The sequence below is a fragment of the Pagrus pagrus genome, assembly GCF_965226575.1.
Source record: "Pagrus pagrus genome assembly, chromosome: 24".
NCBI classification, from domain to species: Eukaryota; Metazoa; Chordata; class Actinopteri; order Spariformes; family Sparidae; genus Pagrus; species Pagrus pagrus.
Window position 1 is genome coordinate 17,456,865 of NC_140206.1, and position 72,089 is coordinate 17,528,953.

General features: G+C 43.7%; 2 protein-coding genes and 1 long non-coding RNA gene across 3 annotated transcripts; all 3 read right to left on the minus strand.

The window, feature by feature from the left end:
• Positions 1 to 4,213: 4,213 nt before the first annotated feature.
• Positions 4,214 to 5,446, minus strand: LOC311252982 (uncharacterized protein; the record flags this gene model as incomplete). The annotated part of the gene is made up of 3 exons (XM_084346645.1): positions 5,399 to 5,446; positions 5,191 to 5,249; positions 4,214 to 5,076 (listed from the first exon to the last, which is right to left on the minus strand). Exons 1-3 carry the CDS (start codon positions 5,419 to 5,421, stop codon positions 4,214 to 4,216), a joined length of 945 nt encoding a protein of 314 aa, XP_084202771.1. The 5' UTR covers positions 5,422 to 5,446.
• A 734-nt stretch (positions 5,447 to 6,180) lies between these two features.
• On the minus strand, positions 6,181 to 13,952 carry LOC311253588 (uncharacterized protein). Its single transcript, XM_084347654.1, has 13 exons — positions 13,811 to 13,952; positions 12,539 to 13,080; positions 12,238 to 12,449; positions 12,031 to 12,105; positions 11,717 to 11,901; positions 10,818 to 11,263; positions 10,381 to 10,705; positions 9,460 to 10,228; positions 9,163 to 9,375; positions 8,816 to 9,063; positions 8,453 to 8,724; positions 8,079 to 8,321; positions 6,181 to 7,894 (listed from the first exon to the last, which is right to left on the minus strand). The coding sequence occupies exons 2-13, from the start codon at positions 13,078 to 13,080 to the stop codon at positions 7,249 to 7,251; spliced, it is 4,176 nt and encodes a 1,391-aa protein (XP_084203780.1). The 5' UTR covers positions 13,811 to 13,952; the 3' UTR covers positions 6,181 to 7,248.
• A 32,527-nt stretch (positions 13,953 to 46,479) lies between these two features.
• Positions 46,480 to 48,242, minus strand: LOC311253251. Its single transcript, XR_014621654.1, has 3 exons — positions 48,192 to 48,242; positions 47,275 to 47,446; positions 46,480 to 46,631 (listed from the first exon to the last, which is right to left on the minus strand). It is a non-coding gene; the product is annotated as an uncharacterized lncRNA (long non-coding RNA).
• Positions 48,243 to 72,089: the final 23,847 nt, after the last annotated feature.

The following is a 72,089-nucleotide window of genomic DNA, read 5'->3' on the forward strand; positions in this document are numbered from 1 at the left end:
GTATTGCAGCGCCGCCGGGAACGGTGCACCCCTCTCCTGCCTTGTGGAAAATCAATCAGTGTTGCAGACCAAAAGGCCTTGACAAGTTGAAATCACGGCAGAGAATGGGCAGCAAGAAAGAAGGCTGACAAACCGCAGCAAGAGCTGCGCTTTGCGTAGTCAGAAAAGGAGGCAAAACTGCCTCGTCGTGACCGTTGCCCAAAACCTGCTGAGTGTGCCCTGCATTTTCCCTCCGCCGTCCTCAACTGAAACAGAGAGTCTGGAAGCGGCCGCGTGTTTGTGCCGTTTGGTGGCCTGCGCCCAACGAGCAGGCTTTTCTCTCTCCACAAACCGGTCGAGTCGAGCCTGGGATAATGTGGGGGCGGGCGTGGCCAGGGACTTTGGTGAGGCTCACCATGAGAGCAGTGCCTGGGACCACAGCTGCCTTGGCTGCTGTCGAGGAGCGGAGCTGTACTTACTCGGGTTTCTCTTCATAACGCACAAGTCTTTCGCCTTTTACTAAAGACTTCCGTGGAGAGGAACACCAATGAGTTGAAGATATTTTTGGCAGGCTTTGCCGTTTGGCTGAGCCTCGTGCATGTGTGAAAAGCAATACAGCAGTCCTTCACCGGACTCGGGGCTGAGCCAGGGAGCGCTTGGGAGGAGCCGCTAAGCACAAGCCACTCCACTGCGCAGTGCAAGTGGCACACCGCGACAAGTGTGAAGCGTGCCAGGAGGTGGGCTCAGGCAGCAGACGACTGGGGCTCATCGCTTCTCGGCCTTTTGGCTAAGATCAAGTGTAGTATCTGTTCTTATCAGTTTAATATCTGATATGTCCTCTATATGGGGACAACATATCAAATGGATTTTTAGCCTCGGGAGCTGAAACAGGGGCTTGCTCCGTTCACTCCACGCATCGACCCGGTATTGCAGCGCCGCCGGGAACGGTGCACCCCTCTCCTGCCTTGTGGAAAATCAATCAGTGTTGCAGACCAAAAGGCCTTGACAAGTTGAAATCACGGCAGAGAATGGGCAGCAAGAAAGAAGGCTGACAAACCGCAGCGAGAGCTGCGCTTTGCGTAGTCAGAAAAGGAGGCAAAACTGCCTCGTCGTGACCGTTGCCCAAAACCTGCTGAGTGTGCCCTGCATTTTCCCTCCGCCGTCCTCAACTGAAACAGAGAGTCTGGAAGCGGCCACGTGTTTGTGCCGTTTGGTGGCCTGCGCCCAACGAGCAGGCTTTTCTCTCTCCACAAACCGGTCGAGTCGAGCCTGGGATAATGTGGGGGCGGGCGTGGCCAGGGACTTTGGTGAGGCTCACCATGAGAGCAGTGCCTGGGACCACAGCTGCCTTGGCTGCTGTCGAGGAGCGGAGCCGTACTTACTCGGGTTTCTCTTCATAACGCACAAGTCTTTCGCCTTTTACTAAAGACTTCCGTGGAGAGGAACGCCAATGAGTTGAAGATATTTTTGGCAGGCTTTGCCGTTTGGCTGAGCCTCGTGCATGTGTGAAAAGCAATACAGCCGTCCTTCACCGGACTCGGGGCTGAGCCAGGGAGCGCTTGGGAGGAGCCGCTAAGCACAAGCCACTCCACTGCGCAGTGCAAGTGGCACACCGCGACAAGTGTGAAGCGTGCCAGGAGGTGGGCTCAGGCAGCAGACGACTGGGGCTCATCGCTTCTCGGCCTTTTGGCTAAGATCAAGTGTAGTATCTGTTCTTATCAGTTTAATATCTGATATGTCCTCTATATGGGGACAACATATTAAATGGATTTTTAGCCTCGGGAGCTGAAACAGGGGCTTGCTCCGTTCACTCCACGCATCGACCCGGTATTGCAGCGCCGCCGGGAACGGTGCACCCCTCTCCTGCCTTGTGGAAAATCAATCAGTGTTGCAGACCAAAAGGCCTTGACAAGTTGAAATCACGGCAGAGAATGGGCAGCAAGAAAGAAGGCTGACAAACCGCAGCAAGAGCTGCGCTTTGCGTAGTCAGAAGAGGAGGCAAAACTGCCTCGTCGTGACCGTTGCCCAAAACCTGCTGAGTGTGCCCTGCGTTTTCCCTCCGCCGTCCTCAACTGAAACAGAGAGTCTGGAAGCGGCCGCGTGTTTGTGCCGTTTGGTGGCCTGCGCCCAACGAGCAGGCTTTTCTCTCTCCACAAACCGGTCGAGTCGAGCCTGGGATAATGTGGGGGCGGGCGTGGCCAGGGACTTTGGTGAGGCTCACCATGAGAGCAGTGCCTGGGACCACAGCTGCCTTGGCTGCTGTCGAGGAGCGGAGCTGTACTTACTCGGGTTTCTCTTCATAACGCACAAGTCTTTCGCCTTTTACTAAAGACTTCCGTGGAGAGGAACACCAATGAGTTGAAGATATTTTTGGCAGGCTTTGCCGTTTGGCTGAGCCTCGTGCATGTGTGAAAAGCAATACAGCAGTCCTTCACCGGACTCGGGGCTGAGCCAGGGAGCGCTTGGGAGGAGCCGCTAAGCACAAGCCACTCCACTGCGCAGTGCAAGTGGCACACCGCGACAAGTGTGAAGCGTGCCAGGAGGTGGGCTCAGGCAGCAGACGACTGGGGCTCATCGCTTCTCGGCCTTTTGGCTAAGATCAAGTGTACTATCTGTTCTTATCAGTTTAATATCTGATATGTCCTCTATATGGGGACAACATATTAAATGGATTTTTAGCCTCGGGAGCTGAAACAGGGGCTTGCTCCGTTCACTCCACGCATCGACCCAGTATTGCAGCGCCGCCGGGAACGGTGCACCCCTCTCCTGCCTTGTGGAAAATCAATCAGTGTTGCAGACCAAAAGGCCTTGACAAGTTGAAATCACGGCAGAGAATGGGCAGCAAGAAAGAAGGCTGACAAACCGCAGCGAGAGCTGCGCTTTGCGTAGTCAGAAAAGGAGGCAAAACTGCCTCGTCGTGACCGTTGCCCAAAACCTGCTGAGTGTGCCCTGCATTTTCCCTCCGCCGTCCTCAACTGAAACAGAGAGCCTGGAAGCGGCCGCGTGTTTGTGCCGTTTGGTGGCCTGCGCCCAACGAGCAGGCTTTTCTCTCTCCACAAACCGGTCGAGTCGAGCCTGGGATAATGTGGGGGCGGGCGTGGCCAGGGACTTTGGTGAGGCTCACCATCACCCTCCTTCTGTCCTTCCTTCCTTCCTTCCTTCCTTCCTTCCTTCCTTCCACACACAAAGGACTGACCCCACATGGCAGCTGGTCTGTCTCTCTGTGAGCCCCCCAACAACTCAACAAGTCAGTAAATTGATGATTTTTCTAATGGAGTCTGGTGACAACTGAATTTGACATATTTACAATAAAATGTTGTCTTCTTTCATGAAGTGAGTCGGAACCATTTGACAAAGTTTAAGTTTGAAAATGTTGTACCTTTACCTGTCCCCACCCCCTGTAGGAGGAGGGGCCACGTGTTAAAGGACTGTCAGAGGGCGCACCATGACTCGGAGGGGCCCGGGTCCAGACCCATATATAAACCAGACTGTCCCCACTGTACTGTTGTGTAACTCCGGTTGCACATATACTAAAATTGGAACGATACAGAGAAGATTAGCATGGCCCCTGCGTAAAGGCTGGGTAAAATTCCTCGTGGGGCCCCCGCCGGCGGCCCCACCGCGCCGCAGCCCCTCGGGAGAAACCAGCAAGCTAGGGAGAACGGCCGGTAGGATATGAGGCGTGGCCCTATATGCAAAGTAGCCATGTGTCTCCCGAGACAGCAGCAGCAGAGCGCGTCAACAGATAATTACATCTATCGAAGAAAACTTCTGTAGGAGCCAGGTTTCATTAATTGTAGTGACTAGTTAGTCCTTCTCCTTTGTTCACTACTGGTTGTGAATTGTTTGTTTTGACGTGTACTTGAGCGAATAACCAAGGAAAACGTCCTTTGTGTTTGATATAGTAATCGTTATTTAATTTCTTTACAAGGCCACAAACTTGTCCATAACTCCATCTTCAAATACATCCGAAAGGAAAAAGCCAATGACAAAGTAGGACTTGGAAAATATCAAACGTTTATTATCAAAGTGCAACAACACACAGCAATAAAAAAATTAAAAACACGGCACACAGGTTGAATAAATATACAAAATAGAAAACGTCACACCGCACAAATAAAAGATTATGGGCATCCTTCAAGTGCGCTTTTGGACTTTGCCGGGCTTCTTCGGGGGCACTTTATTTGGGGGTCAGTGTATTTTGGAGGCAGCTTGGAGCGTTTTTTCTTTCACTCTATCTGGCACGGTAACGCGCATCCAGCGCCTTGGCCTCCAACAGCTCCTTTCGTAGCTCCTTCCAGAAGTTCTGGGTTTTTTGTTTTACTCTTTCTTTGCGCGCCTGCAGCGTCTTGGCCTTCAGCTGCTCCTTCCGCTGCTCCACCGTCATCCCCCCCCTCTTCTCTGTGAGCCACTGCTCCACGGTGCGTCCCTGTGGGTCGCTTTTCTCGCAGAAACTCTCCTTGGCCAGGCCCGAAATGCAGTGTCCCATCTCCTTTGTGCGCCTCTCGCCGCACTTTTGGCATAGCCTGTAGCCGAACTTTTGTCTTTTCGCTCGCTTGGCTTTGGCGCTGGTATTACGCACCTCGCGCGCCTTAGCTTTCCTCTGCTCCTCCGTCACCCCACCCCTCTTCTCGGTGAGCCACTGCTCCACAGTGCGCCCTTGGGGGTCGCTTTTGGAGCAGAAACTCTCCTTTGCCGATCGCGAAACGCAGTGCCCCGTTTCCCTAGTGCGCCTCTCGCCGCACTTTGGGCAGAACCTTGCTGTCTTTGACGGCAATTTCCCGTGGCGCATTTCCCAGAATCTCTTGTGAAGGCGCCAGGAGGTCGTCCTCGACACCCCCCTGCACAGGAGCCATTCCTCGAGGGTCTTGCCTCCTTCCAGGAATGACCCCTCCCGTGACTCGCAATATATGAGCCCCTTGTAAGCCATGTGGGTGCAATCCATGGGGTTCCCACAGTGTGGGCAGTTCTTGGTGGCTGCCCCAGAGGTGGATGGTATTGAGGTGGCCGCCTGGAACTCACTCAGGCTGGGAGGAGACCAGGTGCTGCACTGTGGAGACTCTGTCGTCCATGGCATGTCTGCCTCATCAAGGATGACTGCAATTGATAAGAAAGCCACCAATTATTCCTACTATACACAGAATGTCTTTGAAAATACTGAAGCCACACACACAATGACCTGCTGAGATATGAAACATGACATTCACCCACCTTGTTCCTCTCTGGGCTCCTCAGTCACCCCCTCGGTCACTCTCTCTCTGGGTTTGCATCTACAGGACAAAAACAAAGTTAGTGATGTGACAGAGTCCCTTGTTCCTTTTGTTCCAAACTCTGACCCAAGAGCCAGGCTGTGGCTGTGAGCTTTTTTCTAAAAAATAAGAAAAATAAATAAAAAGAGTGCCATTCAAGAGTTGTTTACCTTATATCGTCGGTGCTGGCCATCTTTGCAGAGTAAAGAGAAGATGATGCCAAGCCACCTCTGACATTTGTAGTCCACAGAGGAGGCATGTCCTGCCCCAAGCCCACCCCCTTGTCCCCTCAGTTCCACCTGTCATCAGGGTAGGCTGATCCAAACAGCAATTGTTTAAGATAAAATGTTACCAAATATCAGTATCATTTAGAAAAATAAAATGTCTAGCTACTAGTGTGTGAGTTTTCTTTCTCCCTGTCCTCCCCATTGGTATTACAATTCCCTACAATCATTATACTGTAATTTGAAGTTTTTTAAATATATAGCAGGCGGCAAACTTGTACATCAGAGCCATCACAAGGTCAACAACACAGTAATGCATGAAAAATGAAAGCTGATGGAGAGGCTGGATATCATGTTTCCACACAAACACACATCACACTGCATGGGAAATGAATACTTGTTCCTGTGGACACTCAAATTGAGCTTTACCTTGATTATTATATTTTCTTCTCTTCTCAAACTAGTTACAATAAATGGTCGTAGGGACCAAACTGAACCACTCCTCTCCTCATCTTTAACTTGCATGCGTCACAAACCCACTAAGCCACAAAGTGATAGCTTTCAGGGAACAAAAAATAGAGCAGAAAACGCTATTACACTCAGTAGACTACATGTATGTACCCTCTGGAAATCCCCCCCACATCAGAGACTCTACAGACCTCACATTTTTTTTCACATTCAAAGTGTTTATTGTTATGTGCACAGTAAATAAACATGTACACAATGTAAAAAAGAAACATATATAACCAGGTGTCTTTGTGTACCCTGAAAAGCACTAGTATTATAGTAGTATTATACACTATTATTATAAACATCCATTTATTGCACTTTTAATTTTACAAACAAGGAACAACAGAACAAGAAGGCACATGTAGGTAGTTGATAATAATACCAAAAGCACTAATAATAATAATAATAACGGTAAATAAGATAAATAAGTGGGTATGTATTAACATGTACATACATACATCCAAACGTAGTCGGCATTCTAGTTGTAGAAAATTGTATATTCTCTGCATATACACACATTATCATTAACATGTGAGCTGCAGAATTAAATGCAGTACAAGTTATGTAAAACAGAAAGAGCTAGCTTACAAGTGTGTGCATGAAATGAGGAGCTACAGCACAAGTGTGTCATTGCAGGAATCACAACAGGCATGTTTGGTAATGACTGTTGCCTGCTGGGTCTGTTTTTGCAATGTCCCACAAAGACAAGAAAAAGTGTCAGACAGACATAAGCATGTGAATAGGAATAACCAGTGTTTCGACACCAAGGCCCATTAAGGTGATCAGCATATGAGTAGAACTCAACAGACCCTGCTGTGAGGCAGACGTCAGAGCAGGCATACATGTGCAAATGACCAGTTGTCTCCCACACTACCTGATCGAAGGTGCATTGAGGTGGTTTAGCATATGAGTAGAAGTTAACCAGCCCTGGAAATAGAAAGATTACAAACGAGAATAGTTGTGTAAATGAAGTTGTCTCCTACTCTAAGTTTAAATGCCCTGTGAGGCTGGCAAGCTATTTTCAGGTGAATCCTTTCAAAGTATAAAATAAAAGAAGATCCATCATTTGATGCCCCTGTAAAGCACTTTGAGTAGCCTTGTGTGTGAACTGTGCTTTTTTTTTAAAACTTTATATTTTTATAAACGGATCACATCACCTAATGAGTTGTTTGAACAGTTTAAATTGAACAAGGCAGAAAAACTATAACTACAAACGAAAAAAAAAAACAGGAGGCCAGGAGGTAAACAACTGTCAGTGTCAGTGTCTGACAGGAGCTGTCAGATCATCACTGCTCCCCCTCCTCTCGCCTCTTCTCCTCCAGCCACTGCTCCACACTTTTGCCCCCTGCCGTTGCCCGGCAAAAGTGAAACATTGTTTGGTGCTTTTTGCTGTGGAAGCGACTGTGTCCAAAATGTTTGGTTTTGGGCTGCTTGCAGAGGCTGCAGATGCAGGAGAAGGGGGCTTTTGTCTTATATTCTTCACCCTTGGTCTCCGCATCCTGCCTCTGCTGTTGCAGCCTTCGTCGCTTCCAAGCAGTGGTCTTTGGTAACCTGGGACAGGCGGCAGCAGCAGCGGCTGCAGCAGCAGCAGCAGCAGCAGCAGCAGCGGCTGCATTGTCACCCGAAGCCATGGTGACAGTCGCAGTGGTGGCTGCGGCGGCAGATGCACCGGGACGAGCAGGGCCAGCAAGGTCAATGGTGTCGGGGGCTTGTGAGGGGCCCGGTTGGACAGATGCACCGGGGAGGTGCTGCGGTCTCTCCATTGATGGGAGTGTCGGCCCTGGTGCCACGAGGGGAGCGGTCATCAAAGGGAGCAGCTGTGGCCTCTCCCTGGCTGGCAGCGTGGGCTCCGGTGCCACCGCGAGGACACTGGCATCTGGCACAGCGGCCTGGAGGACGTGACCCTCCAGCTTTGCCTTCCTCCAGTTGAACCTAGAGGCAGGGTCCAAACAGGTTTGCGGTTATTAAAGCGTGTCACGTCATCACATTTTTCATATAAATCAAGTCGCTTTTGGGCAAACGCGTTCCTTATCGAAGCCTTACGACAGCTTGGCATCTACAATGCGACTATAACATTGGATTGGATTAGCACATCTCCCAGACGACAGCTACTCACCACTGCGTGAGTGTCCGGTGGTTCAGCTCGAACAGCTGCAGCTTTGTCCGGAGGGTGGGGTTGCTCAGCACGCTGTCCCTGATGGTGATGTAACTCCGCAGAACCAGGGACCAGCGGTTGATCCGGACACCTCTCGTGGTTCGGTTCTGAGGATGGGCCCTGCAAAGAATAATGCAGATCGCCTCCACCAGTCTGCTGGCATCGGGCCTCTGCGCCGGGCCGCTGCCCTGACTGTGAAGACACCTGCGGAAACAAAATGTCACGCGGGAAGCAGAGTCAGTTAAGTCCCTTGACTCAGTGTGATTTCGCTATAGGTAAGCATCAAGCCATTTGAGCAATACTTCATCTCATCGGCTCGGCTGCGTGTCACTTACCGCTTCATGCTCTCTAATCCAACTGTCACATCAGTGGGAGCGTGAGTGGTGCCAGACTTGGGCTTTTTAAATCTCCCCTGAGAGAGATGGTCCCTGTACCGCTGTGGATACTGCACAGGGCCCCTGTCACTCTCTGGGAGTTTATTCCACAAGCCCAGGATCTCCACCTCCATCGCCTGATGGACGCGCCCGACCAGCCACAGTTTGGCCAGAGACTGGGCCAGGTTGAGGACGTGCTGGTAGCCCGGGGAGCCGTCGGGGCACTCGCACTCCTACAGAAGTCAAATGAAAAAAGTCAGTCATCACGCCACTTTGAGGCTGGCTGCCACAGAGCTGGCGACAAAAGGTCAGACGATCGTTTACCTGCTCGGCCTCCGGAAGGGGGTCGGCCTGCTGGGGAGCGGCGGCCTCTGGTGTGGGGGGGTCTTCCAAGAAATTCATGTCATACATGTATTCCTGAAAGTTTCCCTCATCCTCCCCGTCCTCCTCGCCCTCTGCCTCCGGCTCCTCCTCCTCCTCCTCCGCCTCTTCCAGGACCTCAGGGTCGTCCGGCATTTCCTGCAGGACTCGTCCGGTCTGGGCAAACAGGTAGTTGACCCCGATCAACTCCCCTGCGTTGCGGCACAGAGCACAAAAGGTATGAGATACACTGATAATATAATAACAAATAAATGTTTGCACCTGTGCGTCCGTCTCCTTTTCTCAGTTACCTGTGTACTCTCTGGGCCGGGTGTAGCTGTCAAACAGCCGCATCCCGTACAGGGCTTTGGCCAGCTGGTTGACCGTGTCCTGGTCACGGCTGCTGTAGCTCCGCTGCTGCTGCCTGCCCCCTCCCGCCACGATGGCGCGCCCGCGGTCCTCATTCCACCTCGTCAGCCCTTCCAGCAGGTAGAGCTGGAAGTTCAAGGCGCTGGCGCTGGTGCCTAGAAAGAGGACGTAGAAGTTAAGCACAAACCTGCAGACACTCGGTGTCGTTTACATTTGTATTTCTGGTTTTGGACACTTACCGGGGATGAACCTGTTTAAATGGAGGTGGAACGACTCCAGGGAAGTCGTGCCACGGGCGCAGCGGTACACGGGCAGGCTGACCCCTCCCACCGTCACCTGGCCCATCCTGGTGTACAGCTGCACGCCTTCGGGGTCCTGGATGCACCCCAAGTGCTGGCGCTGCACGCTCCAGATCCCCTCCACCCTGTGCCGGTCCAGCAGGAAGATGCCCATGGTGTCAGTAACTGCCCCAAAGTGCCGCAGGGCCTCCTCTATGAGGCGCTCGATGTCAGCGGCCTTGCGTGTGCGACGGCGGCAGTGCCGAGCCATCTCCCTGAGTGTGACCCTGCTCCAGGCGGCAGGCCCCACGGCCTCCTTCGCCCTCTTCAGCAGGGCCACGTCCTCCGGGTCCCAGGTGAAGATGGCGGCCGAAAGGCGCCGCATGAAGTGGCCGTAGAGGGGGTGGCTGTCGGTGGTCACTGTCGCGGCCAGCCTCCGCATGAAGTGCCACACGTCCAGCCTGACCAGGACTTGTGTCCACTCAGGAAAGAGTGCGGTGGCCGCCGGTGTGCCTCCCGTGGTGGAGCAGCAGTCCCGGTCCACGTACAGGACCGTGGGCGGCTTCTGACTTGCTTGCCGGTAGCGCCTGACCAGCCCGCTGGCCATCTCCTCCAGCCCATGGCCCTCTGCAGCAGTGAGCACTGAGATGAGCACCTGCCCGTACTCATTGCCGACGCTGGTCACCCACTGGGCCGTCCCGGCCCCATGGCCCGCCAGCTTCCTGGTGATCTACAGAACGGCAAAGTACATACACTATAAGGACTGCTAATGGTTAGAACAATGCGCGTCATATCACCGCCCATAACAGCTGTGTACATAGTAATTACATGGTCTTGCATTATGTTGCACAAAATGATGTGGAGATGATCTGAACAGTCTACCTTTTTAGTGGAGTCCATCTTCAGGATTGAGCCGAAGACAGACGTCAGCTTTGCCCTCATCTCCTCCAAGCGAGAGAAGCTGTCGGTGGCGTAGGCCCAGAGGATCCACTGCCGGGTGGGGACGGGGTCTATCTGAGGGAGGGCTGGGGGAGGCGGCGCGCTCACTCCTGGCATGATGAACCGCTTGTAAGTGGCCATGAAGCACACGCAGCGATCGATCCAGGCCGCCGTGTGCTGCTCCACCAGGTAGGAGCGCAGGCGGGCGGCACTGTTGCCCAGCGTCCTTCCCCTCATCTGACCCAGCACCTTCTTGTCACAAGACAACCTACAGAACAGATGGGATAATATTTAATATATATATATATAATATTGTAAAAACCCATGTGTAATTCATTTGTTTGTTTCAGTGTGGGCAACATGTATAGTTTGTGATTTACTTGTAGGTCAGCACAGCAGGAAACTGCCTCCTGTACTCCTCCTCCAGCTGGGAACGAATGCTGCCCCCCCAACTGGCCAGCTTCTTTCCACAGCGACGGCACTCCAGGTACTCAGTGCCCATGTAATACCAGCCGTCGCAGTCCAGCACCTTGCGGACGGTCTTATATAGGCCGCACCCCGTCATCTTGTGGGTACACACCGGGCACTTGATGTGGCACTGCCACATCTTGTACGGTACCCACAAGAAGAATGGCCGCTGGAAAAATGCGTCTGGCAACGCAGGCGGCTGGTAATATACCCGCCTGGGTCCAGGAGGGAAGTACCACAGCTGCAGCTCCGTTTTCAGCACCATTCTACCCATATTATCAATTGTGAAGAGGGCATGGCTCACCCAGGCTTGCTGCACCTGCGGCAGTGTGTACTTCCAGCCCTCTGGAAGCAAAACCTGAAATTACACACATACACCAAGACACAGAGATTAATATAACAATAATAACAACAATAATAATAATAATTAACAGACACAGCGTAAGAGGTCAAATGAAATAAATAGCATTTATAGCTTTAGAAACCAATAATTTAAGAACAGAAATAATGATAACAATAAATAAAATAACTAAAATTGAGACATGTAATAAATAAAATAAATACAACGACTAATTTAATATAATAAACTGAAAAGGTAGGAATAAGAGTGAAAGGATGACATCACATAAGGGCAAGTCTATAAAAATGGGTTTAAGAAGTGATTTAAAAGAAGTTATATATATATATATATATATATATATGTGTGTATGTATGTGTATATAATATTTACACATACGTACATACATTTCACGACATTATAACTCCTCTTTGGCAATAACTGGAACATTTAATATTTTAACAGATTACTAACCTCAGCAGGCCGCGGCCCAGTTGCAGGTCTCTGTTTTGGAGCTGGTACTGGGGCAAGTGCTGCTGGTGCTGATGCTGCTGGTGCTGATGCTGGGGGTGCTGATGCTGCTGCTGGTGCTGATGCTGGGGGTGCTGATGCTGATGCTGATGCTGCTGTTGGGGGTGCTGCTGCTGATGCTGCTGATGCTAAGATACAAAAAAGACAAAAGACATGTGACAGGTGGACAAATGAAAATGTTTTCACCTGGCATTGTGCATTATTCACTTATTACATTACATTCAAAGTTGTTGCGAAGGTTATAGTGATGTAATTACCTGAACAAATGGCCTGCTCCACTTCCACAGCAGCTGCCACCAGCTCCAGGTCATCATCCTCCTCTGAAGAGAGACCTGAACACACACACACAAGCGCGCACACAGAAAACATCACAAATTATTCCAAATAAACTCTGGCTTCTCTGTCTATATCATAACATCTGCACACAAAGCAATGTCGGTCAGCTTGTAAGAAAGGCTACGTACTGGTGATGACTTTAATCCGCTTCCTCGGTGAAGGCAAAGCGGAAGACGCGGCTGCCCTGGGGGGTGGTGCAGTAGAGGAGGGGGTGGCTGTGGAGGAAGGTGGGCCTGAAGATGCTCTCTTTATCTGGTCCCTCCTCAGCACATATTTTTTCAGGTGGTCCATTTTTGAGCCCACCGACTGCACCTGGGCCTTCCTCAACCACATCCTGTAACTGTGGATGGATGAGGCAAGGTTAGAGTAAATGAGGAAACAGCATTAACCTTACACCAGTGTTTAGTTAAGACTCAGTCTCTGACTCACCTCTGCACAATCGGGTCTGCCGACTCATAAAACTCCCGATAGGTGAGCTTGGCGTGCTCCCCAAAACCCACCAGCCTGCCATGCTGCTCACCAGCAGTGGAGGCCGAGAGGGAGCCATCAGCCATCCTCCTCTGCTGGATCGCAGACCGAACATTTGGGAACAGCCTGACGTACCGGGACAGGGCATCTTTGTTAACCATGATGGGTGTGGTGGTGGTGTCACCCGACTCACGCTCATTCTGGTGGCTAGCCATGATCATGGTTGTATACCCCATATCATGGCTAAGCAGCCAGTGGAAAGTCTGCCCCCTGTACTTCCCAAACTGGATGCCATGCTGGCTGAGAATCAGTTTGGCGTCACTGGTGTCTCCCTCAGCTGCCACGACTAAGGCAGTCGCCTCATTCAGCACGGCGGCTGCGCCCTTCGCCCGGTACGACTTGACTCCCTGGTGCTGGCGGATAAAAGCTTCAGCCTCGGGAGAAGCCTTCAATATCAGCTCATCCGAGCCGGCCTGCAGACAAAAGTCTGGCATATAGTCCATCTGTAGACCAAAAACAGCCAGAAGTTAGACCCGAGAAGCCAAGTGATAACACAGAACTGTAAACATGAATACTAATGTACAATGTGGCTATTAAGTGATTCTGAAAACAATGACAGCACATCTGCCTCATCTACATTGGAGTGCAACACTGGTTAAATGTTAATGAAAATGCACCTTGATTTACTGTAAATATAACTAAAAAATACACTCAAAATGGAATAGAAAGCAGACTGTAACACTAGTTACATGTTAATACACATTGTAGATGTGCATTTCAAATTTGAAAAATGCACCGTGACTTGAATGAATGAAATCAATGGGGGAAAAATACAGTACAGTACAGTGCGCCGTGAATTACTGTAACTCCACATTGTAATCAATGGCTCGCTGGTCGCTAGCTACATTACACCATTGCAATTTGAAAAATGCGCCGTGAATTACTGTAACTCCACATTTTAATCAATGGCTCTCGTTGCTAGCTACATTACACCATTGCAATTTGAAAAATGCGCCGTGAGTTACTGTAACTCCACATTGTAATCAATGGCTCTCGTTGCTAGCTACAGTACACCATTGCAATTTGAAAAATGCGCCGTGAATTACTGTAACTCTAATTAAAAAGTTACTCAAGATTGAACATGAAGCGTCTCGTACAAAGTCATTTTCAATAGCTCGTCGCTAACAACAATACGTACAAAAACTCATTCAGAAACAAACTTTAGCATCATACCGTCGTCGTTGTTGTCTTCTAATGTTGTCCACTCTATCGAACCTCTCCGGCAGCGATGATAGCGACTGAGCTCCGTCTCGATATTGGAATTAATAGCGGGCCCAACCGACCAATCACTGCAGGAATCGTAAGGGAGATCCCAGCCAATCAGAGGAGGACTCTTAGGGAGAACCGTCCAATGGCAAAGGGAAGCTAGGGAGAACCAGCCAATCACGGTGTAAGGCGGGCTCAGCTAGGAAGAACCTAAGGAGAACCCAGGGAGACCCGAAGACACTCCCACCGTGAGCGCAAGGATGACACGCAAATTCGTGAAGCGTTTCTCATTTTGTCTGAGACGACTGAGACATGGGTCATCTGGTGTGATTCACCGCCGCGTCGGCAGTGGGCGCTGCTGCACCGCGTCAGAGCACAATGACTGTCTCTGTTCATCCACTTTACAGTTTTTCTCAATTGTTAAAACACTAAAACCCATTGGCTGAACAAAGTTCGCAGTTGCCTGAACTCACTTAGCTAATTGTGCAGTCTGTTGTCAATACCTTAAACCACTTCACATGGTAAAACACAATTTGCAGATCTCACTTAGACTTTTCAGCAGAACTCTAAACACATTCTCATTCTTCTTATCGCGTCTCCTCCTCCTCCTCCTCCTCCTCACCGAGACATTGCATGAGAAATGTGGTCCGGACGCGTCCATTGCTGGAATGCCTACTGGCAGGCTTTTGTGCGGCACATCCTCTCTGGCTGCATTCAGACTGGGCGGAGCCATCATGCCAAGTGGCCGTTGACAGAGTGTTATTTTTCCATTTTGCCGAGCGATGGATCGCAGGAACAAGGACGCCAAACAGGCAAAATGTGTGGACCAGTCACCCGTGTCAAGTTGCACCAGTGTTTTTAAAATTGCAACAACTTTTAATGCCCAATGAGGATGAGCAAATTGCCCAAGGCACCTAACTCTGCTATTATCCCCCCCAGAGGCACCGTCAGCCAGGGGGCTGAGCCTGGGAAAGGCCATCCTGTGTCAGACTGTTCCAACTCATACTTACCTGGCAGGGGAGATACCATGATCAAGAAGGTGGTTCACCCGGGGCGAGGCTCGGCCATTGCACTCCGGCTGTGCTGACCCCTGCGAATTCCCCAAATGTGGGAATCTCGACTGCATAATTTGTGGTAGTGGGGGACTGCGTTCGCGCTCTCCCCTGATGACAATGTGGAAGAAAAAGAAAGTGAGTGCTCGTCTCCCGCGCTTGCCGCCGAGCCGGTCGGAGAGCCAGCCTTCGACCTCTGAATGCTGCTTTGGGCTCCCTGTGTTACCATTTCAATCCCTCCTGTAAATGGCAGTGTTGCAGTACGCCGCTGTCTGCTGCGTCGCAGTGTGTTGCCTGCAGGTCACCCGTTTTCCCGGTAAAAGGGCAGAGTGGGCGTGGCCTGCTGGAGACGGCACAAAACTTATTGCGTCTCCTCCTCCTCCTCCTCACCGAGACATTGCATGAGAAATGTGGTCCGGACGCGTCCATTGCTGGAATGCCTACTGACAGGCTTTTGTGCGGCACATCCTCTCTGGCTGCATTCAGACTGGGCGGAGCCATCGTGCCAAGTGGCCGTTGACAGAGTGTTATTTTTCCATTTTGCCGAGCGATGGATCGCTGGAACAAGGACGCCAAACAGGCAAAATGTGTGGACCAGTCACCCGTGTCAAGTTGCACCAGTGTTTTTGAAATTGCAGCAACTTTTAGTGCCCAATGAGGATGAGCAAATTGCCCAAGGCACCTAACTCTGCTATTATCCCCCCCAGAGGCACCGTCAGCCAGGGGGCTGAGCCTGGGAAAGGCCATCCTGTGTCAGACTGTTCCAACTCATACTTACCTGGCAGGGGAGCTACCATGATCAAGAAGGTGGTTCACCCAGGGCGAGGCTCGGCCATTGCACTCCGGCTGTGCTGACCCCTGCGAATTCCCCAAATGTGGGAATCTCGACTGCATAATTTGTGGTAGTGGGGGACTGCGTTCGCGCTCTCCCCTGATGACAATGTGGAAGAAAAAGAAAGTGAGTGCTCGTCTCCCGCGCTTGCCGCCGAGCCGGTCGGAGAGCCAGCCTTCGACCTCTGAATGCTGCTTTGGGCTCCCTGTGTTACCATTTCAATCCCTCCTGAAAGTGGCAGTGTTGCAGTACACCGCTGTCTGCTGCGTCGCAGTGTGTTGCCTGCAGGTCACCCGTTTTCCCGGTAAAAGGGCAGAGTGGGCGTGGCCTGCTGGAGACGGCACAAACCTTATTGCGTCTCCTCCTCCTCCTCCTCACCGAGACATTGCATGAGAAATGTGGTCCGGACGCGTCCATTGCTGGAATGCCTACTGGCAGGCTTTTGTGCGGCACATCCTCTCTGGCTGCATTCAGACTGGGCGGAGCCATCATGCCAAGTGGCCGTTGACAGAGTGTTATTTTTCCATTTTGCCGAGCGATGGATCGCTGGAACAAGGACGCCAAACAGGCAAAATGTGTGGACCAGTCACCCGTGTCAAGTTGCACCAGTGTTTTTGAAATTGCAGCAACTTTTAGTGCCCAATGAGGATGAGCAAATTGCCCAAGGCACCTAACTCTGCTATTATCCCCCCCAGAGGCACCGTCAGCCAGGGGGCTGAGCCTGGGAAAGGCCATCCTGTGTCAGACTGTCCCAACTCATACTTACCTGGCAGGGGAGATACCATGATCAAGAAGGTGGTTCACCCAGGGCGAGGCTCGGCCATTGCACTCCGGCTGTGCTGACCCCTGCGAATTCCCCAAATGTGGGAATCTCGACTGCATAATTTGTGGTAGTGGGGGACTGCGTTCGCGCTCTCCCCTGATGACAATGTGGAAGAAAAAGAAAGTGAGTGCTCGTCTCCTGCGCTTGCCGCCGAGCTGGTCGGAGAGCCAGCCTTCGACCTCTGAATGCTGCTTTGGGCTGCCTGTGTTACCATTTCAATCCCTCCTGAAAGTGGCAGTGTTGCAGTACGCCGCTGTCTGCTGCATCGCAGTGTGTTGCCTGCAGGTCACCCGTTTACCCGGTAAAAGGGCAGAGTGGGCGTGGCCTGCTGGAGACGGCACAAACCTTATTGCGTCTCCTCCTCCTCCTTCTCCTCACTGAGACATTGCATGAGAAATGTGGTCTGGACGCGTCCATTGCTGGAATGCCTACTGGCACGCTTTTGTGCGGCACATCCTCTCTGGCTGAATTCAGACTGCGCGGAGCCATCATGCCAAGTGGCCGTTGACAGAGTGTTATTTTGCCGAGCGATGGATCGCTGGAACAAGGACGCCAAAAAGGCAAAATGTGTGGACCAGTCACCCTTGTCAAGTTGCACCAGTGTTTTTGAAATTGCAGCAACTTTTAGTGCCCAATGAGGATGAGCAAATTGCCCAAGGCACCTATCTCTGCTATTATCCCCCCCAGAGGCACCGTCAGCCAGGGGGCTGAGCCTGGGAAAGGCCATCCTGTGTCAGACTGTTCCAACTCATACTTACCTGGCAGGGCAGATACCATGATCAAGTATCAACTGACTCTTTTGTTGTCGAGCGGTGTATGGGGCACAATAGAGTAAATAGCATGGGCTGCTATACCTTCCAGGCTCTCTTTTGGCCAGAAGACCAGCATGGCATTCGGAAACAATCAAACCGACCGCAGGAATGCTGTCCGATCGACCTCCTGGAAGATCTCCGGATGGACCGGCTGCAATTCAGCAGACAGATCTTGCAAAAAGAACTTGGCATTTCCACCAACCAGCTTGACTACGTATTTGTATTTCCGGGTAAGAAGATCTTTGAAGTGATATTTACAACAACACGACACTATGAAAGTTCTCTGGAAAAGTTTGAAATCAAGAAAAAGTCAACAACAAGCTTCAAGAACATCATCATTTCACCTTTGGCAGAGAGAGACCTAAAAACGGTACATGTAATGATCTTCTCTGAGAGAGTTAGGAACCAGGATGTTTGGACATGGATGGCTCGGTACTGTGAGGTGATTCATGCCATGGAAGTTGTTGACATAGATGGAATCAAGACAGGCTCCAGACGATTTCAAGTGCGTCTCATAAGGCGACAGGGGGTCCTCCAGCATATCCCAAGCACCATCCAGTTAGGAGCCTTCAGAGGGTCTGTGTTCTACTCTGGTCAGCCCAAAGAATGCTGTAAATGCGGCAGCCTAGAACATCTGGCTGCTGCATGTACTATGGACATCTGCAGGAACTGCAAAGCATTCGACCATACAACAGCCCAATGTCCAACCCCTGTAAAATGCAACCTCTGTGCCTCAGCCCAACATCGCTTTAAAGACTGCCCTCAAGCATACTCCAACCGGCTGAAACTGTCAACAGTAAGATCAATTGTTTCTTTAAGCCAATACCACATTGCTGAAAACTCTGGCGACAATCAGGCGCCCACTCAACACGCAAGCCCTGTGCAGCAGCCATCTGGCACTGCACTCCAACAGCCAAGTGAAGAACCGGTGTTGGACCTGGAGGAGGAGGTACAAGAGGGAACACGAGTCTTGGACTGGAGCGCTGGGCTATTAGAGAATGACGACGAAGCATTCAACTCCTCTGCCTCCACAATGGGCCTCACTGCTTTGCATCAAGCAGACCACCCTCCCGAACCTGGCTCCAGCTCAAGGACAGATTTGACACCGATGACTCTACAGGAGGCAGGGAACCGCCTGGACAACCTGCTGGCTAGCATTCCTCCACTCACAGATACCTCAAAACAAGAACCAGCGGCTGATTCTCTCTTCGAGGAAGTTGAGGGTTCAACATCCCTGCTGCCAATCATCACCATCCATCAGAGACCAGACTCATCTGCCTCGTCATCAGTGGAAGGCCAACACTCGAGGTCAACATCCATAGTCAACCTTGCATCAGTGCCAGATCCCAGCTCCCGGATCTCCATGGAATGGGCTGAAGGGGACCCCCAGTCCTCACTGACCTCTTTGCCTCTTCCCATAGCGACCGCCTCAGTACCAGACACAGTGGACTCTCCTTCAAGAAAACGGCTAAATGAGTCACCCCCATCAGGTGAATCCTCCCCTTCGACCTCTTCTGGGTTGCCTCGTTCCAACTGGCCCCCTTCCTCCCCCACATCAAACCCCTTTCTTGAGCAAGATGTTGTAGTTGCTTTTACATCTACGACACAGATAAAAGACATGCCAAGAAAGGTGGAAAGAGATGTGAAACCAAAGAAAAAGAAGATAATTCAGAAAAAGTAGATGTCACACAGTTGTCACTGAACTAACCGTCTTCACCCCTCTGAACTGCACTTCTATGGCTCCTCTCTCCGTAGCATCCCTCAATACTAGAGGACTAAATGACCCAGTAAAGTGCTCGTCAGCCTTCACTTTTCTCCATTCAAGAGGTAATGACATCTTCCTATTTCAAGAATGTAATGTATCCTACAGAGAGAATTACAAGGTCTTTGAGAAGAGATGGAGCCACGGCCCATCAGTATGGTCAGGCGACAACAAAAACAGATCTTCAGGGATTGCAGTATTATTTAGAGGGCATGATTTTATCATTCAGAAGGTACAACGTGTGATAGATGGGAGAATTCTATGTGTTGATGTTTCACTGTTTAACGCTAAGTTAAGAGTAATCAATGTGTATTGCCCTGTTGAGCTCCGAGAGTGGTTAACAGTGCTGAAAGAATTACAACCCCTTTTGTTGTGCAACAGAGAGGTCATTCTGGGTGGCGACTTCAACTGCTTGGTAAACAAAAAAGAAAAGTTAACCACCTCCACAGTAAGGCTGGACTCCAGTTCTGAAATCCTAAAAAACATTATTAAAGATTTTAGACTGATAGATGTTTACAGCTTAAAAAATCCGAGTTTACCTGGGTATACCTGGTCCAACGGCAGAACCCATTCCAGAATAGACTTTCTGTTGACATCAAGGGGGCTGCAGGTTGTACATGCAGCAGTTACGCCAGTGTTTTTCTCCGACCATCATAAAATCGAATGTTCTCTCGTGTTTAAAGAAAACATCAAAAAAGGTAGAGGTTCATGGAAGTTGAATACTTCTCTACTACAAGATGCAAAGGTGGTCAATGATTTTAAGGTGAAGCTTAACCAGTGGCTCTCTCTTAAGCCCTCCTTCAACTCTGTGGGGGAATGGTGGGAAGAAGTCAAGATTAGGGCAAAAACCTTTTTCATAGAGGTGGGTAAAAGAACTGCTAAAAAGAGACGTTTGAAGCTCCAGAAACATCAGGCAAAGCTGCAGAGATTTTACATAATGGCTTATGCTGGGCTAGATGTTGCAGAGGATATAGCCCAATTGAAAAGAGAGATGTTACGCCTCTCCACAGAGGCCAGTCGGGGGCTACTGATACGTAGCCGAGTCCACCGCATGGAAAACAATGAAAAATGCTCTAGATACTTTTTTAGGAAATTAGCTAGGCCTAAAAACTTTATAGAAGGATTAAAGGATAAAGACGGACAAGAAAAAACTGAAATACATGAGATACTAAGCTGTGTACACACCTTCTACTCTGATCTTTACAAAAGTGAAGATTTAGATAAGACAGCTTTAGAAAACCTATCTAAAGTAGATAAAAATGTTAACGAATTTAAAGGGAAGCTTGACAGTAAAATATCTCTGAAAGAACTCACCAAAGCGGTAGAAAGTATGCAAAATAACAAGGCCCCTGGGGCAGATGGGTTGCCAAAAGAATTTTATACTACTTTCTGGGCAGAGTTAAAGGCCCCTCTTTTGGAGATGTACAATGAGAGCCTCCAATTAGGGTCATTACCACCATCCCTAAAGGAAGGCACCATTTCCCTTCTATTTAAAAAAGGTGAGAAAAAAGATCTTAAAAACTGGCGCCCCCTTACACTCCTTGGTGTTGATCGTAAGATTCTAGCAAAAGCAATCTTTCTTCACCTACAAGAGGTGATAGAGAGGTTGGTTGGGGTCGAGCAGACCTGTGTGGTTCCAGGTCGCTCCATGAGTGATAACCTTGCTTTAATAAGAGATTCATGCTTGTATGCCTTAGATCGCAATGTACCCCTATGTATTGCTGGCCTGGATTTAGAAAAAGCCTTTGATAGAATAAGCCATGACTATCTCAAAGAAGTACTGGTGAGGTTTGGGTTCAGCCCACAATTGAGGGCATGGATTAATTTACTGTACTTTGATTGCTTTAGTAGAGTAAACATTAATGGCCACTTCAGTGAACCTATTAAGATCCAGTCAGGGGTCAGACAGGGATGCCCGCTATCAGTCAGCCTGTTTGTACTAGCCATGGAGCCTCTGGACTGTGGGATAAAACATGACACTGATATTTGGGGCCTTCCTGTCCCTGGTAGTAATGGAAAGGAGGCTAAAATGCAAGGCTTGACAATCCTTTGTACCAGCAATAATTCAGTGGTTAAAGCCCTCCAGTGGAGTGAGCAATTTTCTCAAGCATCTGGGGCCAAACTGAACCGGGCCAAGAGTGAGATCCTCTACCTTAATTGGCCAGAGAGAAAGCCTGATTTAGGGTTGGTTGAAAAAGAAGAAAGGGTAAACATTTTGGGAGTGGAAATTGGGAAACAAGACTACCAGCTATCAAAGGAAAATTGCTTCAGTGGGAGGAGAGGGATCTAACATTCACTGGCAAAATTTTGGTGATTAAGGCTGAGGTTCTGGCCTCTTTGACCTTTCTGGCAGCCACTCTGCCAGCTCCCAAGACATTCCTGACCTCTTTGAGACGCATCATGTTTCAATTCATTTGGAGCTCCCAACAAGAACATGTCAAAAGAGACATGATGTACAAACCTCTGGTTAAAGGAGGGAAAGCTGTTCCTGAGTTGGGGGCCAAATTTGATGCCCTTTTTTTGACACCAATTCTGAATGCTGTTTTTACAGAGAGCAATACCAGTCTCTGGTTTCATTTTGCCAAGTTTTGGGTAGGCCGCATGATGTATAGAGGGAAGGGTAAAAGGGTTTCTCTTTGTACGCCCCATGCTGAAAGTAGACCAGCTCTATACGAGAGAGCATTAACACTCTTTAAAGTAGCAAAGTTAGATTGGTCTGTGGTAGGTAAAATAGATAGGGTTGATGCGGAGGGGTGCCTTTCACCCCCGACCTCTAGTCTTGTGCCGGTAGGTATCCTACCTGAGAGCAAATGCATCAGAGTTTGGAAAAATGTAAACTTATCATTTTTGTTCAATGTACATAAAGACCTGGCCTGGAAGATAGCCCAAAATTGTGTCCCTACAAGAGCCTTCTTGCTGAGAAGGCGATGTACACGTAGTGCTAAATGTCCAATAAAAAATTGTAATGATGGTGAAGATGTGGCCCACTGCTTTTGGTCATGCGTTGTTTCAAGGGCAGTGTGGGAAATTGTAAAACCATGGTTAACAGACCTTTTTAAAGCCCCAACTGAAATGGATGTTTTATATGGAAACATTGAGACAGATGAAAAGGACAAAAATGAAAGGTGGTGGGCAGTCATCAACTGTATCAAAGAAGGTATCTGGAAATGCAGAAACCTAACTGCATTCAGAAAGGTCTCTATTTCACCTGATTATGTGGCAAAGGTTGGCATTACAGGTGTCAGGGACATTAGGCATAGAATTAAGTATAATGATCAAGAAATGGAAAACTGGTGGAAAACTGACAAAATTCCTGTTGCTTTAATAGATCTTTTTTTAAATTAAGGAAACAAAAACAAAAACCTTTTATTGAATGGAACATCTATTTGGTGTTACAACTGCTGAATGGAATGTTTATTGAATGAAATGTAACTTATTTATTTGATTAGAATATTTACTTGGTGTTGGGTTATTGTAATTGTGTGATTCATGTATGTCTGTAAAAATTTTTTGACTGGAATTAATAAAAGCTTCTAAAAAGTGAAAAAGTGGTTCACCCAGGGCGAGGCTCAGCCATTGCACTCCGGCTGTGCTGACCCCTGCGAATTCCCCAAATGTGGGAATCTCGACTGCATAATTTGTGGTAGTGGGGGACTGCGTTCGCGCTCTCCCCTGATGACAATGTGGAAGAAAAACAAGTGAGTGCTCGTCTCCCACGCTTACCGCCGAGCCGGTCGGAAAGCCAACCTTCAACCTCTGAATGCTGCTTTGGGCTCCCTGTGTTACCATTTAAATTCCTCCTGAAAGTGGCAGTGTTGCAGTACGCTGATGTCTGCTGCGTCGCAGTGTGTTGCGTGCAGGTCACCCTTTTTTCCCGGTAAAAGGGCAGAGTGGGCGTGGCCTGCTAGAGACGGCACAAACCTTATTGCGTCTCCTCCTCCTCCTCACCGAGACATTGCATGAGAAATGTGGTCTGGACGCGTCCATTGCTGGAATGCCTACTGGCAGGCTTTTGTGCGGCACATCCTCTCTGGCTGCATTCAGACTGGGTGGAGCCATCATGCCAAGTGGCTGTTGACAGAGTGTTATTTTTCCATTTTGCCGAGCGATGGATCGCTGGAACAAGGACGCCAAACAGGCAAAATGTGTGGACCAGTCACCCGTGTCAAGTTGCACCAGTGTTTTTGAAATTGCAGCAACTTTTAGTGCCCAATGAGGATGAGCAAATTGCCCAAGGCACCTAACTCTGCTATTATCCCCCCCAGAGGCACCGTCAGCCAGGGGGCTGAGCCTGGGAAAGGCCATCCTGTGTCAGACTGTTCCAACTCATACTTACCTGGCAGGGGAGATACCATGATCAAGCATAAACTGGCTCTATTGTAGTCGAGCAGTGTATGGGGCACAATAGAGTAACTAGCATGGGCTGCTATACCTTCCAGGCTCCAAGATCAGCATGGCATTCGGAAACAATCAAGCCGACTGCAGGAATGCTGTCCGCGTCGACCTCCTGGAAGATCTCCAGATGGACCGGCTGCAATTCAGCAGACAAATCTTGCAAAAAGAACTTGGCATTTCCACAAACCAGCTTGACTACGTATTTGCATTTCCGGGTAAGACGATCTTTGAAGTGATATTTACAACGACACAATACTACGAAAGTTGTCTGGAAAAGTTTGAAATCAAGAAAAAGTCAACAACAAGCTTCAAGAACATCATCATTTCACCTTTGGCAGAGAGAGACCTAAAAACGGTACATGTAATGATCTTCTCTGAGAGAGTCAGGAAGGACAGGAGTCAGACAGGCTCCAGACAATTTCAAGTGCGTCTCATAAGGCGACAGAGGGTCCTCCAGCATATCCCAAGCACCATCCAGTTGGGAGCCTTCAGAGGGTCTGTGTCTGGAAGTGGTGAAAAGTTATAGGGAAAAACTTAACCAATGGTTTACCCTGCAGTAATCAATCTCCTGGTCTGGATCGTTTGCCAGAAGAGTTTTACAACACATTTTGGGACCAACTCAAAGACCCTTTGTTGCAAGTGTTCAAAGAGAGTCTCTCTAGAGGCGTCCTACCCTCATCGCTCAGAGAAGGTTCTCTTCTTTTTAAAAATGGAGACAGGAGGGATTTAAACAACTGGACACCTTTGACCTTGCTCGGAGTTGATGTTAAAATACTATCAAAGGCCCTTTTTTTCCAAATGCAACCAGTAGTTCACCAGCTGATCAGCATAGACCAAACATGTGGGGTCGTAGGCCGGACCATGTCCGACAGTCTAGCCCTAGTCACAGATTCTTACCTGTTTGCCCAAGATCGTCAACTCCCACTCTTTATGGTTGGATTTGGAGAAGGCCTTTGATAACAAGACTTTCCTGTCCCACCTCAATTTTTGGGATAAGTTTAGAAGATGGGTAGAGTTGCTGTATGATGACATTACTAGCACAGTTTTGGTAAATGGAATGTGCACAGCCCCGTTGCAAGTAAAATCAGGTGTACGACAAGGCTGCCCACTCTCCCCTACCTTGTTCATCTTAGCAATCGAGCCCCTTGCATGTGCTTTAAGGCAGGCAAAAAACATTACAGGCCTCCCAATGCCAGGGCCAGCAGGTAAGGAGGCAAAGCTCAGTTTATACATGGATGACCTTACCCTTCTCCTCACAGACAATAAGTCAGTAAGAGATACATTGTTGTTTTGAGACAACTTTACTGCTGCATCAGGAACAAAAGTCAATAAAGAGAAATGTGAAATACTTTAATACTATACAGAACAAAGACACAATCAAAGTCCCAGGAGTAAAAATAGGGAAGGACATGGAGAACACCAATTGGGAGTCAAAACTGGCAAAAATTTGAGGAAAGCTCCTCCAATGACAAGACAGGGACCTTTCAATGACTGGGAAGGTCCTGGTTATAAAAGCAGAAATCCTTGCCTCCCTGACTTACTTGGCAACAACATTTCCTGTTCCATATAAATTTATGATGACACTTAAAAAAATCTGTTTTCAGTTTTAATGGAGAGGGCAACATGAGAAACTGAAACGTGAGATAATGTACAGGCCATTAGAGAAGGGGGGAAAGGTGTAGATATTGAAACTAAACTCAAGTCTATGTTTGTGACCCCCATCATCAAAGCTTGTCTGAAACCTGAGGTAGGCCCAAATTGGGCACATTTTACCATGTTTTGGGTAAAATGTGGGGGCGTGGTGTGGCTAGAGCATGGGACAAAAGGCCACCACAAACCATCCCATATGCGCAAACTTGGCCGAAAATTTACAACACAGTTTTTTCATGCCTAACAAATGGTGTATCATAAATCCCACTTGACAAGATCAATGGAACAAAATTAGAGCAAGTTCTGTCCCCACTCCACTCGAGATTGACTCCTGTGGGAAAACTAACTGAAGAGGACTGCAAAATTGTATGGTCTAACAAATAACCACAAATATCTGGCCTGGAAGGTTGCCCACCAGTGTTTGCCCACAAGAGCTTTTCTTGAGAGGAGAAATTGTACCCAAAATGCTGAGTGCCCTAGGCCTTGATGTGGGGACAATAAAACCGTAGAACATCTTTTTTGGTCATGCCCCACTGCTAGAGGCGCCTGGTCACTTGTGTCGCCATGGCTACAAGCATTGTATAAAGTTCCTCTATGTTATGAGGATATAGCTTATGGTTGTCTGAAATGAAATCTAACAGCTACAGTGGAAAAATGTTGGGTTGTCATCAACTGTGTTAAAGAAAGCTTATGGAAAGCCAGAAATGTGTCTGTAATGAAAAGGTATTGTATCCCTAGAGAAATTGTTGTTAGAATCATTTTAAACAGTTTTAATGACTACATGTTGACAGCAGTGGCGGCTGCTGGTCTTTCAGGGAGGGGAAGCAAATTTTTAGGCTACTGTGAAGTGTGACCGCCTGTGAGTGTGAGTAATCGTGACGGGGGGAGAAGTTCCGCAGCTGCCGCTGCTCGTTGGAGAAAGAAACCGCAGAGTGACAGAACAGAGTCGCCAAACACAACGCTAGTCATTTTTAACAAAGACACACTCGCTGGGGATCGGTAAAGTCTCCGGATCAGTGCAGAACAACAGAATGAAAAACTTGGAAAATGCTCCGGTGGATGTTTATTCTTCAAGATCGCTGATTCGCTCATTTAGCTGTCAATCAAAAAAGGATTCCGCCTCAGACAGCTCATCCAATCATCATGCAGAAGCCGAGCATCCAGGCCAGCCCACTGCCCCATAGACCCCCAGAGACGCTGAGCGTCCGATGGGCGGGACAAAGCCCAGCATTTATCCAATGAGCGTCTAGTTTCGCTGCAGTGGAACAACCCGCTCTACGCTTCCCCATTGAAGTCAGTAGAAGCTGAGCGTCTGACTGTGTAAAGCGCTGTGGCGCTGCGGGGATGAATGAGAAGGAAGTTGCGCCGGTTACCTGTGATAAGAAGCTGAGGGTTTCTAGCGCGTATTTAGTCAATGAAATGTACACACAGCAGTACATATTTCACCACTTTTTTTTTTTTTTTTTTGGGTGACATTTTAGGGGAAGCTGAGCTTCCCTTGCTGTCTTAGAGCAATCGCCTCTGGTTGACAGACAAGTCAACAACAGACAAAAAAATAAAACTTTTGATGTGGAGAGTTCCCAAAACTCCACTGTTTGATTCTTTATAATGTTTTTCGGGTGAGAAGTGAATTTATGTAATAAAACTTCCAGGAAGTTTTTAATCCAGATCTGATTTTTGTATACGGTCACATTTCTGTACAGTCTAGCCTTGTTTTTGTTTTCTTTCTTTATCGTTGTTTGTATGGGCGATGTGTTGGCAGCCCAAGTATTGTTGATGTGTACCCCCTGTAATGAACTAAATAAAACGTCTAAAATTTTTTAGATGTTTGTGTTCCTCAACTCATACTTACCTGGCAGGGGAGATACTGTGATTAAGAAGGTGGTTCACCCAGGGAAAGGCTCAGCCATTGCACTCTGGTTGTGCTGACCCCTGCGAATTGCCTTGAGAAGTTTGAAAACAAGAAAAAGTCAGCGCCAAGCTTTAAGAAGATTATCATATCACCCTTACCAAAGACAGACCTGAAAACTGTCCCTGTCATGAACTTCTTTGAGAGAGCCAGAAACCAAGATGTTTGGACATGGACACGGTACTGTGAGGTGATCCATGCCATGGAAATCATGGACATCGATGGAATCAAGACCCGCACCAGACGATTCCAAGTTCGTCTCATAAGGCATCGCCAGCATCATCCAAGCACCATCCAGTTAGGGTTAGCCTTCAGAGGGTCTCTATTCTTCACTGAGAAGAGTCAACCCAAAGAATGCCAAAAATCCGGCAGCCAAGAACACCTGGCTGCTGCATGTACCATGGACATCTGCAGGAACTGCAAAGCCATAGATCACACAACAGCACAATGTCCAACCACAGTGAAATGTAACCTCTACTCCTCAGTTAGCCATCACTTTAAAGACTGCCCACAAGTGTATTCCAACCAAGTGAAACTATCCACAGTCAGATCAACTGCATCTTTAAGCCAAGAACACATGGGTAAAAACCCAGATAACAACCATGCTCCCATTCCGCACGCAAACCCAGTGCAGCAGCCACCAAGCACTGCCCTCCAACAACTAAGTGAAGAGCCGGTGTTGGAGGAGGTACGAGATGGGGCACGAGTCTTTGACTGGAGCGCTGAGCTATCTGAGGATGACGATGAAGCATCCAACTCCTCTGCCTCCACAATGGGCCCCCTTGCCTTGCATCAAGCAGACCACCTCCCAAGCTCAAAGACGGTGATGACACCAATGATACTACAGGAGGCAGGGAACTGCCAAACTCATAACGGCAAAAAAGTAATTAAGCGCATTTGCCCAGTCCTGGTCTCCACTGTCTTGTTCTCTTCCTCCACCTTTTCCATGACCAGATATTTTCTTCAGTCCTCTCCAGAAATCGCTGGTGTTGTTTTGCTCCAGCTGCTGCTCTAGTTTCCACTTGTAGCTGTTTTCCCCCTTCCTTATTTCCTGCCTGAGCTCCTTCTGGACTCTCCTCAGTTCCTCGTTGTCCCCTGATCTAAAAACCCTCTTCTTTTAATCCAGTAGGGTTTTAATCCCAGAGATACTCAGCTGTGTACACTCCTTCCACAAGGCAGCCTTAGAAAACCTGCTATCTAAAGTAAATAAAAATGTTAACGATTTAATGAAGATATTTTTAGCAGGCTTTGCCATTTGGCTGATTTGGGGACAGAGGGAGTCATCTCAGCTGCAGTGGCGGTATCAGTATCAGTACAAAGCTGTCGGTGAGCTTCCTCCCTGGGATGGCAGAGGCTTGTTCCATTATTTCATTTAGTTCATTTGTGTTAGCGGTTAAAACCCCATCTTCTTTTTGTAAGTTTGTTAAAACCACACCTTTGCTAGCTATTTTCTTTAAAAAAAAACATGCATGTTTTTCTCCTTCTATTTCTCTTTCCTTATTTCTTAAAATGACACCCCGACTCTTAATTTCTTCTACTAAAAATATTTGATTTTAATGACATTTTAGAGGTCAAAAAGCAAATGCTAAAATTTGCTTTTTGACCTCTAAAACGTCATTAAAATCAAATCTTTTTAGTCTTTCTTTTGTATCGTTTTTCTTGGTCCCTGTCTGTCTGAAAAACATCTTAGTCTTTGTCCTTACCCACTCCAACCAGTGTGCAAGTCAATCGAAAACGTCTTAAAGGGTCTGCCATTGGCTATACTGCTCCCTGTATTGTTGAACCATCTCCCTATCCTCCAACAGGGAACAGTTTAGCTTCCACAGACCACTTCCTACAGTCACACCAGAAGAGAGTGTTAGGGTGCATGAAAGCATAGCGTGATCAGAAAAGAAAACTGGACAATCGAGGAGGGTATGTCTGTCAGATTCAGACCCGCAGTTCTGAGTGTGAGTATTGAACATAATTTGCATTATTTTTTTAATGTCATTGTCAAGTCCTCCTCTCGTTCACCATCCAAAGGACACAGGGACAACTCAAGTTTCTGACTCAATCACTTTTATTTTTCTTTTGGCTTTGTCAGTTGATTGGTCCGTTGAGAAAATTAGGTTAGGTTGTAAACCTTTAAAGACAGAGAAACAAAAGTTAACATTTTAATCAAGCATTTTAATTAAACATTTTAATTAAATGTTTTTAATGAATTTTAAATGAATTCAAACATTTAACTAAACATTTCAAATGAATTCAAACATTCAATTAAACATTTCAAATGAATCCAAACATTTAATTAAACATTTTAAATAATTAACCACTTAAGCCTTTTAAATGGAATAAAGAAAATCTAATTTCCCCAATTTTTAGTAAAGTTTTAACATTTAACATTCATTTTGTCTTAACCTTTTTTCCTTATGCTTATAATTTTCCAAACTCAAAATGAAATATTATTCTAGCACAAACTCATTTAACACAAAACCAGGGAGGATAATGCTGCAATGTGTTCTTTACCCAATTTACACAGCAGTTAAACATAAACTTGAACATATTAGCAGCATTTCAAACACCATGCAAGTAAATAATAAAACATTTCACCCACCATTGGCGTCTTTGGTCTGAACCTTTGAGGGACTTGGAGCTTCTTCTCTCTGAAGTGTGTTCATCTGACTGACTGAGATCCTCCACGTCCTCACAGGTGCCCCAAATCAGTGATAATGACTGATCAGATGACCAGCAGCCAGTTTGCTGCTGCTGGTGCACTGTGGGAAGTGTAGTTGAGACCCATTTCTGAGATTCAGCTCAACACCTCCCACTTGAGCTCCTGGTTTTTTCAAACCCAGAGAGGTCACACAAGCCCTTTACACCTCTGCTTGTTCTTCAGTGGGAAGTAGAATGACAAGGCGTCTGACATCTCTATGAAGAATTGTGGCTGGGATTTTGGTTGGAATATATCAAATATTCATTTAGGTTAAGCTAATAGGTAGCTAATGCTAGCTTGTTGGAAATGAAATGTTTGACCCGTACATTTTGTTTAATGAAACCGAAGTGCAATGATGAATACTTATAGCATGTTCATTAAACTAAACATAAAAAAATTATTAAAGCAATTAAGTGGATGATATGAGAAAAACACCTACTAGCATAACATTATGTTTTCAGAAAAGCATGGAGCTGTTTACATTTTCTGAAATTGAGACATTGCAGAAACACATTACTTTATGCTAAAAGTAAATGATGTATTAGGCCTTTATATCATGTATGTTAACATGTATTATTATATATCATATTACATATCATGTATGTTTATATCAGTATTTACATTTAGCCTATGTTACTCTATACTGTATTTAGAGATTTTGTGGACAGAAATTAAGGTAATCCAGGTAAGATCAAAAGGCAAAACAGGGTGGGTGTGCACATCCAAAAAGAAACTAATACAGGTGCTGGATCAATAAAGAGCCAAAAGCAAAAACAGGTAATGTCCGCACACTGTTTAAAAGCTCCAAGTAACTTTAATGGCAAGTAAAAGTGCAACGTTTCAATCTCACTGATCTTCTTCAGGCATTTCTTAAAATCACAAAGCAGGTCAGACAATATAAAGGCAAGCAAACAAATTAGCTGCACAGGTGATTGTGATCTGCATGGTCAGCATATTCTCTCTCTCATGCAGGAGTGTCAAGACAGTGTTGGTCAGCCCTGCTTTTTGATTGGTCCTGCTCCAGAAAATGCTGATCATGGAGATCACATGTGCAGCTAATTTGTTTGCTTGCCTTTATATTGTCTAACCTGCTTTTAAACAGTGTGCAGACCATGGTGTGGACATTACCTTTTATTGCATCCAGGTAAGAGCAGACATGTATTTGTGTCCATTGTTAGGTTTAGGCCTAGTTTATGTCTGTAAAACTGTAAAAAATATTAAATTTGACTAATTAGACACTCTCTTTTTAAGGTGCACATAACAATCTAGGAAGTTCGGACCTTGCCCCAACTCAACAAATGTATGACATGTTGTCAGAAGTTCCATTGTCCGTTCTGCAGCCCAACATCGTTCAACCCAACGAAGTTGAGCAAGTGTAAAAAACATCTGGACCTGCATTTTAACTGGGCTGTTTGCCATGAAGGTAAAGTTTGCAAACATTCTCCTGCTGCCTCGAGTGTCCTGCATTTGGGTCCTCACTTTGCAAACCTTGACAATTTGGAATAAAATACTGATTATATAATAATACTTGATTCTTTGCTCTTATGTTTAAGGATATACCATTCACAGATGTGGACTGGGTTGCATTATCATTGCCTATACTGCAGTTTAACACTGGTACGCAAACCAGATTTCATTAAACATCTTGATTTGTGCAAGGAGCAGCACAGTGCCAACCGTCAAGCTCTGGCAACCAACCCCGTGGCACCAACAACCTCCACCATCCCCCTGGCACCGACATCCTCCACCACAACCACATCATCCTTTGCTGCACCAGCCACCCCAAGTGGACAGATGAAAAGGGTCCGTGTGAAGCCAGTGTTCCAAAAAAAAATGCCCCATATGTCAGGTCATGATGAACAAGAGAAATTTTAAAAGACACATTGAAAGAAAGCACATCGGCAAACAAAGACATAGACAAGACATACACGCTACTTCCCACCTCGACATTGAATTCATCGATCCAGAAAAAGGGATCTTTACTGTCCATAAATCATTTCTTGGAACCAATAATCCTCTTCATATTCAAAAAAAAGTATGGTGGGAAAATCAACAAGTGTTCTGTGAGTCTATTGACTGTCAGGTAAACATGGAGTTGGCATGGAGGAGTGGCTAAAAAGCTTATCAGTGTGTTCACCTAAAATCGATTGCATACTGTTCATCATATGTCGCCTGTCCTACACTACAGGAAGAAATACTAACAGAGATGGTAAAAAGCAAGTGGGTTGGCGAAGACAAAAATAAGTTATGCCTTGATCGACAAAATCTTGCCACAACCAACCGTAAGCCCCTTTCCATACTCACCAAAACAGGAAGACCTGAGTCCAAGAAATTTATCCCCATTTACGAGCCCACCATTTTATACAACAGTCAGCTGGGAAGGGTCATAGTTTCGTACGACACCATAAAGAATTCATGGCACTGTCCTTCTGCCAAAACAAAGAGATCATGCCCACACAAATATATTGACAAATGGCACTTATTTGAAACCGACCCCAGTCTGTTCAGAAAAGTAAGGAGCACAGATGTAGAGGAATGCTTGGACACCGCACCATCAACAGCAGACGAAAGTCGCAAGGAAGGTGATGTGGCGGATGTGTCATATCCCCCAGAAGATCATGAAAAGATGAAGCGCATGGTCCAGTACATTTTAAAGTTTAAAAAAATACCTGCAATTCTACCAGAACTCCATCCAGTGGACAAAGACCACACAAGGCATCTCATTCCTGAGGAGATGCTGTGCCAGCACTGCCTGGGCAATGTGCCTTTGAGTGACCCAGTCCTCATAACAAATAAAGCAAAGATCCTCCACATCACATATTGTGCAAGGTAGGTCAATGGTGTTGTGACAGCCCTAATAATGGCTGTGTCTCAATTCAGGGGCTGTAGCCTTCAAGGATGCGGCCTTTACGGCCCACGAAGGCCGGGTCCTTCGGAGAGACCTTCGAAAGCTGCGTCCGCGGTGTTAAATGGGACGGTCTAGCCTTCGGAGCATTTCCTGGTTGCGTCACCAGATGTACCCGCCCCTTACCCTTACGTCACGATTGTGAATGAAGAGATGCATTAAAGTCTATTTTGGTTCGAATCTATCAAGCGTGTACATTTATTTGTGTGTGTACAAAAATTAACAACAAAATATGTCAAATCTAAATTGAATTGTCAACATTACAAAATAAACATTAACCCATTAACCCAACTATATTTACCATAGCATTACCAGCGTCACGTATTTTAACTGAAAGTTAAAATTTGGAGGTTTTATAGTCCCTTGAAGTTTAACATATCTGGCGTTGGATGTTCAAATGACAAAAAACCGAGTATAAACTCATTACTTAAATTTGAATGTCATGTCTGCGCCACTTGATGTCGCCATTTTCTCTTGCTTCATCTTCTGTTTCGGGACTGAGCAGCGGTGCGCAAAGGATCTTGGGATATGGGAGGCCGCGAAGGATAGTAGCGGCTCGTCCTCCAAAAAGAGGGAAGGGCAGGCTGCATTTGTGGGCTGCATTTGAAGGAGCCTTCGAATTGGGACAGCCTTTGCGCGGCGTTGTGACGTAATTGGCCTTCAAATGCGCCCTTCGAAGGCTGCGACCCCTGAATTGGGACACAGCCAATGCATCTGTTTCTTCACAGCTATCTCCTTCCTTGTGCCTGGAGAGGCGGGCCATCCAATCTTCCTGGCCACACCTGAGGGTGTGGTCTCACCTTATAAAAAGGCCTCAGTTGTCAGCCTGCTCTCTCTTTTCCCCTGACTGAGCAGCTGACAGCCACATGGCCAACATGGTGTAGTTTGGTTTGCCTTTGTTCCATTTATTCTGTTTTCGCACACACACACACACACACACACACACACCGCTACAACATGCTTTATTTCCTCATCAAGTATGTTTAGCTAAATAAACCTTTGTACCTTAAATTGTTTGTGTAGAATCTCTTTTGTTGCAAACTGGGAGGCAGGTCAGTTGATTTCTTATAACAAATGTGACAGATGTGATCTGCTTTTATCAATTATTCCATGTATTATACACTGCGCTCTTAATCATGTTGAATCTTTGAATTTCCAGATGTCTCGATCTACAGTAAAACGTGCCATCAATGCGGGACCCATTACAGGTACCAAGAGTGGAAAGATGGACTTCACAACTTCAATGATCGAATAATATTTGATATCTAGTTATGCCTTACCATAAGGAACATGTTGCAGGTCATTTTTAAATCTACCTTAATTGAAGTATAATCAGTGAAAAAAATAACAAAATTTTTTTACAGTAGCTTGTTTTCATTATTATGTTTCTCTCTTAGGTTCATAGTGCAGTGCGCAGAGTTGTGGAATATTTGGAGTTAAATACTGGGCTCCAGTTCCCCTCAGCTGACACAGTCCCTCAGGGGTATCTTCACTTTGAAGCTCTCTGTAAACATGAGTATCAGTATTCCTCTGTCACCTGTGGTGATCACCCACCAGTTGTGATCATGGACCTCCATAAGAAGGGTGCCTTACATTTGTCAAGTAATAATGCTTTCATAGATTAGACTAATTTAGATGTTATTTATAGACCCAATTACTCAGAATAAACGTATCGTGTAATGTTTTTCACATTTTTTTTAGTAAGTGATCTAGCACAACCTCCGGAAGATTTCAGTGGAAAAGCTGACATGGACTGCTTTTGTGAGGCACTTTCTATGGAAAGGATCAGCCGAGGCTTTGTCCCAAGTAATGCAAGACAAGCTTAACAAGCAATGACTGCAGAATTGTGTTAAAAACAAAGATTTTCATTTAACAATCTACTACTTAATATAAACTGATGTACTTACATTTTGTGTATTTTGATATTTCCTAAGGTCACCAAAAAAATCCATTTGCAGTTGCACCATCTTTCCACTTTTGGGCCCCTTGGATTGGCAAAACAACATGCAGGTCAAACAATGCCCTTAACACAGAATTCCAAAAGATCCGTCAACCAAAGCTGGCTGAGGCGAGTGAAATAACAGTGTCAGAGGACCGACTCAGAGAAGAACTGTACAAGCAGGAGGTAGAAACCCCATTTATTGTGATTTTCTTTGAAGTGTGATTTGCAGGCCATTATTTTCCCCAAACCACACATTTCCTCGTATGTTCAATGTTTCTTATTTGACAGGTTCAAGTGATTCGACATTATGTAGAGAGTGTGGATTGGATTCCTCCGGATCACGTACTGACCTTCTCCTCAGACTTTCAAATGAAATGAAGTCAAGGGAGTCGTATGACAAGGTGTTTCAAAAAATTTGGGCTGTGTCAGGTTGGCAAAATTTCACATAGTTTATGTATTTAGAATAATAATAACAGGGGAAAAAACTTCTGAAGGTGATTAGTATTAGTATTGGATTATCTGAAATGGAATTCCATAATGACACTGAGAGGTTGTCCTGTAACAATCCCTTTCATCTGTCTTTTTTTTCCATCTCAGGTGGTTGGGCTGTGATTATGTACCCATGCGGCTTTGTATATAGTATGAAGTGTAACATTTTAAAAAGAAAGCCCACAGGACTTCACTGATCTCCTACTTTTCTGGAAACGCATGCCAAATATAGTCATTTATGACTTTGCACGTGGGCTAGTGGCGCACATGATCCTTAGAGATCTAGAGAGGATTCCCTTTAAACCCTTCGAAGGACGTTTAAGGGACCCAACTGAAGAAAATATAGCCCTGGCCAAAGCTGGGAAGCAGAAGGTCTCACTGCCTTGGCTTACTTCAAGAAACTGGTCCCAGACTGTGATGGTCATCCAATAACAGGTTCAGCTGAGCATTATGCTCTATATAATCAATTTCACGAGGACAACACAAAGGATGCCTGAGATGCCCTGAGGAAGCTTGGCCTGGTTCCACAACTTGCTGGAAAAGTAAACAGTCAAGAAGCAGAACAGTGTTTTGCAAAAATGAAAAAAACAATTACTTCCTAAACATGGCATTACCATCTACCCATCTGTTCCTCATGAGGAATATCATCCACCACTACAATGTTCATAACAACACTGCCTGGACAAAATTACAAAGGTTTTGGGAACTGGGGTATCAATGAACAGCTACGGCCAAGCAGTTTTGGGTAACTTTTCAAATACAGATTTTTGGTGCAATTATTACTGCTGGGCAGTATATTATTTTTTACTTGTATTTCATTGTTGATACATGTGTGCATATGTTTAGGGAATTCAGAATCTTCAAGGATGTCCGCCACTGCTGAACCTGTTCCAATGAACACTGATGCACCAGCTGGTGAGTAATTATGGGAGCTAGTTGAGCTTTTGTTCTGTCAAGTTCTTAGCTTATTTTTCTGTATGGCAGGAGTTTCATATCATATCAGAAACAACTTTCATTTGATGGTTCAACTTTTTTCAACATGCATTGACATGTATGACTGCTAATCTTTACTTTATTTTTGTTTTACTTAACTTTCAGTGGAAGCAGTACCCCCGACTGCCGCCCAGTGTGCCCCCAACCTCGACAACAGCCCTTGGCTCATTAGCGGCAATAAAGCCCTGGGAAAATGACTGGGACCCTATCCAGGAACAACTGGTAAGCTAATTAATATAAATGTGAAGTTTCTGTCATGCCACACACACTATTACTGACTAGTTGTTTTTTTTTTGTTTGTTTTTTGCAGCTCAATTACGTGCTGGACAGGAATCGGCCTACGACAGAAATCATTGTGAAAGACTGGTTACATTGACTTGCTCAGATTTAGTTGATTTGGTTATTCTTCCTTGATTTTTTTTGTGCTTCTACCACAATTAAGCAGGCTACATAGATAAATGGTTTCTTATTTGTCTGTTTTTATTGTCCGTGGCCGTATTCATAAAGTACTAAGTGTAACCCTTAGTGACAAAATTCTAGAACAATTGTTCCTTAAAATTAAGACAAGATATACCTCTGAGGGTGTCCTGTGGTGTCTGGCACCAGGGCGTTTTATAGTGGAGCCTCTGGGTCCTGTATGGTGGGGGGTGGGGCCTCCATGGATCAGACCTGCTGCAGCACGTCTTACAGATGCTCGATCAGTTTGGGATCTGGGGAATTTAGAGGCCCGGTCAACACCTTGGGCCCTTTATTGTGTTCCTCGAGCTGTTCCTGAGCAGTGTTTGCGGTGTGTCAGGGCACATTGTCCTGCTGGGGGGCCACTACCATCAGGTAGTGTTGTTGTGATGAGGGGGTGTACTTGGTCCACAACAGTGTTTGGATGGGTGGTGCATGTCAAGAGGCATTTACATGAATGCCAGCACCCAATGTTTCCCAGCAGAACATCATATTGTGATGAGATGATCAATGTTATTCACGTCAGTGGTTTTAATGTTGTGGCTGATCGGTGTACAGATAATGGTAAAACCAATCACCCTCTCTCTGATTTGATTTAAATCTCTTATCCAGCAATGAGGACAGAACTTTGCAGCTTGCTTTCACAAGGCGGTGTATGTCAGTCACTTTCATTTTTGGCTGCTCTGCCAAGCACCAAATAAATATGAAACAGCCATAGTGATGGGACGTTAGCATGTGGCTAGCTAATGTCTCTAACAGTTATCCATCTATCTAAAAACATTGTATCCAAAAACAAAGGGTTAACTGTTAACAATACATACAAAGCATACTGGGAGAAGTATTTTAACTAAGTTATGGATGAAAGGCACTGAGATAACTATCCTTTAGATGGATAGATAACGCATTATTGTCGATCCGACTTATGTTCTCGCAAGACCTGGCCTACTCTGCCTCTGATTGGGTGGCTTTGTTGGTTGCGTTCTCTATGCTTGACTCAAACTTTTAACACTTTTTTGGTAGTTATTAAGCTGTAGTTTTAATGGTAGATCTCACCTGCAGCTGCCCGCCACCAGTCCACTCTATGGAGAGAGTCCAGAGACACTGTAGCTGCGACAGCCAGTCATGCTTTTGTGTTTACCAGGGCAATCCACTGGACAAGAGGGAGGAAGATTGGTGGAACCCGCGCTCACAGCCGACTGCCTGTTCTCGGCTGTCCTCCCGTCGCTGTGGGCTCATTTTTACACTCGTTGCTTGCAAGAGCAGCCAAAAATGAAAGCGACTGATGTAGACTGTCTTGTGAAAGTGAGCAGTAAAGCTCTGACCTCAATACTGGATAAGACATTTAAATCACAAATCAGAGGGAAGGGTGACAGGTTCAGTATATGCAGAGCTTTTTAGGAGGCCAGCTAGGCTAGCTGACAGACTAACCTTGCTAGTCAAATCACCTGATTATGTAAAGGATCAAAAATGCTACAAATATACTACATATATAAAAACTATATGCAAAAACGAACAGTAGACTATTAACAATATATACAAAGCAAACTGTTATTAGTGAAGTATTATAACTAATTCATGGATGACAAAGCACTGAGATAACTATAGACATATACTGTAGAGTTGGCACCAGAAGCAAAAGGACATGCAGTCCGTAAAGTGGATATACATCACACTGCACTGTGCAAATGAAGAGTAGCTAAAATTGATGAAATATCTGAAGTGAAAAATCATGTCGCCACTGTAAGTCCAACGCTTAATTTGCTCTTACAGTTTTTGCCTAATGCTTAAACACTAAAAGTGGTTGCTATGCCCAAAGCATCACAACCTCTAACTTTGGTGACCATGCCCTAAACAAAAGCACCAACCCTGCAAACACAATATATGCTTTGCACTGTGTTTGAAACACACTTATTGCAAAACAGTACACACTGTTTTTTACATAAGACACATTGTTCAAAAAGGAAATTTCATGCAATCATTGGGAAAACACATCTATTTAAAATACAAAACACAACTAAAATTGGAAAAGCACACAGATTCACACACATGAAAACATTTAAAATCTCATTGTAGACCAATCAGTCTAAGCCATAGCACTACAAATACACCTGATGTGAGCTTAGCTCCTTCGTGCCAACTTTGGAAACATGGAGGCAGAAAGAGGAAGAGGGAGAGTAAGAGTAGTAGCAGGAAGAGGAAGAGGACTAAGAAGGGGAGCAGGCAACAGAAGGAGACAAATATCTGATGACATGAGGGCCACTTTGGTGGACCATGTAATAAATCATGGCCTTACAATAAGGGAGGATGGGCAGAGAGTCCAGTCAAACCTAAGTTGCTACTCAGTTGCCTCAGTTATAAGAACTTTCAGACTGGAAAACAGGTATGTTTTGAAGTTTCCACACTAAACTGTACCAAAGAAATTACAGTATTGCACATTGTTCAAACGCACAGTACAATACATTGCTGTATTACTGTAGGTCTATGGGTCTAAAGTACAAAATGTATGATGTTTCATTTTCTACATAACTGCCAGATGACCTGCACAGAGTGGAAGGCAGATTATGTTCAGTGATGAACAGGAGGTGGCCATAGTTAACATTGTTTTGGCAAATAACGAAATCCGGCTTTGTGAATTGAGAGAGCAGATCATCGCAGATCAAATAACCTTTGCTGACATCAACACTGTCAGCATATTTACACTCTCCGGCAACCTTAAAAAGCACTGCATTTCACTGAAGCAGCTGCAGAGTTCCATTCAAGAGAAAAAATGCGAGAGTCAAAGACCTCTGTCATAACTATGTGCAAGTACGCCCCCTGCATCACCGCTCCATCCTCGGTCCCTACAACACACCCCTCATTATTGGCTTTCTGGACACACACACTGCTCACGCATCCATAGCCTAAATGTCTTCCAATCATTCCCTTACAACGCTATGTTTTGTAGAACATTCTAGTTGTACCATCTCTTTGTGTTTTTTTTTTTTAACTTCTGAAACTTTTTAACTTTTTTTTTTTTTCGAAATTCTGAAGCGTTTCCATTTTGTTTTCATGTGTCTAGATCAACTCTAGTGGATCAATCTTTTACAAAAAGAAAATCTGTATAAGTCTTTTAAAGTCAAAAACCATCCAAAGTACTGAATACAACTGAGTTTTGCGTAAAGCACATATGTGTGTTGTTGCTGCTAGGAAAGAGTAATTCAAAAGTGCATGTGTTTAATGTTTTGATGCTAAAAACAGTTTTGAAATGGGATTGTTAGGTTTTGTTTCAAGAGTTTCATTTTGCCGTATAAGTTAGGAGTTTATCTTCATGTGCTGTATATTACTCGGCCTGTGTGTTAACCCTCTAGGCGCCAAAGTCGCATTATTGCGACAGGCAACATTGCTGAATAAAACAGCCCATATCTTTAAATCTACTGCCTTGTGCTGTTACTGCTTGCTACCACTAGATGGCCACTAGATTCAGCTTCAATCCTGGCGTTATTTGTGGGTGTGTTTCTATGCAAAATACCTGAGAAAAAAAAGTTTGAAACCCGACATAGGCTGTCAGAGCGGCAGCGGCTAAGGGGCAGAGTGGGAGAGGAGAGAGCCGCGGAGCGGTGGCAGAAGTGTGCTGGACAGACAGAGAGACAGATAGCGGTTTTTGTAATAAAAAACAAAATGCCCAAAAGACTTTACAGTGCAGATAAGGTGCTTGCACAGATCTTTGCTGATCGCGATTCAGAAGGGGACGATTTGCCCTCTGATGACGATCGCTCGTCAGAGACGAGTGACTGACGATGCTGCAGCTGCACACACTGTCACACAGCGTTTTCTTTTCTTTTTACAAATTAGATTAGGAAATTTACTCATCAGATTCCCGTTCATTTACTCTGAGGATGAGAGGATGAAAAAATCTATGAAAAAATGAAATGAATATGTTCAGAATTGCGTTTTACTGAATTTTACCTGGTGATATACAAATTAGATTAGTAAATTTACTCTAATCAAACTCCTGTTCCTTTATTTTGAGGATGAGATGACAATATAAATATTTTTTTTCTGTGTAAATATGTTCAAAAATCAGTTTTACTGAAAGTTACATTCAGTCACCTGGTGACGTCACAATATGCAAATTAGATGAGTAAATTTACTCCCATCACAAACTTTAGGTCATTATGAATATTTTTCTCATTTACACTATGGATTTATCTCTCACCACTTCCAAGCTACAGCCTTTTGAAATCTTAAAATCCAAACAGAATATTTTCCTAAATAAACTCTGGCGCCTAGAGGGTTAAGTTATGACACAGTGAGCCAAAGTCTGCAACGTGTGTGGAAGCATTCAGCAAAAACTGTAACAAAAGAGTTTTGGATATGATTTAGGATATTTAGCAGGTAGTTCATCATCTTATTTTAACAGTGGGTTAATCTGGTCCAGCTGGCTATGGATGGTATGGTAATGTTTGTTGAAGCCATAGCTGCAGTTACCTCTGTGGCCATACCTCCAGATGGGACTTTACAACTTTTAAAATATGACACAAGGGAAAGAATGGTCAGAAATTCAGATATTAACACCGTTTTTTTTTTTGTTTAATTCTGTACACATTCTATGAATTGTTTAATTTTGCTCTTATTACAGTTTTTCTCAATTGCTAAAACACTAAAACCCATTGGCTGAACAAAGTTCGCAGTTGCCTGAACTCATTTAGCTAATTGTGCAGTCTGTTGTCAATCCCTTAAACCATTTCACATGGTAAAACACAATTTGCAGATCTCACTTAGACTTTTCAGCAGAACTCTAAACACATTCTCATTCTCAAAACACATTCTGCACTCTAATGCACATGTCACCCTGTTATGCCCCGGCCTAGGGTTTACCAGAACATAACATATGGCTTCCCTCTCTTTCTCCCACTCCCAAGAATAACACACAAAACTAAGGATGCAGTCCAAAATAAGGGAATTTATTTATCCCAAACGAAAAAATACAACTTCAGGGTGAGCCTCACCTAAAACAACAAACAAAACGATCTGGGTTTTTAAAACTTACTTTCCTAACCAAAAACAAAAGCCAACAAAAAGACAGGTTGTCTTACCTAACTCCCTAACCATAAACAGGAGAAAAAGGTGCACAAAGAAAAAGGCTACTCACCCCTACTACAAAACTGGACTGAATAATATTAACAAAACTATTTACAATATATACAAAAGAGATATTAAATCCCTTTGCAAACACGAACATCGAATGTTTCTTAATTCAATGGGAGTCACAATGATTCGGCCAAGGTGCTTTAGAGAGAGAGAGAGCGAGGCGACGAGGTCTGCTCCAGGCTCCACTTTTAAATGTCCCAGTGTTGAGATCTGACCAATCAGCAGCCTTCCAGCTTCCCCAATCCGCAGCCTCCACCTGTAAGGGTGTTCTGGACACAAACAGAAAACAGCACCTCCTCTTGGCAGGAGGGAGACAACATCACAGACAAACAGAACAGAACAGAACATACAAATTATGACCCCTGGGGTCATAACACACCCATACTGGTTAACACAAGTGGCAGCAATCAAATACAAATAGAGAACACATGTCATTGATTAAACACAACCACTCAAAATTGGTTTCACTTGTTTTAAATCATGTGACACAACCAATATAAGCCAGTTCAGAGAGCAAACAGGTTGTTGAAGGTGGGACGGAGAAAGTAAGAATGGATGGAAGAAACAATGTGAGAGGACGAGGACGAGTGCGTATGCGAGGTGGGCGACGAGTAGGAAGAGGAGGAGGGCAAGAAAGAGGAAGAGGAGGACAAAGAGGAAGAGGAAGACAAAGAGTGGAAATATCAGATGAAATTCGAGCAACAGTCATTGACCATGTTCTTGTCCATGGACTGACAATGAGGGAAGCAGGACTTAGAGTGCAACCCAATTTACTGTACTACACTATATGCAACTGTTTCAATAGACATGTGTAAAGTTCATTACTGTATGTATTGTACTGCATGTTTTTTTGTAACTGCACATCTACTTTTTGTAGAATTGCAAGGCTGCCACATGCAGGTGGAAGGACAGCTATATTCACTCGGGAGCAAGAGGCCGTTATAGTTGGCATGGTCCTTCAAAATAATCTAATACGACTCAGAGAAATCCAGGAACGAGTGATACAAGACAACACACACTTCCAGGGAATCGACAGTGTGAGCATTTCCACAATTGACCGTGTACTCCAGCATAACATGATGCGAATGAAACAAGTATACGGAGTACCTTTTGAGCGCAACTCACCAAGGGTGAAAGAACTGCGAGCTCAGTATGTGCAAGTAAGTGTACATTCAGACACATCTATGTAATCCAGATTGTCTACAGTACTGCCACATACTATGTGAATGATATTACTCTTCAGTACATACAATGTATGTGAATCAGTGCATAGTGCATACAGTAGGCCTAGTTGTACTCTACAGTATAGCACTGTCTCTGTACAACTTACAAAATTTGTATTTCTACACAGACAATATTTGACTTGGAATCCTTGGACAGACCCCATGAGTTCATCTTTGTTGATGAAGCAGGCTTCAATCTGACAAAGAGGAGAAGGAGAGGCCGAAACATAATTGGACAGCGGGCCATTGTTGATGTCCCTGGTCAACGAGGTGGTAATGTCACAATTTGTGCTGCTATCAGCAACCATGGTGTTCTACATTACCATGTTACACTCGGGCCATATAACACCCAGCACCTTCTACGATTTCTTGCCAATCTAAGAGATATTTTATTTGAGCAGCAGATTCAAGAGCAGCAGGGTCAAGAGCTAAATGAGAATCCCATTCCCACCTATGTGATAGTGTGGGACAATGTCAGTTTCCACCGAGCTGCTCAGGTAAGGGAATGGTTTAACATCAATGGGCAGTTTATGAACTTGTACCTCCCTCCATACTCGCCTTTCCTGAATCCGACTGAGGAGTTTTTCTCCTCGTGGAGATGGAAAGTATATGATGGACAACGCTACACCAGAGTAAATCTGCTGCAAGCCATGGCTTTAGCCTGTGGTGATATAGGTGAGGAACCATGTCAGGGCTGGATACGGCACACAAGAGGCTTCTTCCCCCGTTGCCTCAGGAGGGAAAATATCGCTTGTGATGTCGACGAAGTGCTCTGGCCTGACCCAGCCCAAAGACAAGAAGAAGCATATTGATCACATGTTTACTCCTTTGATTTTTGTATTGTATACTGTAGTACAGTGCATCGTAGGCTGTATACTGTACAATAAACAAATTGTCTGGCCCTGAACATTGTTTTTTCCATTTGTTTACAGTACTGACTGCTCAATAGATTTGGACTGGTTGCAGGTTCATATCAACAAAGAACAAGAATTACAGTATCACAGAAAAAAAGGACAAGTTTTTGAGATGCAGGGTACAGTACTGTAAAAATAGGGGTACAAGGAGGAGGAACAACAAAAACAATTGCAAAGAGCAAAGCAGAGTATAATTTCTGATCAATTTTGAGCAACTATGATAGAACATGTTTTCATTCATCAAAAGACAATAACGGAAAAATATGAAATTTATTTTGAGATTACAGTTTTTCTCGATTGTTTACACACATTTTCTGAAAGCATGCCTCATACTCTCAGAACTTTACACACAAATCAAAAAACACACACACAATGGGCAAAACCCCTCACTTCTCCTGCAAAATGAAACTTTACATTCAAAACAATGTTATTTCTTCTCAAAATGATATTTTGTTTTCAAATGACACACACAAACCATCATATGAATAGACATTTATAAGAACCAGTTGAACTCTGATGTGCTCAATGTAAAACACTATGATGAATGGAAAACATTCCATTCATCATTCACCTTTTTTGTTCAGTGTTACACTTACTACAGACAGTGCATACATAAGTGTGCTGTAAAATATTTTAGAATATTGTTTTTATACTCAGAACACACAAATACACAGTAACAAATACATTTTATTTTTCCCACAAAAACAACGTACACAGTGTACATCCCAACCAACACAATGTTGCACATACAGTGGTAGAATTTGCAGTTACAGTAAAAAAAACAAAAAAACTATGCTGCATCCTCTCTTCTGTTTCGGTCGGGCCACAGCACCTCATCCACATTGCATCATCATATTGCCCTTTTATGCTAAAGCTCTGATTGCTAATTGTAAAACTGTGTGACAGGTGTTTGCCCATGTGATGACTCAGTGTGCATAGTAGGGCAATTAACTTTAGAATTTTGAATAACAGTGTGTTCCTTGTGAAAACAAGAGATTTTCTCCATGGAAATTGTGCCAAATGCAGAGAATTGTGCGTAGTGGTCTGAAAAAAGTGTGTTTTAGAACTGCAATTTGAGTGTAAAGCAGGAATTGTGCTTGTAGTTTAACACAATTGGTTCAGGGGGTTGGTGCACAAGTTTCATGTTGAGGTCATTGTGTCTCAAGTACCAGTAATTGTGTGTAAACAATTGAGAAAAACTGTAAAAATGTACTTCTCCCTGAGAACTATATGTTTTGAACAACGTGTTTTCTATTTTTTGGCGTATTGTTTACTGACTGCTTGATAGTGTATATCATTATGATCGCTTGTTTATGATTTGAGAGCAGTGTTTGGTTTTGAGCACAGGTAAATCTGTTTTGAGGCGAAAGTTTCATTTTGCATGAGGAGTCAGAGGTTTTGTAAATAGTGCTTGAAGCTGAGGTTTTGTGTTTGATGTTTTCAGAAAATGGAGCAAGGTTTCAGAAATTGTGTTTTAGCAATTGAGAAAAACTGTAAGAATGATTAATAGGTGCCATGTAGAAACAGCCTACAGTCAGTCTCAGCTTCGCTTTTTCTTTCCATAAATTCTTCTTTCTGGTCAAAACCTGGTGCCTACATTACCTACAATGCAATTTGACCACCACAGTGTGATCAGATTTGGGTGTGTGTTTGTAGTAGCAACTAATGTAACCTGGAGCCTCTATCCTCAAGAAATGATGAAAAGCAAACTTAAAAGCTACCAAAAGTTTGAGTAAACATTTCTAAAAATAATAAAAAATATTTTCTATATACACACTATAAAATAGCTCTTAAAATGAACACAAAGTGACAGCAGGATATTATAGCAAACTATCTCTTGCCGCTGGCTAAATTGCAAAATTGTCTGCTGAGACATTGGTGATACAGTGAAACTATGTCTATTTTCATATGTAGCCAAAGTAGATTGGACCAAACCAGCTGAGAGTTTTCCTTTTGGCCATGTGGTCCCATCTGCTCTGGAATCAAGCATTTATCATGTAGCCAAGTACTACATTTTTTTGTATAGTGTGTGTGTGTGCGTGCATGCATGCAGGCGTGTGGTTGTTAAAGTGCGTTGTATGATAGAGATGTAAATGTTGGTTAATGGAAATTTAACTGCTTCAGATAATCCGTGGGAACATCAATGTGTAAGGTATATGAAATGTGAAAGAACAAGAACAGGAAAATGTATATAAAACAAGCCCTCTCTGAAAAATAATCATTGGTAAATGTTTTATGACAACTACAGTAAGTAGTAGAAATAAAGGTTAGGGCTGTCAAGCAAATAAGAAAATTAATTAATTAATTACAAGCTTTGTGATGAATTAATCAAAATTAATCGCATATACCAATATTTGCTGAAAGCATTTAAAATTGACTTTGGTAGATAAGTGAATAAATGAATAAATGGATGTTGTAAACTTTAAAAGGAGGTGATACTTAAAGCACTTAACTACTCTGATTTGCTCCTCTCAATAGTTCCATCTGGGTGTTTTTTTGAAGTATCTGTCCCATGCACTGTAAAATCTAACATGTTGTTTTAACTTAAAAATATGAGTGAAAGGTAACATTTGTTTGCATGTTCAATAACGACCAAGACAGGTGGAAAAGGTTTAAAGGAATTTATTTATGTAGTGCAGGTGGACAGGAATCAGAGGAAAGCTTAGGTTCAGGAGGAGGCACGGGTGATTGAGAGGCACGGGTGATTGAGACACAGAGGATACACAGAGGGATCTTGGCTGGTGACAGAGGTGCAGGAGGCTGGGCTAGGGGGTGGCAATGGAGCTGGAGCTTTGGAGTTGCACAGGCTCTGGGGATGACGAGGAAATGCATAAAAATCAGTCACGAGGGTAGGCAAAGTTACACAAGCAAAAAGTCACAAAAGGTAGCACTAGCGATTTTGCCATAAATACCTGTTCTGGCAATTTCTGTTCAATAAACACAAAATCAACTGTTGTCTTTCTGTAAGTTTAATTCAGGCATCTGCAAACGGACCCACAGCACTCTCAGGCATGAGATGCGCAAATGAGTGCAGAGTAAAGGAGATGACAGTTTAAATACAGTACATTTATCCTGACCTGGTTACTCTTTGTCTCTCCTGTAGGAACGGAGACAAGATCATAAGATCAACACATAATGGTTAGGCCCTCCTTATCACGCAAGGGCTTCTGTAATCTATTGGATTGTTTACAGTGCATGGCTTCCACTGTCTGCCTGTTTTGCTGATGTGTGGTGTGTCACAGTACATTTACATTTTAGAGCATTTAGCAGACGCTTTTGTCCAAAGCGACTAACAGTAATTCATACATACATACATACACTGATGGCGGTGGCTGCCATGCAAGGTGCCGACCAGCACATCAGGAGCAGTTTGTACACAGTCAGTACACAATACAATGTGATCCTAAAGACAGTGCTTCTTCAGACAATGTGATCAAAAGAGCTTAGCTTACTCATAACAATTCCCATTACATACGACAGCATAGCGCGGAAACTATCTGGCAGCAAGTGGAGAGACGATCAGAGTATTTGAGCTGGCACTGATGATTAGATGAGCTGCAGGTGTGTGAGAGGCAGGAGCTCCAGCCATCCAGGGAAACCACGCCCAGCCTCTGCAGAGCACCTCTGAGAACACAATACAGTTTTTCTCAATTGCTGAAATGCAATTTCTGAAACCTTGCTCCATTTTCTGAAAACATTAAACACAAAACCTCAGCTTCAAGCACTATTTACAAAACCTCTGACTCCTCGTGCAAAATGAAACTTTCGCCTCAAAACAGATTTACCTGTGCTCAAAACCAAACACTGCTCTCAAATCATAAACAAAGCAATCATGATATGATATACACTATCAAGCAGTCAGTAAATGTAATGTCCCTGAAGAGGGAAATGTGAATGAAGAGACAGACACGGTGTTGAACCTTTTGCCAGCTTCATTACAAGTGAAAAAAGAAAACATTATTATTACAATTTACATTCACATGTATCCTCATGTTTTCATTAATACACACTACTTAATACAAAACACTGTATTCATAATGCACACAAATACTCATACTCCGCATTAATAAATGATATCGGTGAGCATACTGTAGCTACATGACCGAACATAACCATTATGAACATATCATTACTCAGCCTCTCTATCTCTCGTTCTCTTCACACGTGCACACGGTGTTCTCTCAGACCTAAACAGTCTACTCCATGAGTCACAGGTGGCTAGCTAACAAGCTAACCATACAAAGCACTACACAAGAAATAAACAACAAAATAACATTTTCCATGTGACTCTACTTCACGTCAGGGCATGTATGCTATGTAAACAAAAATACAGTCCAACCACATTATGCATTAACCGTGTTTTTCATACCTGAAGAGGGAAATGTGAATGAAGAGACAGACACGGTGTTGAACCTTTTGCCAGCTTCATTACAAGTGAAGCATCGAGCGGCAAGGGCTCCCTCTTCAGGCCTGTAGGCAAAACTAATCGATCACCGAAAACACATCCAAAGTGCACTGTAATGACCTTTTATCACTGTACACACGTTTTTATCACCTCAAATGAATTGTAATGGTTTTTAACTCTTGAACACATCTTTTTAACACTTCAAATAATTGTAATGAACTGTTTTACCCTTTTTAATCTAATTTCACTAACATATTTATTAGTATTCATCTATTTATTCTGTATTTTAATCACACAATCACTCACACATGAATTCACGCTATCACATAAACAATACACCAAAAAATAGAAAACACGTTGTTCAAAACATGTAGTTCTCAGGGAGAAGTACATTTTTAATCTCAAAACAAATTTCATATTTTTCCGTCATTGTCTTTTGATGAATGAAAACATGTTCTATCATAGTTGCTCAAAATTCATCAGAAATTATACTCTGCTTTGCTCTTTGCAATTTTTTTTGTTCTTTGCATCTCACAAATGTGTCCTTTGTTTCTGTGATACTGTTATTCTTGTGTTTTGTTGATATGAACCTGCAACCAGTCAAAATCTATTGAGCAGTCAGTACTGTAAACAAACGGAAAGCACAGTGTTCAGGGCCAGACAATTTGTTTCTTCCATCCATTCTTAGACTTTCTCCTTCAACAACCTGTTTGCTCTCTGAACTGGCTTATATTGGTTGTGTCACATGATTTGAAACAAGTGAAATCAATTTTGAGTGGTTGTGTTTAATCAATGACGTGTTCTCTATTTGTATTTGATTGTTGCCACTTGTGTTTACCAGTATGGATGACATGTGCATTAGAGTGCAGAATGTGTTTTGAGAATGAGAATGTGTTTCGAGTTCTGCTGAAAAGTCTAAGTGAGATCTGCAAATTGTGTTTTACCATGTGAAATGGTTTAAGGTATTGACAACAGGCTGCACAATTAGCTAAATGAGTTCAGGCAACTGCAAACTTTGTTCAGCCATTGATCATCACATTCTACTACAGAGACTGGAACACTTAATTGGCATTAAAGGACCCGCATTACACTGGTTTAAGTCCTATTTATCGGATCGATTTCAGTTTGTACATGTTAATGATGAGTCATCCCTGTATACCAAGGTTAGTCATGGTGTTCCTCAAGGCTCCGTGCTTGGACCCATACTATTCACCTTATATATGCTCCCTCTAGGAAATATAATTCGGAAACACTCCATAAACTTTCATTGTTACGCAGATGATACCCAGTTATACCTATCAATAAAGCCAGATGAAACTAATCAGCTTACTAAACTCCATGCATGTCTCAAGGACATTAAGACCTGGATGACCTGCAATTTTCTGCTGTTAAATTCAGATAAAACCGAAGTTATAGTACTTGGTCCTAAACACCTTAGAGATGCATTATCTAATGATATAGCTAGTTTGGATGGCATTAACTTGGCCTCCAGCACCACCGTCAGGAATCTGGGAGTTATCTTTGATCAAGATATGTCCTTCAACTCCCACATAAAACAAATTTCAAGGTCTGCATTTTTTCATCTATGTAACATTGCAAAAATCAGGCCCATCCTGTCTCAAAAAGACGCAGAAAAGCTAGTCCATGCATTTGTTACTTCCAGGCTGGACTATTGTAATTCTCTACTATCAGGCTGCCTTAACAAGTCTCTAAAGAGTCTCCAGCTGGTCCAGAATGCTGCAGCACGTGTACTGACAGGAACTAAGAAAAGAGATCATATTACTCCTGTATTGGCCTCTCTGCACTGGCTCCCTGTAAAATCAAGAATAGAGTTTAAAATCCTTGTCCTCACTTACAAAGCTGTTAATGGTCAGGCGCCATCATACCTCCAGGAGCTCATACTATCACCCAACTAGAGCACTACGCTCCCAGAACGCAGGATTACTTGTAGTTCCTAAAGTCTCCAAAAGCAGAATGGGAGCCAGAGCCTTCAGTTATCAATCTCCTCTTCTGTGGAACCATCTTCCTGTTTTGGTCCGGGAGGCGGACACCCTCTCTACCTTTAAGAGTAGACTTAAGACCTTCCTTTTCGATAGAGCTTATAGTTAGGGCTGGCCCAGGCCTGTCTTGGACCAGCTCTTAGTTATGCTGCTATAGACCCAGTCAGGGGGACAAATGACACACTGAGCTTCTCTCTCCTCCTCTCCTCTCCATCTGTATACATTATGCCTGTATACATGCCCCATCTCTGCATGTCACTGACTTCACTTCTTCCCCGGAGTCCTTGTGCTTTCTAGTCCTACAGGCTCCCATGGATCCTGGCCGCGCCCGGGTCGTGGATCGTGGATGCGCCTACTGCCATGGCCCTGCCTGATCGTGGATGTGCCTACTGCCATGGCCCTGCCTGACACCCACCACTACTGTTGCTAATATTAGTCATATCTCTGTTACATACGTTCCACTACTATTATTGTAATGCATTACTACATACTATCCTTACCGTTAACCACTACTACTGTTATCACTAGTAATCACATTTCCATTATGTGCATTTCATTATTATTGCTGTAATACCTCTTTATGTACTTTCATTCCTGTCAACCATCCATTATAATTGTATACATTGTGATCTCGTTGATCTGCTCTGTACATGCGACATCTATTGCACGTCTGTCCGTCCTGGGAGAGGGATCCCTCCTCTGTTGCTCTTCCTGAGGTTTCTTCCGCATTTTTTTTTTCCCTGTTAAAAGGGCTTTTTTTTGGGGCAAGTTTTTCCTCACTCGAATCGAGGGTCGAAGGACAGAGGGTGTCGTCTCTGTACAGATTGTAAAGCCCTCTGAGGCAAACTGTGATTTGTGAATTTGGGCTATACAAATAAAATTTGATTTGAATGGGTTTTAGTGTTTTAGCAATTGAGAAAAACTGTAAAACAAAAAAAAAGCACGAAGCGCAGAGAAATACCACACACAAAGTCCAAATCATCACAGAGGACCTGATAATGGCCGCGTTTCCCAGATTCGTTAAGAAGCTCTTAAGTGCTAAGATCTTCTTAGGAGCGCTCTTAAGAACGCTGTGAAAGAAGGATGTGTTTCCCAGAGTTGCTCTTAGCTTAAGAAGATCTTTCACTAAGAAGGAAATGTAAGATCGAGCTGACCCACTCTTAACAGCCTTCTTAGTGACCGAGTGATCAAGCACGTCAGGGAAATTTCAATCCTCCAATTTGCGAAATAATAAAACAATGCTCAGTGTTGAAATGCGCTCATAGCTGCGGACCACTGAAGAAGAAAAAAAAAATAAGAAAATGGTAGATGAAAAAAAACCTTTTTATTGAATTACACGTTTAAGTTTTCCGCAACATCTGCATATATGAGTTTATAGTACTACACATAAAAAAAAAAACAACCCTGTGGCATTTCACAGATATCAAGGGAACAGATGTATTAAACTCAGCTGAACCTCATCCAGAGAGGCTTCACCTGCTGCTCTGCGTTGCCAAAGTCCGCGCGTGTGAGAAACCATTGCTGCAATACAGCACATTCTCCCTGCGAACCAACAGCGTCGCCGTGCGCGAAGCCAGACGGTTTACATACAGTAGGTACTACTTCGTTGTGGCCGAGTTCACGCGTGATTCACGCGAGAATCACGCACCTTTTTAGTGGCGGATCAATTGTGTTTTCATGAGAAGCGGCAATGTGCCCAAACAACCACCAGGTGGCATCTGTGAGCAGGAGGACGACAACATGCAGCAGCAGGGAGCAGTCACCATGAACGGAAATGGACAGAGTTGCCTGATTTATGTTTCTGTTCGTTGTTGCTTAAATACAAGAATGTAGCTAATAATACCTCACCCACTCCACACCTCATTCCAACTCCTTCCTTCAGCCTGTCGCTACAGGGTCCCTCTAGCAAGGACAAACTTAGTGAGTTGTTGATGATGTTGATGGCGGATGAGATGAATGATTTTTTTCACTATGAAGCCTTTTAAATTACGCACAGCCTACAGAAGTTTCTACGTCCATACAAGCATTTAAGAAATGATTCTTATCAGTTCCATAATTCAGAGAGGATTTTTACTCAACGAAAAAATGTATAAAGATCAGTTTTTAGGTTGAAGACACGACAGCAGCACGTATGTCCAGACGCTGATGTGTCAGCTGGGGCAGCGGGTCGGTGATAAATAAGACACATGAAAACATTGTGACTGGTGTATAGCTCCCCTGGTAGAGCAGCTCCCTCAGTAAGCAGAATCACCCGCTGATGCGAGTTCGTATCTCAGTATAGGCTCTAACTTAAGTTGATGTGTTTTCTTTTCTCATCATCATTATGATCACATATGGCTCCAAGTTTGCGCAAATAAATGAGCAAATGAGCATTAATTCTCCGCCGGCCGCGGCACCAGCTTTCCTGCTTGTGTACATAAAATACATTAAATTCTGACACCACAACTGTAGCGTACCGAATATCAATAGATGATAACCAGAAAAAAAAACGTTCTATTGATCTGATTCACCGGCTTCATGGACGTCGGAACTATTTTCTGAGAGGGGGGGATTTTTGTTGGGAGGGGCGGGGAAAGCACGCACTTTTATCAATGATTAAGGATTTGATTTGAAGTTATTTTATAATGGCGTGCAGTTATAACAGAACTAGAATGGATGAACACGGCATCTTTATTGTTAAGAAAATGAAACTTTGATCACTAAATCAAGCCATTTAAGGAACATAACAGCATTATTTGTACCCTTGAATGAAAAAAAGAAAAGTCTGCGCTCCTGACTCAGGGCTTTCATGCATATCCAAAAGTGGACCTTCTCTCAGTTGACCCACTGATGAAGGTTTTAAGCAGGGTAGAGACATCGCTTTCACCCATAAGGTCACTGTGAACGTTCATAACGGTCAAATGTGTTAGTCTCTCCTGCGTCATGGTGTGCAGCCAGGTATTCAGCCTGCGCAGGGCTGAGAAAGAGCGCTCGGATGCCGCGACAGATATTGGCAGGGCCAGGCACAGCTTAATGAGCTTCTCCACCTCTCTCGTGGAAAGGGGGTCAGTTCCGAGGAACCCACATCCACTTGTTTCCCCTGAGCCGCCTCAAGAACTGCCTGCTCTCGCCCTGCAGCTATGCGGAGTCCTTCCTGATCAAAACGCCGCTCCGCCTCGGAGCGCACCAGGTCCATATGCACATCCTGGATGGTGCTTACTTCTCGTATCTTCCCGTGGGTAGGGAGGCTGATGGGGTGCGTGAGTTCCGACGTCTATGACCGGCTTTCTTTATTGCAGTTGTGGTGTCAGAATTTAACACAAATATTTGTGCTTTCTATTCCTTATATTTTCTACAACAGGCTTATAGAAAGAAGAACGACGCCACGTCATGTCAGACAGTTTTCTTTAGCTTTATTAAAATACATAATCAGCAGCTTCACAGTAGTCGGATATACAGAAGGTTATTTAAAGCGGAGTGAGTCCCTGAAGCAGTCTCCCTGCAGGAGGAGATCCCTTGGCCAAGTGATCAATGAATTTGTTGCAGACCTCTTTGCTGTCCTCAGCGCGTGGGGGTGGGGGTGGGGGCGCTGGCGTAGCAAGCTTTTCAAAAGTGTGGGGGATGGATGTGGTCTTTCCAGTTAAGCGAACTTGTTCCAGATGCCTTAACATTTGCATTCCCCCATACTGAGGAATGTGCGTAGGGGACGAGAAGTAAGCACCATCCAGGATGTGTCCATCCTGCATTCAGAGGTGGAGAAGCTCATTAAGCTGTGTCTGGCCCTGCCAATGGCCGCATTTCCCAGATTCGTTAAGAAGCTCTTAAGTGCTAAGATCTTCTTAGGAGCGCTCTTAAGAACGCTGTGAAAGAAGGATGTGTTTCCCAGAGTCGCTCTTAGCTTAAGAAGATCTTTCACTAAGAAGGAAATGTAAGATCGAGCTGACCCACTCTTAACAGCCTTCTTAGCGACCAAATGCTCAGTGATCAAGCCGCGTCAGGGAAATTTACATCCTCCACTTTTCGAAATAATAAAACAATGCTCAATGTTGAAATGCGCTCATAGCTGCGGACCACTGGCGCAAGAAACATAGGTTAATAGAAGAAGAAGAAAAAACCTTGTTATTGAATTACACGTTTAAGTTTTCCACACACATCTGCATATGAGTTTATAGTACTACACATAAAAATACAACAACCCTGTGGCATTTCACAGATATCAAGGAAACAGATGTAATTAAACTCAGCTGAACCTCATCCAGAGAGGCTTCACCTGCTACTCTATATAAATGCGTTGCCAAAGTCCGCGCGTGTGAGAAACAATGGCTACAATACAGCACATTCTCGCTGCGAACCAACAGCGTCGCCGTGCGCGAAGCCAGACGGTTTACATAAATGCATACGTGCGTCAGCACTTCTCCCCACTGGACGTGCTGTCAGACCGGGCTGTCCAGGCAAAGTAGGCTACCGGCTGCCCCGTGCGGAGATCCAACGGCTGATCACTCGGTGTCTCCACACATCCCGAGAGCAACCCGCTGCAATTTTGGCCTCAGCCCGGAGGTGCAGCTCCTGGCTGCGCTGCGTTTTTACGCAGTGGGGAGCTTCCTGGAGTTTCATTTTCTTAACAATAAAGATGCCGTGTTCATCCATCTAGTTCTCTTATAACTGCACGCCATTATAAAATAACTTCAAATCAAATCCTTAATCATTGATAAAAGTGCGTGCTTCCCCCCCCCCTCAGAAAATAGTTCCGACGTCCATGAAGCCGGTGAATCAGATCAATAGAACGTTTTTTTTCTGGTTATCATCTATTGATATTCGGTACGCTACAGTTGTGGTGTCAGAATTTAATGTATTTTATGTACACAAGCAGGAAAGCTGGTGCCGCGGCCCGGTGGAGAATTAATGCTCATTTGCTCATTTATTTGCTCAAACTTGGAGCTATATGTGATCATGATGATGATGATGAGAAAAGAAAACACATTAACTAAAGTTACAGCCTAAACTGAGATTCGAACTCACACTAGCGGCAGATTCTGCTTTCTGAGGGAGCTGCTCTACCAGGGGAGCTGCTCTACCAGGGGAGCTATACGTCAGTCATAACACACACCAGCGTCTGGACATACGTGTTGCTGTCGTGTCTTCAACCTAAAAGCTGATCTTTATACATTTTTTCGTTGAGTAAAAATCCTCTCTGAATTATGGAACTGATAAGAATCATTTCTTAAATGCTTGTATGGACGTAGAAACTTCTGTAGGCTGTGCGTAATTGTTTCTGCCTCCGCTTATTAGCCGTGGCTGCAGCGAGCGAGCAAGCGAAATTACAACCTCAGATGTCTTTAGGGTATCAGATATCTTTATTGGCTATTCTTATATTTAAGCAACATCCAGTCAGGCCGTGATATAGGCTCACGGGGGCGGACTGGGACAATAATTCAGGTCGGCAATTTTACCAGTAAACAAATGTTCCTTAAAAAACGACTAATGTAGTTTAGCTCTACTGTAAAACAAAGAAAGCACAAGTGATTATCCAAGGTCACCCAGATAACTGAGGTGTCCCACCGCTGTGAAACAATCAGTCTGAATCAATCTGATACGGTTTAGCAGTCCCCCTCTCCATTCACTCTACCTGTAGCCTAAAACAGCGCCACTCTCCATTGCAGCTACATTGTGGTCAAATGTGGAATTGTCCCAAAATCGTTTCAGCTGCAATTCAGTACTATGCTTCCACCTAGTGGCTACAGTTGTCACTGACATTTCACGCGTTGCGTGAATCTCGCTCCCCGCGAGTGAAATGGCCACTTTGAAGTAGTACCTACTGTAAATGCATACGTGCGTCAGCACTTCTCCCCACTGGACGTGCTGTCAGACCGGGCTGTCCAGGCAAAGTACCAGCTGCCCCGTGCGGAGATCCAACGGCCGTTGGATCTCTTTGCCTGGACAGCCCGGTCTGACAGCGCGCACACACACACACACACACTTATGCGCTGATAAAGAGGTGGGTGATCGATTTGCCTGGCATCGATTGATTCAGCACAGCAGCACCGCGGTGGACAGCTCCCACTAAGAGCTTCTTAAGAAGCTTCTTTGGCTTGATCTTAAGGTTTTCCTAAGAAGGCAGTTAAGAACGCATCTGGGAAACACCCGTATCTTAGCGCTCCTTCTTAGCCGAACCCTTCTTAAGAGCCTTCTTAAGTCCTTAAGAACGATCGAATCTGGGAAACGCGGCCAATGTCTGTACACTGTACTGTGTGAACCTCTGTTCCTTTGGATAGATTCTATTGAGGGCAAAAGACAACTAATGACCTCGGCAAGTTCCTCTGCAAACTGTCTGCAGTTAAAGTCTGCTCATTTAGAAATGTACAACAGAAACAGAAAAATGAGAATCTGCACATAATGTGTAAAAACAGATAGCAAAATAAGAACTTCAATATCAGTTTTAATACTCTGGCACGAGATGAGTCATCAGAGCACAATTGTGCTGACCACACTGGCTATGAACCTCATGCAACCCCACTTGAAAAAAAACATGGACTATCCCTTTAAGGTTTACAATGGCACAACAGCTTATATCGTCACCTAATACATACATACATACACACATACATACACACACAAACATATTTTGTACAACTGAAAGTAAAAGCACCAAGGTAGTTACTTTGCCTCCATGTTTGTACAAGACAGCCCAAAATTTGTATTGTTCATCTATTATCAGCATCTTATTAAGATAATATTAATGACAATGTTTTTTTCTTTGCTTGATGCAAGTTAGCTTAAATTTGTATATTGTTGAACTTTTTTCCTATGAAATTTGTTATTTCCTGTTACTTAGTTTTAGCATTTCTTTAATGAGTACACCTAATAGCAGCAGAAAACGGCTGGCATTTTTAATGTTTGAGTGAGTCTTCAGCAGGGCGACGAGTTACAATTTTCCTGACTGCGGATGTGTGTGTGGAGCCCAGCCCCTCCAGTTGCCCATGATGCACTTCGACATCAGTCAAAAAAAAAATGATGACGCAAGTGTTTTAATCCACGCACCCTCCTGTCGTCCAAAGTCAAGTTGATATAAATTACTAATTTAGTTGGACATGGGTTTTCAACTTGTTTGTTTATTTTGTAGTTGAGATGTGTTTTACTGATAATTTCGTGTTATCACAACTTCAGTAATCATTTGTTATTTTAGCATATTATTCTATGATAGGATAACAAACAGGCAAAATCCTATTTTACAGTGTGTGTTTTGGTATTTTTACGATATTTCATAATCTACATAAGTGGTGAGCATTTATACATGTGCGCTGTTGTGTCTGCATTGCTGGTGGTGGTGTCCTGCTGTATATTTTCCCCTTTAAACACAGGGAGGGCTGCGGCTCCATACAAACCCAGCTTGAACGATTTGGTCACAGCAAGGCGGTGTTTGCCAACCGGGCTGCTCGTTGAGGGGCAGCCAACCCTTCGGACATCCAGCCTGCTCTCTCTCGCCCAGAGACTCTCCTGTAGGGAAACTACAGATCACAACCCCCATTATTAGCACTGCCACTGAGCACCGTATTCCTTGCAGTCCGCATTGCTGCTCATGTGCTGATACATTTCTGGGGAGGTGGATATCAGGCTATGGTGTAGGTACGGCTTGTTTCAACAATTTTCAACAACATCCTATTCTTGGTTTGAGAAGGAATGTTAACACATACTCTGGCTGAGTGGGACTTTTCTACATTCAGCAGCCCTATGCTGAGCAGCGTTTAGTCATCTGCCTCCATCATGTTTACAATTCTGCTGGTCAAGGGGTGTCAGAGAACAAGATTTATCCGCATAATTTTTTTTAAATGCGTTATTTTTTCCTGTAATTAATTAATCAAACTGAACACGTTATTTTGAATGATCACGGCCCAATTACACTAGAGATTTCTATTACTAACTCATATAAACACAGACATTCTTGGTGGTGCAATAGGTCAATATTATCAGACCCCGACTTCTGTTGTATGGCAAAAACGAAACTTTTGCAATTTTTGGAAATAAATGATAATGGGGAAACTGATCCATCAAACTACGAAAGCTTATCTGCAGGGAATAATGATATTCTACTGTGCTGCTAGAAAGAACAGAGAAGACTTGAGTTAAAGCTGCAAGGATGCTGAATTGGATCATGAATACACTTAATCCAAGGAAAGGGTCACAACGTCTTAATTGCTCTGATCTTCACTTAACATATTGCAATCCCAAAAGGCAGAAAAGGCCCTTGTCCTACAAAAGCACAAGATATATGAATATAGAAATAAATCGGGGAACTCTTTGGCTAATTAAATTAATAACAACAAACCTAACAATACAATCTCAAAATTGAAAGATAGAGATGGCAAATTGGTTTATACTTCCTCTGAAATCTCAGGTGCCTTTAAAAATTTATTTTGTTCACTATATAAATTTAGAAAATTCAGGAACGGAAGATGGGATGAATATTTTTTCTTTTTTTCAAAGGCTTAAGTTATCTGAGGTTAGTGATGTTGATAAGAAGTTACTCGATACTGAAATTACATCTGAAGAAGTGGAAATAACTATTACTTCCTTAAAAATTGGTATGGCTTGTGGTCCAGATGGCTTTCCATTTGAAGGATATAAGACTTTTAAATCAATTTTGGCACCTGTACTAACAAAAATGTTCCAGCACTCCTTTCAGGTTAAGAAACTACCTACATCAACACACTTGGCCACTATCAAGATAATACCTAAAGAAAAGAAAGACCCAGAGATTTCCTCATCATATAGACCAATATCAATCCAAAAAATGGATTCAAAAATATTATCCAATATCTTGCCAACACGTCTTAACTTAGTGCTGCCCAGGTTAGTGGACACTGATCATGGATTTGTTTGAAACCACCAGTTTCACTCAAATATTCAACGATTGATGGGCATTATGCAGTATGTAGGGTATAATAAGAACATTGCGGTAATTGTTTCGATCTTTAGATGCAGAAAAAGTATTTGACCAAGTAGAATGGAACTTATTCAGAACACTTAATGATTTGTCTTTTGGTGCTTTTTATTGATTGGGTCAACTGCTCTATGCATCTCCACAAGCTGCAGTATTTGTTAATGGTTTGCCATTAGTGATGTGTCGGTTGCGAACGAAACGGCTCTTAGAGCCGGTTCTTTGAAGTGAACGATTGGAGCCGGCTCCTGCCTGGGAGCTGGAGCTGCTTCGTTTTTTTTTTTTTGCACACACAATTAACCTGTTTGTAAGAGATGCTCTGAAGGTGACGAAGCCCACTGTGGACAAAGTGAAGGCGATAGTGGAATTCTTCCACAGGAGCACAACAGCCAGAGAGAAGCTCAAATCTACCCAACGACAGATGGGCATGCCTGAACTGAGGCCCAAACAGGAGTGTATTACAAGGTGGAACTCAACCTTTCATATGCTAAAACGGGTTCTGGTGTCCAAGGATGCAGTCATCTCTACCCTGGCTGTTATCAATTCCCCCGTTGATCCTCTGAGCCAAGAGGAATGGGAGGTACTGCAGGAGGCATGCACTGTTCTGGAGCCATTTGAGCAGGTCACAGTGGAGATCAGTGCAGACAGGTACAGTGTACAAATGTTATCACATTATTATTATTATTATTATTATTATTATTCAATGATCATTGTCATTTTTATTAGTTGTTGTTGTTGTTGCAGTATTGGTATGAAAAGCAGATTAGACATAAATGGAAATAATATATACTGCTAAATAAAACAAAGCATAATTTTAACAGTTATTGTTTACTCTTTTTCAGCTATGTTACAGCCTCCAAAGTGCCGATCCTGTGCAAGGGTCTTTAGAGAGTGACAGCTGAGCACCAGACCAGAGTAACCACAGGGAAAGTGACAGAGTTAGTGGCTGCTCTCTCTGTGCGTCCATGGGCAGAAAGTTCCACGGAATAGAATACAATAGTATTCTCTCAGAAATCAGCATGCTTGACACAAGATTCAAAAAGCTGGCCTTTAATGACAACAGAGTGGCTGATGAAGCTCTTCAGGGAATAACTGGAGCAGCAGCAAGATATGGCCTGCCAACTCCACTACCACGGGGCCAAGAGGGAGAAGAGGCAACAGAGGATGAACAAGAGGAGCCACAAGCATCTGCTGTTTGGAGGTTCTTTGAAGAACGAGGACCTGGAGACACTACAAGAAGGAATCTCTCAGCAGATGCAATACTGGAAGTGAGATCTTATCTTGCGGAGCCTCTTTTCCAGAGAAGTGCAGATCCACTGAGCTGGTGGGAGACCAAAGCTTCAATCTACCCATGTCTTACACATGTGATGGCACGGAGACTGTGCATTGTAGCAACATCAGTCCCCTCAGAGAGAGTCTTCTCCAAAACAGGGCAGATAATAACAGAGAGAAGAAACGGAATCAACCCCTCAAAGCTGAGGAACTTGGTTTTTCTGAATGCCAATCTTCACTAAAGACTAGCTAAAACTGTTACCTGGATGCTGCTTTGTTCTTTTTGTTTTACACATTTTCATTTATATCTTGTTGTGTGATTCTCTAAGCTTCTCTATGTTGTTTCACTGTAAATAGTTAAAAGTTTATAAATATTATACATACAATCAGGAATTGGATCTTTTTGTCAAATTGAGATGGGTATTTGTTTTTATACTTTAAAATGAATTTTTTGTAGCACTCTGCTGTGTATAATAAGCCATATAAAATAATAAACATTTGATATAATGTATGTTTTGTACATTAGTAATTCATTTAGTTTTTTTAAATTAATGTTTTTATTCATTTGACAGGTAAAAGTACATACAATGAAAAATAAGGATTTTTTCTTTTTTTCAAAAACAACAACCACTTATTCCCTCCCTTCCCCAGCCCTCCCCAATCCTACAAAATTTTGTTACAGATCAGTAATAACCCACATCCATCCTTCTTACCGTAAACAGACATGCAAATATAAAAGTACACAGACAATTAAGAGAGAGTAATAAAAATAAATAAATTTAAAAAAGTAATTCATTTTGGTAATAAATTAATTTAAGCAACAAAAAATCTGAGGAGCCACTTTCCCATCGCTATATGCCATCCCAGGTATTTCCAATAGAGAGAGGCACAAAACAGGGCTGTCCCATGTTTCCTTTACTTTATGCTTTGATTATAAGCTTCTAGCAGAAACTATACGAGCAAGTGACCATGTAAGGGGCCATTCAAATACCAGAACACATAAAATTTCATTATATGCAGATGACATGCTTTTATTTATGAATGGTCCATCCAAATCTATATCAGCTCTAATAGTGCCACGCTTTTAAGGGAAAGGTAAGGAGGAGAGGACCCAAACGCAGACTCACAGGCACACAAAGACACACACACACACACACACACACACACACACACACACACACAGGCAAGCACACACATACACACACACACACACACACACACACACACAGGTACACACAGGGGGCAGTATAGGGGGGGAAACAAAAAGCGAGCTTTAATAATAGAAGCTGAATTACAAACAAACAAGGAATGCAGACAAACTTAAATGAGACACGAAGACAAACACAAAGTAACAACTAAAGGCTAACACGAAGTACAGAACAAAAGCAAGTATAAATCAAAGAGAAACCAAAAACCCAAAACTAGAAACATACCATACTGGAACATGAGGAGACACAGGGGATACGAGGAGACACTGAGGACGAAACTGGGAGACAACACAGGGAAGACAAACCAAGATGAACGAAGACACAAGCTAACACACGCTAACAAGCTGACACAGAGGCTACACAAAGAAGGTCGGGAAGGTACCGGAGCAGGAGCGGGACAACAGAGGACGTAGCGGAGTCACACGGAACAAGAAAGAAACAGAACGATCAGACAAAGACAGAAGGGAGCACAGAGGCTAAATACACAGACACTAATCACAAGACGAGGTACAGGTGAGTGAGGACGGACGCGAACAGGGGAGGTAATCACGGAAAAACACACAGGAGGAAGTGACAAGCTAGACGCGACACACAAGGGAACAATTTACAAAATAAAACAGGAAACTGAACACACACTACTGAACCATGACAAATAGAGATCATTGATGAATTTGGTGAGTTTTCTGGATATAAGATAAATTATGATAAGTCCCTGGCCTTACCACTTGGAAAGCACAGTATGGCTTTCTGAATATTTGCCTTTTAAGGTGGCAAATAATGGATTTAAATATCTTGGCATATTCTTTCCACCCAAGCTCTCTGACCCAACTAAATTTTATTTCCTACCCATTGCGACAAAACCTTAATTGGACCTTCAAAGATGGATGAGTTTACCAGTGTTTTTATTGGGCCAAATTGCATCATTAAAATTAATGTCCTTCCTCTCTTATTGTATCCAATACAGATGCTACCTACTTGAATTCTCTTAAAGCTGTTTAATTCATTCATTCAACACAGTGCAAATTCGTAGCTTTGCCTGGAAAAATAAGCACCCCAGAATGAAATTACAAAACAATCTTTTTTTTTTTTTTTTCAGATTTGGAATATATAGGTCTAGATAATGCATCAATGTTGCTAAGAATAATCAATATTCATTCTTAGCACCTATTCCCAATAACCCAGACATCGAATGTACTTGTATAGATGTGGGGTTTAGAGATTGGAAGGCTGCTGGCACAAAAATTATATATATCTGGGTAATGCATTTAAATCTTTTCCGCAATCACAGGAAGAGTTCCACATTCCTCAAACCCATTTTTATTGTTACCTACAAATCAGGAGTTATTCAAACTTAACTCCTTATTCAGGGGTCAGAAAGTTTAATATTCTTGATAGTCTTATTATGAAAGCAGCAACACTCAATAAGAAAGTGAAGACCTATATATATGACCAGCTGCTTATGAATGGTGGATACAATGGATATTAAAAATAGCTGGGAAAAGACTTTGGTGTTCACCTAGATTGACTAGACTTGGCGCAGAAGTTTTGCATATTGCTAAAAAAATGACTAGATCAGTCAAATTTCATGAAACACAATATAAGATAATCCATATATATTATCTTATATTAGAAAATATTGATCACAATTTGCTCATTAAGCATTTTCTGTAGTTTTGAATTTCTCCCCTCTGGGTTTGTCTTTTATGTTTTGTGGTCTGATTGTTTTGTTTTGTATATATGTGTTCATGTTGGGACAGCTGTATAAAAAAAGAGGGTGTATGTAATTTGACCATATGTGCATGCTGCTCTAATATGTTCTGTTCTGTTTTATTACTTCAAATAAAACAAAAAGTAAAACAATTTAAAAAGTACAGACAAAATAACTCTTAACATTGCCGCATATCAATACTACAGTATTTAAAGCAACATTATGTAATTTTTCTACCTTTAAATAAAGACAATAAAATTGTCATGACATAATGACTTTTGTTTCTAGTTAGCACCTACATTACGTCTGACAAACTGTTACAGACCTGGGATTTGTATTTACCACAGTGGTGTTGTACTCAGAAACTCTGGGGGCGACAAATCGCACAAAATGCCAATTTCTACATAATGTTGCTCTGATAATTTAGCCCCAGGGCCCGTTTTGTACCCATCCCAACTCGAAGGCTGAATTATTTTGTCACTAGTGGCGCTTTTCCACCAAAATTAGCGGGTCTACTGAGGTGTCTGTGCAGCTACACATTCTGAGCTATGATTGAACTGTGACAGGTTGCTTCTTCTTGTGTGGGTTAAGGAATGTGGCGGATGTTGAGATCTGTTAGGAGGCCCTGGAGTCATTAATCAGCTCTGTGTGTATGTTAAAATGCTAGATAGAGGACAAGGTACTAAACCAAGTTCAGCTCGCATGCCAGATGTTTGGAGCTGGCTCAACGTATACATTTCCATATAAGGACAGAGAGACAGTCCAGTCAAATTTAGGTTGCAAGCCCCAAGGAGTGACATCAGCAGATTTAGGTGACTTGCAGAAGATGAGCTATTCCAGAGGGATTGGAGGCAGATCAACTCCTCTTTCGCCTATTGGATAGATGGACCCTCAATCCACCAATGTGACCAATTAGAAGTAGGTAGGTATGTGCGAAATGACTCTAAAAAGGCCCATGCAGACAGAGAAAGTTAGGTGGTTATTGGTAGATTTCCTAGATCGAAGGCTCGAGAGGATTTCTGGTAGAGCAGAGGGCAAAGCCTTGGGCAGAACTCCCAGATATGGGGAACACCGGGTGTGGCCACACTGGTTCTGATGCAGGCTTGAAATCTGTTTCAATAAAGATTGCTCTATCATTCCACCTAGCCTTGCCTCCGCAGATTCTTTTATCACCAAACTACACGCCGACACCTTTGATGAAGACAGCCCAGAAACAACACTACATAGGTTTTTTAAACGTAGGTACACTTGCTAAAAATCGTGTATTGACCCCATCCCCACTTGCAAGGCAGCCCGTCTGTGATTTTTCTCTGAAGCTTTACGTTGTACATCACATTTCACATCACAAATATGGCGGAAACAGTTGTAAGAGAAAAGAAAACAACAAGAGACCCATTGTGAAAGAAGCATCTGTAAGACGGTGGATAAATTCTTTTGAGCGTCACAACCCCCGCAAAATGATTCGTTTCACTATCAAAATCTGGGTGCTAAACTGGAAGTTAGCCTGCTCGGTCGGCGATCCAGGTATTTTCATAGCCGGGAAGTCAAGCTTTTTTGGCTTCAAAACACCACTGAACAGCTTTCATAGGAATGAAAGGGGCTCCGCTTTCAACACTATGTCCAGGAATAAAACGTGAATAGGCTGCATCCCAAATTCCTTCCTTATTTACACACCACCACCGGATGTTGATAACGCGTCATCACTTCGTGTGCCAGCATTTAACGTGTTCACCCGGGTCTTAAGTTTAGATCAAAGCCAAGCCTAAGTTATACAACCTGTGTCTACTGTAGTCAGTTGAACTGGGTGTAAATGCAGTGTACGCATTCCCATTCCACACAAAAGACCAATCTTTGCGGGTTTGAGTAGAATGTTTGACCAGTGGAAAAGGGGTATAGGATGCAACTTGAGTATCAAAGCTGCAGAGCAGATAGAGTCAAGTCAATATGATTTGTATAGCGCCAGTTCACAAGTTACCTCATGATCCAACATTACTCCATGAGCAAGCACTTGACAGTGGTGAGAAAAAAACTTGATCAAAAATTAAAAAATCGAGTTAACAATGTGAAGTTGGCATGTTTTTCAAATAAAGGATATGAAATACTCCATTATGTTTTAGCATCGAGCTAATGGATAAGCGCTAGTTATGTACAGTTGATTTAGGAATGAAATAATTGATTCAGAAATCAGAAAAAAAGAATCAAATTCTTAAGAGAAGCGATTGTTTTCCCCACCCTTTGTGTTCATTAGAAATGTTTTATTTTGTAGCTATATCCTCATGTGTCTTGTTACTTCATACTTCCTTCTCACCTGTGTTCCTACTCTTCTGTTTCTCTCCTGAGTCACGTTGCTTCTCCCCATACTGATTGATCTTCCACACCTGTCTCACATCAGTCTCCTCAGCAGTTTTTCTCCACCTGCACCTCATCTTCTTGTTAGTTTAGTTTGTATTTGAGCCAGTGTTGTTCCCTCACTCTTTGTAGGTCCATCTGTTCAGTTCTCGTCCTCGTGACAATCCTGTTGTTATCTTGCCTTCTTCCTGTGTTTCTGTGTCTTTCCCGTGGTACTTGTGAGCTTCCATGTTCTGCATTTGTTTCCCTTGGGTTTGTGGTTTGTTCTCTGTTTAACTGAAACGTTGTCTGGTTTCTCCTCATTGAGAGCTTTTTGTTATCTGTCTTTTTTTGGTTGTTTGTTTGTTTGTTTCACATTTTTGGATTTTGGATGTTTGGACTGGTTTTCATGTCTGCATTTGGGTCCTGTTTTTGTGTATCTAACAATATAGTCACAAATTGAAGGCAAAGGTTAAACTTACCCCTTAACACTTAGGTTGACCAACAGGTTATTATTCTACTGTATTTACTGGCTTAGTTTGATCTTTAGTTCATTTGGAACCCCTAGGTGATGGTGGCATTTTGGGACTATTGTCAAATCTTCCACAATAGATTCCCTCTTTCAGTGCTTTGGCCTGTTGCTTCCTTCTTCTGAAGGGAGACTGTTTCCTCTCTCACACTCTTCTCAGTCCATTCTCTTAGTAATGACCCAATGTCCTGAAAAAGAAAAAGGCTGAATTCTCAGTGTAGATCTGTAGCCCGAGGCACTCTCACTCCGCTGCTCTCACATCACTTAATGATTGATATCTTGACCCCAAAAAGGTAGAAGACTTCCTTCAGTCCAGTCACCCACTGCTCTCAGTGAGTCAGTGACCAGCAATTGCCTCCAAGCTACTTAAAATCTGACGTTTCTCTGTTTTGTTTTTTTTTGTTTTTTGTTTTTAAAATACAGTTAAGCTTTCATAGGTAAAACTTTCAATAATACATTACATTCACCTGCCCAGTATACCTACAAATTACATCAATGTTGGACAATTCTCCATCCTGTTTGAGATGGAAAAAAGGGTATGGAGTGGTGGATGTGTAGTAGCATGTACAAGACAAAAGCTTCAGTTAAAAGGATAACTGTGTCAATTTATAACCTTAGTCTCCATCTATTGGAATTAATAAGGGACACACCAGTGAGCCTGCTCGATGTTCTCTGTGTCTCTGGGGGGCGCCGTAAACTCTGGCATCCTTCCGAGAACCAGGGATGTCACTGGTACTCGGTAGAACTACTAGCTATTTCAGTTTGGATTTCTAGTCTCCATCTCTGGGTATCCAGCTGGCATGATAGATTAAAATAATACATTCAGGGAGGCGCCTCGGCTGGATAGCAGATGAGACCAGGAAGCAGCAGCAGGTGGCAGAGCCAAAAAGCTGCAATCAAGCAGCCTTCAGTCTGTACAGGAAGTCAGAGAAACACATCCTGTTAGATCTGAGTCCAATTTAATTTAAATGTTATTAGACACATTTATCAGTCTGTACACAGTCTTTAGTTGTTGTTAACTATGACACCACAGCCTATTAAAACCCTACACAGGCCATCTCATTTCATGGATCAACCTCCATTTTACATCAGTTCTCACGTAAATCAGCTTCATATCAGGACATTGCATGCAATACATCTTGGTACATGTAGGCATACTGGGGATTTTATTGCCTCAATTAACTACATTTACAATCAACATCAACACTGATTGGGATATCCACATAAAACATGGCGAATTTCTCTTGTAACATTCATGTTTTCAATAATGATAACCACAATCTTTTCCATCACCTTAATGTAGCCGGGTGGTAAATTAATAATACGTGTAATTTTCCACTTAACGGTGAAGGTGTTCTCCAATGTACTATAATGTGTTTTTGTTTTCTTTTGTTCTTTCTTTTTAATGTCACATTTCAAATGTAAATGTAAACCAAATGTAAATGAGTTAAATAAGTCATCACAAGGTGGCAGCATTGAGCTGTTTTGGGTTCAGTGGGGCGCATTTTGTTTTAGCCCGCCAGGTGCATTGTGGGTTATTGTTTGTCTTTTCTGCTGAATGTGAGCCACGGGTGCCTGAAATGTCTCGCCGAACAGAGGAGACTGTTGTTCTGTTTAATTGGTAGGTAAAATACGCACACATTGTAAGAGAAGCCGTAACCGAATGTGACAATATAGTCTCATTTAGAGATATTGGTGATTCATTTCAGAGGTTAGCATGCCAGCCGTCGACCGGGGCTAACGGCTAGCTTCAGGAAGCTCCAGCTCCTTTGTTCCACGCTGCATGGCGTGTAAGTGACTGTGGTAATATTTTGAATGCACATTTTCGAGTTATGTGACCGTGTCATGATTTTAATGACGTGTGTATTTTGTTGTTTCTGTAGACCTTCATAGCCCACTGCCGTATTTTGTCCCCTATGCTATTTTGCTTCTTTTTATTTTTGGTTTCGGTTCTCTCAGTCTCAGATGAGAACGAATGACTTTGAGTTTAGAAATTCAGTCAAACAAGCCTTTTTGCAACTGATGTGAAATAAATAAGGAGGCTACAAGAACCCCAGTAAATGTGTCCTGTGTGCTTCTAATTCCCGGGCTACATTAACAAACTGTTGCCTAACTCTAACTGAGATTACAGTCTTTTCAAAATACATTAGGTAGGACTTTGATACATTTCAACCATAGGGTGATACACTAATCAGCTACAGCATTAAATATGCCCGCCTAACGATGTTTAGCTCCCCCTCATGCTGCTAGAACAGCTCTGATGTGTAGGGACATGGACATGGCTGGCCTGTGGTGTCTGCCACTGGGATGTTGGCATTGAATCCTCTGGGTTGTGGGGTGGTGCCATGGATCGGGCTGGTTCAATGTTCAAATGGTTCTAGGATTTAGATTTGGTGAATGCCCTAGGTTTGTTGTTGTGTTCCTTGAGCCATTCCTAAAATCGCCTAAAACAATGATTAGATGGGTTGTAGGCAATGTTGGACATTGATTGTAAAATTGATCAGACTCAACCCAAGGCGTCATGAGATCAACAGTGGACTGCTAACAGTCCAACTGTTTTAATGGAAAATGGACAAATAATCACAGAATACATTCAGCATTGGATTAATCATCATGGATTTATTCCACAAGGTCCCCCAAAATACAGCACAGGTGGGATTACAAACCTACTCAAAGGGGCACCATTGCACCGGAGCCCTTGTTAGCATGACTGTATCCTTCAGGGCAAAGAGAAAACTAAGTCACTAACATGCAGCCTACCACAGATATTTAGTATGTCATATAAAACACATTTTGATGTCATTGTGAACTCTAGATGACGAGGTTGGGCCGTAACATGTTAGCTTGCACTGTAAATGTAATAAACCAGAAAAGCCGGCCAGATGTTTATTTTATTTTTTTTGCAGCACCTGATATGACTTTTGTTGCTGCTAAAAGTAATATAAATGAACATGGAAGAAATTCATATGAAATTGGTGATTTTTTTTGGGGGGGGGATTGTGAAATTAGTTAAAAGTTTTAAATTATTAACCGTTAGTGTGAACTTTATTTTAATCTGTGTGTACTGAACTCTGAGCTTGCTCTTATAGTGTGAACTTGCACAACACTGGTCAAACATGTCAAAGTAATGGCAGGACCGAAGGTTTTCCAGCAGTACATTGCATTGGAGCGAGATGATCAGCTTCATTCTTTTTACCTGTCACTGGTTTTAATACTGTGTCTGATCAGAGTAGTCGGCATTCATGCAGTGTCAGCAGAATAGGTAGAATGGAAAAAACATTATTCTGGATTTATACAATCATGAGGTATTGCAATATAGTTACCCTCATTTCTAGTCTTGTACTCACACCAGATAAATGGTTATATAGCATTTTTTTAAATAATCCCAAAATGTCCCCTGATATATAGATTAAAAAAATATATAAATTAAAAAAAATGATTTCACAGGCAACACAAATAATCATTAGCAAGTGTAATCATAATCACAATTTTAAGGTGCAGTAAATAAATCTGGATCAAGATAGTTGATGAGTCTCATTTCGACGTCCTCAAATACTAGCCTCTTTGCATTGGTGGCTCAGGTCAGGCTACCAACTAACTCAAATGACTGCATTGACTCCATGACTATGGCCTTGGCCTGAATTAGCTACTTTTGTAGTTTGTATTTTGTAATTTTTGTAGTAGTTCAATATTGTGTTAAACAAAATAGTTTGTGCTTGTTTACAAACTATCTGACAAATCCACCACATGCTGAATAATATGGGCACAGCACACAACTTATAAAAGCAAGCATTATGTTTTTGAATTTGTGGAGATCAAATTTCCAGTTTGAAGTGAGCCACAGCTCAGCTTTGTTTGAAGAATAACAGTAGCTAAGAATCTACAGAGAGCCATGCTTTTATACACACTATGCTACACTTGATATACCGAGGAGGCTAAGCTAAGAAAAGGCAAATAATGGCATGACCGAGAGAGACACACACTAACAGCATCCCACAGAAAAGAAACACCGCTGTCTCAAATTTAACCAAGCATTACGGGTTTGCCTAACTGAGCAGGTTTATTAAGAAAATAATAAACTGGACCTGGAGTTGTAGGGTAAGATGAGACATCAATACATAAAAAAGACCTGAATGTTTTAAAATGTAAAACCTTTTTTTTCTTAAAAAGTGCTTGAACACTGACATTCACTTCCGAGTAGCCTAACTTGCACTGAAAATAACAGTATATGTGTTGTGGCTATGCCCTAAACCTGTAACTAAAACAGCTGAGGCTTAGTACTTCATAATTCATGAAAAAAGAAATACTTTGCTCATTGTAAAATGTTTTGAGCCATTTAAAGACTTTCTTAGGAAATTTGAAACATGTTTGATGGGGATCATGTAATATGATCAAAAACAGCAACTAAACAAGTGGAACCTTGGTGTAGGGATTGCTTTCCCAGGTGCTCTTTCAAAAGTCAATGATGCACTTCAAGCCTTAACTCATAATAGACTCAGGCTACTTAGTCTTAATGAAGTTATATTGATGGATTTGGATATAATTTGTCATAGGCATGTGATAAATTTCCATGTTTACTTTTATCCCTCCTTTCTTGTAACTTTTTTTCAAGCAGCAATGTACAACTACACTTCCCTCATAGCAGCCTGAGAGCAGGGGAAGTGTTTCCAGTAAAGTAGACAGAAGTGAAACCCTGTGTTGATGGATTTTTTCAACCACAAGATGGACCACGGGCTTCCTCTGAAATGCTTCCAGGACAGCAGTGGTGAAGCAGCTGCCCACTAATGAAGGTTCTTTGAGAGGCTTTTGTGGTTGAATGTGTCCTTCCCGGACTGAGCGTGGTGGAATTTCTCTGATCCATTACCCTTCACTCCCTTGTGTCTGCTTGGACTTGACGTCTGGCGGCTTGCTCTTAATCTGTTGGATGTGAAACATTAACTCACACGTGCGCCGCCTCCTCCAGGGTGTCTCTGATCCTCTCACCCTTGACCAGGGAACACGAGTAAACACTAAACTGATACTCCCTAACACTCCGTCAGCCTCAGGCACTCTGTGTTATTGTGTGTTTATATGATGTGTGGGAGTTGCTGGTGCGTTACATTGACTACTACTACAAGTATATACCTTATAATTGGCTACAGTGAATGCCACTTCTGATTTTATTAATTTGTGTTTTCATAGTTATTAATGATTTTTTAAATAAATGGTGTGTGTGTGTGTGTGTGTGTTTTCCCTTTTGTTGGCTTTATTGTTTCGACAGGTGAAGAGTGACAGGAAATGGGGAGAGAGAGGGGAAGATTGGCTTCAGCGAGAAAGCAGCCCCCATGCACGGCCATGCTCTACCAATTGAGTAGAGCGTGTCTCACCCTCACAGCAAATTCTTTATCCCGCTGTGCCCCTGATCGGCAATTTCTCCTGTTAATCTCCTGATATCATAGGGATACAAATCAAATGGGTGTTTCTCAGTTTCTTGTGGGATGTGTGTTGTGGTGCCGGGCAACCCATTCAAGAGGCAGAGGTGAGCAAACACAAAATTGCCTGGCATGCATTATTGTGCTTGCTCAAGCCCTCCATGCACTTAGCTGCAAAAATCGATTAAACAGGTCCCAAGAAGAAGAAATACACTTCCACATTTCACTCAACTGGGCACAAGACTTTCCTCTTTACTGACATTTGCCCATTGTCTCACTTGGCCGTCTTACCTCCACTCTGCAGACTGTATCATTTTATCCTTCCTCTTCTTCTTTTTGAAGTTCTATCTGGCAACGATGGCTTCCTAAACAGTCACACAGATTTTTCTTTTGCTGTGAGCTATGAATTTAAGACTAATGAAAAGTAATTTTATAGCCACACTCTTGCGTCCGTTGTATTAATCTGTGCTCCCTCTTTTTGTATGCCATACT

Coding starts and splice junctions, on each gene's coding strand:
- LOC311253588 (XM_084347654.1), bottom strand. CDS start 13,080: ATGGACTATATGCCAGACTTTTGTCTGCAGGCCGGCTCGGATGAGCTG. Junction 11,264..11,716: donor CTGGGCCGCGGCCTGCTGAG/GTTAGTAATCTG, acceptor GTGTAATTTCAG/GTTTTGCTTCCAGAGGGCTG. Junction 10,706..10,817: donor CCTGCTGTGCTGACCTACAA/GTAAATCACAAA, acceptor TCTGTTCTGTAG/GTTGTCTTGTGACAAGAAGG.